Below are 72,089 nucleotides of genomic sequence, written 5' to 3'. Positions count from 1 at the left end.
AACACAACAAAATGGTTCTATTTTTGGTTTAAGTATCCTTACATTTGGTCTATTTAAGGATACTTACTTATGTAGGCCTTTTAGTGCTTTAGAAACTTGCCTTTTGTCTCCTTTCAAGGCCTGGAAGATGAAGCTTTTGAAGTGATGGAGCATCTGACTTATTTATACTTGGCAAATAATAAGGTGAGTCACACAGAAAGCCTTCAACTGTTCAACTTGTTTTTCTTCTCACTACTAACTTTGAACCCAACAAAGTTCATGTGTGTGATTCCAGGCACTGTTGAGATGCTAGTTGTTTTGGAAACGTATTCTATTCTATTCTGTTCTGTTCTGTTGACAGTGGGGTGAGTAATAGTAAACTCAATGATATCCTGTCTACTTTCACACAAGCGTGTCCAAGCTTATGCTTGTAATCACTTACAGTATGTCTGTGCCAGCTGGTCTGAGATAAAATGTATTGGCGAGCAGACCTTTTTGGAGAGACAGACAGAGAGAAAGAGAGACAGGCAGGCAGGCAGACAGGCAGGCAGGCAGACAGGCAGTCAGTCAGTCAGTCAGTCAGTCAGTCATAGATGGAAATATTTGATAGGCAAGCCGGCAAGGCCCAGGGGATGCTGAAAAAATGTGGGATTTTGTAACCCTGTTGACTGGGGTCCGCAGGCTACTTGGGCCCACTCCTTTTTTCCCTCTATGTCCAATCTCTTCACCTACAAGCTCACAGTGCATCACGCTGTGATGCTTTGTGAACTTGTAGATCTGCTATTTTAGTGGAATGTTCGCCTATTTTGACATGCCCCGAATAGGGACGCTAGGGTTCATGTGCTTACGTGTAAGTGCTTGCTAAGCCACAATGTCACCCATATTGCTATAATCCATGGACCACATTATAAAGGACAGAGCTCTTTAGTGTATGTACACTAAAATGTAATCTCGCTAGTTTCTGCTACTGTATACTCGATGCCATTTGGTAAAATGGCACAATACGGCTGTACATTTAGGTAGATGTGACTGGAATGAGCTTGGCAAAACCCTACTTTCAGAACACATACACAGTAAAATGTGGAGTGTTAATTAAATTCTGAGAGTGCAAACACTCTTTTTGATAGTGAAAATAGCCAGTGTCTTATAATTTCTGAAATTCTTGACAGTTTTTTTTGTATTTTACTTTTGAAAAGCTTTTGAAATGAGATTTGTTTTTTAATTATAGGAAACGTTAAAAAAAAGGGGATATTTACTTGCGACCTATAGAAATGGGTCTGTGACCCAAAAATGTGTCCAGACTCATTGTTTGGGAAACAGTGGATTCTGGATTGTCATTCCTGCCAGTGAAACGGCAGACTAACACATACAGACAGCGGAGTGGCTATAAAGAGAAGAAAAGTTCCTTTGGTCATGTGAGGTTTCTGTTCTGCTTGCAGCTCAATTTAGCACCCAAACACCTGCCTCCCTCTCTGGTCAGCGCTGATTTTGCTGCTAATCATATTACCAAGATCTACCCATATACATTTGGCCAGAAACCACATCTGAAGTAAGTGTGTGTGTGTGTGTGTGTGTGTGTGTGTGTGTGTGTGTGTGTGTGTGTGTGTGTGTGTGTGTGTGTGTGTGTGTGTGTGTGTGTGTGTGTGTGTGTGTGTGTGTGTGTGTGTGTGTGTGTGTGTGTGTGTGTGTGTGTGTGTGTGTGTGTGTGTGTGAGATTTTTACTGGTCGACTCATTTGACCCAGTGGTTTTAATTAAAATGTAATTAAAAAAATTGCCACTGTTTTAATGCCATTACTATTATTATTATCCTCCTGCCTTTATTTTCATGCCGTTTTAAGGGAAGTGCTTCTGGCACAGCAGCACAGCAGCGTCTCCAAGGATCCTCAAAAGGGGGTTATTGCCCAATAATAGGCTATTATTGGGCATACTTTTGACCCCCTTTTGATAAAAATAAAGGCAGGAGGATAATAATAATAGTAATGGGCCATTACTATGGCATTAAAACAATAATAAGAAAATAAAAAATAAATTTTTTTTTCGACTAGTACCAACAAGGTCGACTAGTGGTTATACTAGTCGACTAGTCGACTAGTTGGTGAAAGCCCTAGAGTGTGTGTGTGTGTGTGTGTGTGTGCGTGCGTGTGTGTACAATACATGTGCATAGGTCTGTGTGTTTGTGTGCGTGCATGCATGCGTAGTTACATGAATTCTTGCCTGTTGTGTGTGTCTTCACATCCATCTCATAACTCTTGTCCACTCCAGGTCCGTATACCTCCATAACAACAAGCTGACAGACACAGGGCTTCCAGACCACATGTTCAATGGCTCCAAGAGCCTGGAGATCCTCATCATGTCCAGTAACTTCCTACGCCTTGTTCCCAGAAACCTGCCCTCCACCCTCCACCGCCTTCACCTAAAGGTGCCAACATCACAGCAAATGATTTTGTGTAGTCGTGATGTGCTGCAGCTATTATTATTACAGCAGGTTTTTGGGCTAACACCTACACTTCGTGTGACGGCGAAGGTGCGCCAAAAATTATTTTGCATAATCATCACAATCGTTTCCATGTTGAAAACGCGATGTGTTGTCAGCTTGTATCAAATTATTAAACATGGCCTATTTTGATTATTGGTATCGGTCATTGTCAGTAATTTCTTTGCATATTTAAGTAATGTGTCATATCTGTCCGTACAATTTTTGCATACAAAGCCTAAAAAGCCAAACAGAAATGTAATTTAAAATTTTCAATGGAAAAACATGATTAAATCGTTAATCGCAATTATTTGTTTGACAATCAATATCATGATCGTCATGTCAATCAATTTACAGAGCAACAAGCTTGAGAAGATCCCGCTGGGGGCTTTTGACGGCTTGTCAAACCTCAGAGAGCTGTACTTACAGAACAACCTACTGAGCAATGAGGGGATGGACAACGAGACATTCAGGTGGGGACACTGCCATCTAACACCTAACCATACATTTAACAAAACACTACTACTACTACATCACTTTATACATACTTACTTTTTTTAATCATTGTAATCACCACCATCTACTTGATGTTAGTATTTTTCTTTTCTTCTCTCTTTCAAAACTTTCCTCTATTTTGCGTTGCTTTATTTATTTATTCCTTTACTAACATGTATTCACTCACACTAATTTACATTTGAAAGTCATTTAAGGTGCTGTTAGTGATTCGTTTTGGTTAAAAAGTTAAAGCTCTATACCTGCACTCTGGTCACCAATTTAATCCTATCAGGAGAGAGAACCCATTAATCAGCTTCAATTTGATAGTGTTCCAATTCCAATGTTGTCTGTTAATTCTTTGTTTCATCACATCCAATTTCACTTGTTTATCCCGTAACCTGTATGAGTTCTCTCTCCTGATTGGATGAAATTGCTATCCCGACCTGATCACATCTCTATACTAAAGATGTCGTGAGACAGGGAGAGCCCTGTTACCAAACAAATACTGTATAGCAATGATTACTATCGGATAGAGCTATTTAACACTTATTTGAACAACAACAAAAAATCACTTACACCCTCTTTAATTTTTTTTTTTTAATTTTTTTTTTACCTCTTTTGGGGCTAACATTCGGGAAATATATTTAGTGTGGAGCAAAAACAGGATGGGACTATTACAGAGCCCATGGGAATCCGGTCAACTAAGTACAGGTTTGCTAACAAACCTGACATGAACACGGTACATGCTTAAATGAAATGCATGAATAAAAGGAATACAAAAACTACTTTACCACTGACCCTCCTTGAAAACTGAGAAAAGTGAACAATGTTGATGACAATGTTCCTCATATTTTATAACATTGTGGAGAAAGAAGAAGTAGTACTGGCAAACACCACACCGCTAATTTGTTTGTGGTATTTACAGTAGTAGAGGGAACAGCTAGTGGTAGAGAGACTAACATGAACATCTTGCCTCTCTGCCTATAGCCAATTGAGCAGCTTGGAGTGTCTGGACCTGTCGAACAACAACCTGAGTGTAGTCCCCAAGGGTCTGCCTCGCAGCCTGGTGCTGCTGCACCTCGAGAAGAACAACATCCGCAGCATCCCCGGAGATGCGCTCACCTCTGTCAAAAACCTGGAGTACTTGCTTTTACATAACAACAAGCTCCGCTCCCGTTCCATCCACCCCACTGCCTTCCAGGTACTGATTACAGCACCGCAACTTTAGATTGTACTGCAGATGCTGGGTAGAATCTCTTGGGACATGAGCAAAAAGTAAAGTAGCGGTCTGTTTCAACTTTGAACAGCGTCATAATAAACATGTGACTTACAGGAGAAAGCGTTATCCTCTCCTCACATTTTTTAAATCAACATATTTCAAATTGATGTGTACCCACCTGGATTTAAACCTGGATTTCCCACATGAGAAACCAAACATCTGCTACTCTTTGATCCTGGACGAGTCCCCAAACACCTACCAGTTAATTTTTTTGTATGTTTATTTTGTATGCCCAATACTACCAAGAATCCATTGACCTTTTGTATCAATTTCTTTGGGGTTAAGTGATATTTTTTCATATATTGACCCGTCTAATACCTCCAGGGCTTGAAGAAGCTGCACACGCTCCACATGTACAACAACCAGCTGGAGCGCGTCCCCAGGGGCCTGCCGCGCCGCGCCAAGACCCTCATGATACTGCACAACGTCATCAATGAGATCGGCCGCAACGACCTGGTCATGCTGTACACGCTGACGGAGCTCAACCTCAGCTACAACCGGCTGACCAGCCCCAAGGTGCACCGCGAGGCTTTCAGGAAGCTGCGCATACTGGAGACGCTGGACCTCTCGGGTAACATGCTCCACTCGCTGCCCCTGGGCCTGCCCCGCAGTCTGCAGGAGCTGAAGATCAAAGACAACCAGCTGAGCTCCATACCGTACGGGGCGCTGGCGGGCATGCTGAAGCTGCGTGAGATCAACCTGAGCAACAACCATCTGAAGGTCAACTCCGTCTACCAGGGAGCCTGGATGGAACTCAACACGCTAAAAGTGAGTGGAGGGCATGTCCATGTTTGGAATCTGGGCTGGCGTTGGAGATGTCCATATTTGGGCATAATCCGCAGACACATCCACATAACATTGACAATATAACGGCGTAAAGAATGTAATGCAAAAGTGCTAAGGGCTTATTAGTGCTCAATGCTCTATTAGCAGCAGCTTGATGGATGTAACGTGGAACAAATTATAGATAGCTTCAAGCTGTTTGATTTACATTTTGGCATCTGGAGTATTCTTCCTAATTGGAGACGTTTATATTCCAAGAAGAGAGGATGATGACAGTCTTTTTTCCCTATTATCTTCATAGCTGTTGTTTAGTGCATACTAGCAAGCCTGTTTTTCAATTGCACTGTTTGGTTGCCAAACCATGCTGTAATTCCATTATGTAATGATGCTCTCTAGGATTATATGGTAGAATATCAACATGATACATGCTCATACATAAAGATCATGCTAACCTCGTATCACAACATTTCAACTTTTTATATATTTTTGGTAATTTAATGCCCAACTTCGTCATACTACAGTGTCACAGAAATGCAGCCGATAAAAAAAAAAGCTAAAATAGCAGATCTACAAGGTCACAACACATGTGAGCTTGTAGATCTGCTATTTTAGCTTTTTGAAATATTTGTTAAGTGAAAGAGCTTGCGACATTTCCTGAAAAGTAATGCTTTTGTACATACAAGGTTTCCATCCGACAGCGGCGATACATATCATATAGGCTATATCACACATGGGCAACTGGCGGCCCAGGGGCCACATGCAGCCCCCACCTTCACTTAATGCGGCCCACAGGTTAATATCAGAATACTGATATATTATATATATTACAATTCCAAACATGCAAACATATGATTGATTTAATTACTTCAGTCTATATTAGTAGCTTAATGACTAGTATTAAAATTCTATTGTCTTTATTTGGTCCCATGAATTTGTATTCTTTTTTATTGACAAAAAAAATCTGGATTCCAATTCAAAAATTGCTAAAGCTTGTAGATCGGCTATTTTTGCTACTTTTGTGTGACATTGAATGGTGAAAAAAGTTAAAATATGGAGAGACAGTATATGCAATGTGGCCCTTGCAAAGTGTGGAAATATAGTGGCCCTCTCCATCGTCAAAGTTGCCCACTCCTGGGCTATATGTTATCTATTAATGGAACAGGCGATGTGTGTTTTCTACAGACGTTGGACCTGTCTGGTAACGAGCTGTCACATATTCCATCGGACCTGCCTGAATCCCTGGAGTACCTCTACCTGCAGCGCAACCGCATCACCACGGTGCCCGCCTCGGCTTTTGAAGGCACTCCTAACATCAAAGGCATCTACCTTCGGTAAGGATGCACAGGGCACTGTTGCCATGTCCGCTTATTATTATAAGTGACTTTGGGCTTGTTTTTCTGTAAAGTCGCTTGTAAATGTTGGAAGTTGCGGGTTGCTGACTCTTGTGAGCTTGTAGAGCCCTATTTAAAAAAAAAACTTGAACGAAATGTTAAAAATCTGGAATGTTTTTTGAAACATTTTAAAACACAAATCTTGTGCTCCCATTTTTATGCGAGAATTTCTGGGAACTCTGATTAGTTTGTAACTGGCAGAAAATATTTTCAGATCGGGGTCCGTGGCCAAATACATTGATTTGGAGGTCCGTGACATCTTGAGAGAACCACTGCTCTAAAACAACATTAGACAATAAAGTTCGACTGGCCGGCCCAAGTCACTTATTTTGGGCGTCATCTCACAGACGTAATACTGTACACATCCTTAAGTTCAGATGCACGGAACGCCATGCTGTGCAGCACTTTCTGCAGAGAGACTTCAGAATTAAATGCACTACGGTGGATTCTAACCCACACACACACACACACACACACACACACACACACACACACACACACACACACACACACACACACACACACACACACACACACACACACACACACACACACACACACACACACACATACAAACACCAACCTCAGCCCCTTGCCCTTCCCCACTCAGAAATAATTTTCACATCCATTTGAATTAAAGTTTGAGAGGAGATCTTGTTCACTTTCCTACATATCATCATTACACATGCTGCCAGTCGTTGGCTCCCCTACACCATTTCCATCAACACTCCATTCATCCTCCATCAGTGTTTTGGGGTTAGATGGTTTATCTCATGGCAGCTGAGTGACATATAAGGGATAGATTGTCAAAACTGATACAGAGAATTCACTGAGTCCTCAGGTTTTTTCAGGTCTTTGGTCAAAGGTTTCCATTTGGATTCTGATCCATGCTGTGGAGATGATTATGTAAGTGGGGCAGAGGAATGCTTTGGAGGAAATTGGTGATTTTCTTTTGATTGCTTGGATTAAAGTGCTCAGCTGTGGTCGGGTAATCTTACACCATGGATAAAAAATAAATAAATACAGTTGAGTCCAAAATGATGGACCATTTTAAAAGCTGCTTTTGTTTACCTGTTCTTTCTCAACAGCCCACCTAGACTGAGGACTAGCTAGTAGCTAGGTTTTGGTCTCCCTCAGTGGACTGTTATGAACTCATCTTAATGCAGCCATAATGAATCTACTGCAACATGCTGTGAGTGTTATTGTAACATTGCAGACTAGTAAGCAACACAGCTGCACCAAACAAATTAATAGTGAGCGTGTTAGATTTTACAGAGCCAAGGGCATGCCGCTGTGTTGCTTACATCACTGTTACATTGATGGCAGCCTGCCATGTTTAACCGTGCTGTAGTTTTTCCACCTGAAGTGGAAAGCAAGCTACAAAATCAGCCTAGGTGTTGTGCCCATTTTAACAGATTTTGTGTTTGTATTTTGTTCCATGTTGCGATAACGTGATATCTAATCTCTCTACTTCCCTTCCGTTAATTTGCTCTTATTTAATTTCTTCAAGAATGTCCCCACTGCACAGACGCGTTAGTATGATTTACACCTAAAGCACTCCAGTTTTACTCAATTGCTACCTTCTAGAACAAAACCCCAGAGAGATCACTGACAAGAGCTTTTTGGCATTACGCTCGGCTTGGTTTATCATTAAGGCCCCATCGCAGCCGCTTCATGGCCTGTTTTGACGGGCCATGACCCCACCCAGGCTGTTGTGCACTTCATGCTGCTCCTAGCAGCTGCTAACGCATCAGTTAGGAAATGTTTTTTTTCTCTTGTTTTTTTTTTGCTCCACCCACAGCTGGAAGCCTTTGGCCTGAGCCAATTTATGGCTTCTGGGATGCTTGCATCAGTAGGACTAGGAGTAGGGGATAGGGGGATTTGTGAATGTGCGTGCACATGCATAGTATGTGGGTGTGTGTCTGCACGTGCACATGTGTATTGGCATTGTTCATGTTTTGCACATGGCCAGCATACAGTTGCGCAAGCTTCAGTTGATTAAAAAAGAAAATCTGTGGTGGCTGATTTTCATCATTACGGGCCTTTTATCTGAGATGGATACACAACAAACAAATACCTATGACTATATCTCATTTCAGTGTGACACTGAACTGACTACAAACCCCCCCCCCCAACCCTACACACACACACACACACACACACACACACACACACACACACACACACACACACACACACACACACACACACACACACACACACACACACACACACACACACACACACACAGACACACGCATTAGATTTATGCACACCACCCGCTGTCTTTGGGATCTCCTCCATGTAAGTGATGGTGTTCACTTCCATTCTTATGCTTGTGGATTTGAAAGATGGAACACAGTAAAATCCTGAAATAAGAGTGTACAAATGAAAACAAATGGACCTGTAAGGGTTCATTTGTTGAATTTGACTGAGAGACAGTTATAGGCTGTTGTGGAGGCTTGTTTTGAAGCCCTACAAAACCACAAAGGGTCTTCCTCGGGTTGTGAATGTCCTCTCTCCCTCCTGAGGGAGATCCTTGGTTGTTGAAACCGATCTTCATTCTTCTTGCTTTAATAGTGACTTAGTTGTGTACAGTTGTTTGTTTGTATGTTTGTTCCTGCTCTGTACAAGTGTGCCTGAAGTAACCTTCACTGGCTCCCTTTTCCATTTCAAAGTTTTTTCATTTACTAACAGGCGTGGCATTTTCTATTCCAGCTCTAACCGACTGTCGGTGGACTCGGTGAAGGAGAGCTCTTTCGCCCATTTGCCCTACCTCCAGGTCATTGATGTCGGCCACGGCAGTGAGGACCTAGCTTTCAAACGCGAGGAAATGGAGGAACTGGAGGAGGAGGACGCATGAATCAACAAATGCTCGAAGGGAATTGTCACAGGACTGCAAAGTTGAGAGAGAGAGAGAGAGAGAGAGAGAGAGAGAGAGAGAGAGAGAGAGAGAGAGAGAGAGAGAGAGAGAGAGAGAGAGAGAGAGAGAGAGAGAGAGAGAGAGAGAGAGAGAGAGAGAGAGAGAGAGAGAGAGAGAGAGAGAGAGAGAGAGAGAAAGAAAACTACTTAACCCCTATATAACTCGTTGTACGTCAAATAGCAATGTTTGCCTATTTTGTCAGAATGTTTGCCTATTTTGAATTGCCCGGAATAGGGACGCTAGGGTTCATGTGGTTAAAATGGCGATGAAGAGATGATTGAAAGGTTCCATCTTTCCCAGGTGCATTGTTGTAAGGAATGGCGGGTTCACATATTTCTGGTGCAGGATACCGGAGGAAATTCTATGTTTCTCTTTTTGTGCAGGGTGGGTTTAGTCTACAAAGCATAGCTTTCTATATGACCTTTGGTATTGTTTTATGTTTGTTTTTATTATCATTAAGGAATCTTTTTTTCCCACGCACAAATCGATTAATATAATTAATATTTTTCTTTATTGACAGAGATAAAAAGGTAAAGACTTGTTTTATGTTGATCATATGGTTTGTCTTTCTGTGCTCTGCTCTGTGTAATGTCCTAAGTGGCTACACTGTCACTGTAGGTTAAAGACTGAACAAAATAACCCACCTAGTTCTTATCACCAATGGCCCAGAACTCTGAAACTGCTACACTGTTAAACACCCTACATGAAGTCTTGTTGTTAACTTTAAAACTGATCCTAAAAGCTGTGTCAAATTGGAAATGTAGCAATGAATTGGAGTCGTCCAGATGTATTGGAATTGTCATGTAACGACATTTATTTGCCTTTCATTTTGAGAACTGCACATGACAGTGTTGTTTTGCCATTTTCTTATACCATGCATTTGTGAATGAAATGTTTCAAAATGAGTACAAAAACTTGGAGCTTAATCAATGCTGCTACTGCCTCACTGTCCTGTCCTGTTTTATTAGATAAATATTGCAAATATTTTTATACGACATCTAAAAGGATTCACTATATTGAATGCAAAGTCGCTTTTACATGCAGTATTATTATAATGTCACCTTTACATGCCGTGAAACACAGCAATAAATTATTTTAAAAAGAAATGTCACTGCATTTCTTTATCTGTAAGGAAATCAAACAGTGTAGCGTGGATGTGCTTAGTGGGCAACCATACACCAGGTTGACAGTCAACAACAGCACAACGCATTGTGAGCTTATGGATCAGCTATTTAGGTACCGGGGTTGATTTGTTTTATTGACTGTAGTTGGATGTCGGGCTAAATTTAAATAATAAATCTTGACCACCTCCAGTAGTCAGTCAATTTCAAGCAAATGTGTTTTCACAGAGGAGAAAGGATGTGCTGAACATGGAACAAAAAACAAGAACAAAAAACTGGTGTCTTTCCACAGCAGACATCATGACATGACAGCACGGTGGCACATTTATAATCTGGTTGTAATTGTAGATAAAGTCATTATGACCTTTTAGAAAGAAGAAAATTAAGATGTACAGGACGACAAAGTGTAAAGGGCTTAAAGCAAGCACAGAATGGCCTGGCTACTCAATTTTTTTAGACATGGTTGTGGGCTATGAATCGACCAGGCATCTAATGGACTCTGAAATAGCCTCCTTGTTATTCCCAGAATCTGGTGAAGCTGCTTTTAGTCATAATGCACCCAGTAACCCTCATGAAATGTGCCCCATCTCTTGCCTGTTTGAAGAGTAGCCTCAAAACATTTCTCTTTTCAAAAGCCCTATTTCTCTTTTCAAAAGCCCTAGACTGGGGTATACTGGGGAGAGAATATTTTGTGAACAAAATATTCTCACTAACTTTGAATTTCAAGAATCACATAAGGATATTTTGATGGAAATCCGTATTTGCATTAAACTCTGCATTCAGACAAGAAGAAGCCATGCCATATGTTGTGAGACAAAAAGAAAAATATTATTATCATACTATACTGTGAGGTTGTAAAAAAACAACTATATGGCATATAGGAAAATCATACGATATTATGGCATTAATAAAAGTAAAAAGTAAGACTGCAAAAGTAAAAAACAAAAAATGCCTTAATGGTGCATCTGGTGGTGTAGAAGTAAAACACGGACCCACAAAATAGACACCTGGCAGATTGACCTACTGTATGAGTGATAAATAATGTATAAACTTAAGGGATTTTTCAGTTTCAAACATGTTTGGGGTCATGTTATCGTTTACTCAGGCTTTTGCGAGTAGACTGCCAGGACTTGTAGTGGGCTGGATGATTCTCCCCAGGACCCGCTTGGTGGCTTGTCCTCACCAGGATGTAATATTTTACGCACCAATGTACAGTACAAGTACATGGTGTTTGGAGCAGGCAGACAAAATGTTTACCACTGTGTGAGAGCTAAGGATTCTGACACCAGAATACTGACACCAGGATACTGACCAAGATATTGACACCGGGATACTGACACCAGGATACTGATCAGGATACTGACACCAGGATACTGATACAAGGATTATAGGATACTGACACATACAGTAGCATCACAAATAATCAAATATTAGGATTGTCTGACCATTTATGGGTTATGCAGTAATGAAGTTGTGTCACAAAAGTAAACTGTCTTTAATGCATAAGGAAATTTCCACGAGGCTTCATTCACTAGTTGAGGCAAGGTGATATGAAGTTTGTCTGAAGAACCGCCCTACTCTGCCTCTCATTTGTGGTTGAATTTGTTCTGAGGGTGGGTAAGCCAATCAGAGGCGGAGTAGAAGTGAAATCTCACATTGTGTTTTTTTTTTCAAATTTATTTTAATTTATTCCACAGTATAAACCTGTGTAAATGTTTAAAATGTGGCAATTTGAGGATAAAATGACATAACATCTGAAATTATCTTGATACAAATTAAATATTTTTTCCCCTTCCCAGCCAAATACGAATGACAAAACACAAAAAAGTATTTGAAATACGTTATTCAAATACATGTATTTAAAATACTGCCCTCTGCTGACAGCTATATTCAGTTCATCAGTGGTCATTCCTTAGTCAAAGTCAGATGTTGTCCATACCTAGAAATGTGTTAGTAAGAGAGGTATTTTCAAACGGTTCTCTCATAAAGACTTTGTAATGACTTTGTTCTATCTAATATGACAAACCGGAGCATATGACCGTATAAGGGACATTTGACATTTTATGCTCCAAAGTGTGTGCTTCTCACAGCTGAGAAATATGGGCAACAAAAAGACCAGTGATCTGAAAAGCATTACAGTACTACATAAAGTATACTGTATGAAATGTATGAAATACTCTACAAGACGGCAGTTAATATGGAGCTCCTGCAGCTCAACGCTATAACATTAGGTCCTCAATGCATTTCTTGTGGAAAGAATGTTTGAGTATCTGTTAACAGCGGACATTTGATAAAAAAATTACTTTTAGTGTACATTTAGCAGATCTACAAGCAGACCTACATTTTCAATAGCAGACAGAAGCTCATAGTGATCTGCTGTCTCGCTATTTGACATACAACAAAGTACTTCAAGTGGTTAACAAACTAAACAGAAGGACAGGTTATCCACACACTGAAAGATGACCTCTTTGATGTTCAGTTTCTGTAATCAAATCATTTAATCTTTCATTATTTCTGGCAGCATGAGGCTACATGGCCTACATTTCAGCATCAAGTCAATCAGTGCAGGCTGTTAGCACCACTTTGTTGTATATCGTTGCTGTCAGGCAGAAACCTTGTATCTTGTTTCAAGGTTTTATGTTTTTTTGTAAATTAATGCCGTTCTTTATCATACAAGTGGAATGATACATGTTAAAGAAAACATGCTAAAGTAGTGAAATGTTTTCAAAATAATAATAAAAAAGGAACGGTTGGACCTACAAGGTTTCCACCCGACAGTGGCGATATATAGTTCAAAGTTCAACCCAAAGCGTAATCATCTATTTGGGGCAGCCCAGTGATCATTCATACCAAGATTCATGAAAATCCCGCCATCTATTCCCGGGTTAATTTGTTAACAGTCAGATCTCGACCTTGATTGTGACCTTGACCTTCAAGGCAGCCCACTACGGAAGAGAAGCAGTGACATGGTGCAGATCATTTATATCATGGCCACAAGATCTTACTACACTGAATTCACACCAGCAGCGGGAGCCATTTCTACTGTATACCACTATTTTCTTTTACGCTAAATGGGCGACTCCCTCGAAAATAAGTAAGTTGTGGTCCAGCGAGAAAGCCACTGTTCCGAGCAGCTCAAAGCTAGAGCTCACAGGCAGGGAGGAAAAGTACAGACACTTCGAGCTCATCTCTGACAGCAACGGTCTATACATTTTAGGTAAGAAATAGACTATGCAGTTGCTCAGTCTTGATTCATTTCACAATTTTGTTATCAAGAGTCCGTACTTCCATACAGTTGTCCTTTTATGTCCATCTCAATTGGTGTTGAGTGCGTTCGCCTAATTATTGCCCATTTCAGACCACAGGGCACTTCACCTCTCATCTTCTCTAGCCTATACTGATCATTCACTCCAAGTTTCAAATCTGCCTAACACTAATTTGAGCACAGAAAGCGTTTTGTGGTCACGTTTCAGGGTGCAGAACCTACTCTTTTGTCTACTCAAGCCTTGACATTAGATGAAGAGCACAGAGTGAGCTCACTCGTAATTGAAATTCATTTCCCTGAAATACGTTACTGATAGTGTTGGTAAAATAGAGATGTACAGAACCTGAACAGAGAAAAGAAAATGTGAGCAGAACATATATAGAAACAAAATAATGTACCACTTGGTTCATATAAAATTACAAGTAGTTTTTGCACTTTTCAAGTTGAAGCCATATGCCCAGGTACCGTATGAATGGCGTAATGTGGCCCGAAGAGAAGTTGGTGTTTCAGACCAACTATTTTTGGCCCCAGTTCCCCTTTTGTCATCATCATCATCCATCATCATCATCAGCCTAGCACCACCAGCATTGTTAAGGCAAAATAAAACGAAGAGGACTTGTCACTTTGTTTGTCTACATACACATCATCGTCCTCCACCCTATCTTCTCTACTTTATGACAGAGAAGTGACAAAATAACAGATGCTCATTCAGAGGGACATTTTTGCACACTGGGACAAATATGAGAATGTAATTAAGAAATTATATAAAATGTAGATATCAAATAGAAATCAGTTAAGTAATGCAAATATTCACACCTATGTACATCAGTTGAGAAGTGAATGTAGAGTTAAATGAATACTACTGTGTGCCACTCCCACTAAGGGAAATTTTTGCATCCTCTGTCTTTGAGTACACACAAAGGTTCCAGTCCATTAGTGGAAGCTTTTTGCTCCTGCTATATGAGTCAAAGTGGCAATTCTGTCCTTCTGGTCACCTGCAATTCATTGTCACTAGCTCTCACAGTTTCATTTCGATGCTCTTGATGTCCCATATCACAGTAAGTCACCATCGTGTATCCTGATGCTGATCATTTCAGTGCAGAATTGAACAACCTACTGTAGCAATTCCCATTGAGATGCTTTCTCTGTACTTCTGGAGGAATTCTACTCACAGATGCTGTGGTTTTACCCCCGAAACAAATAAACGCAGATATAAAAATGACCAAGAGGCATGCTGGCTTTCCATCTCCGGCCTGACGTTTACCCTAATGTTATGAGCTGTGGAACCAGTGTCCCGGGGGGAGGCTTATACATTGGTCTCAAGGCCATCCATGTCAATGGTACAGTTGTATTTGTCCTTTTTCCAGTGCCGCGGGGGTATAGGGGGCTTTTTCCTCTCGTTTGGCGGCCGGACGCCCTCCTCCAGCTGCATGAGGCGGGCCACATCGGGGGCTATTAGCTCCGCCTTGACTTCCATGCGAGGCGGCTGGTAGGTGCCATTGTTGTTTCGACAGTTCATCAGCGGCAACGGTGAGGGTTTGGGCTCGGGTTTGGCCTCGCAGATTAACGGTACCTGGGAGACCGGTTGTGAGTAAGATGGGGAAGGAGAGAAAAGAAATTATGAATTGTAGATACAGGGCCGGACAATAATAGCAAGAGTCGAAAAATAGAATAGTATTAAACTCATTAACCTGGCATGAAACACTTTCAAATCCTTATAATGAAAATAGGCATGTCATTATAAGGATTTGAAAGTGTTTCAACAAGCCCACAACACACTTGTAGATTGGGCATTTTCAAAAGTATATCATAGTGGTTAAGAATAAAACAAATAATTACTCTTGTAAGGAAACTCACCCCCTCTCCCTCTTTTATGAAGTCTTTCCTGCAGATGTGTGCCATGATGCCTGTGGCCAAAGCGTCCCCCATTACATTCACCATAGTACGAAATCTGTCCCTGAGAATTAAGGAGGACACTGTATGAAATGTCTCTGTATCATGCACGGTCAATGTGTTGCACACAGTGGAAAACATGGTACATCATCTTTGTATTAAAATGAGACCATGGCTGCTCATTTGTTGGGTTGATTCATTCAAAGATGACATATACTGTATGTTTGTTAAATCCAGATAATAAGGTCAGTGAACCCACATGCTACTTACAATGCCCAATCTACTGCAATGATGAGCGTGATGTCATCAGTTGGCAAACCGACTGATGTCAACACAATCACCATAGTGACGAGGCCAGCCTGTGGAATCCCTGCGGCACCGATACTGGCTGCAGTGGCTGTGATGCTGGAGGGGGAAACAATATTACTGATTATAAATTGTACAGGGCCATTGAAAGAGGACAAAGATATTTAACATGAACTGGAGATGAGAGAATCACATCCATTAAATAAATGCAAAGATGCTCAAAAATATATTAGTTTTAAAATAACAGTTTAACTGAGAGACTGAGCAAGCTGACATTCCTTACATTCTCACTTATCAACTCAATCACCTCATTTGTTCCTGTTCCTATCAGATCATTTGAGCTGATTTGACCTTAAAGGGACCCCTCCTCCTTCCTTGTCTCATGCTCTCTGTTCAGGTCACCCACCCTGCCCTTCAGCAGGCAGGATCTGATCAGGACAAATCTGATCTGCTGCGATGGGGCCTGCGCCTAAGTGTTATTACTCTAAAATGTCAAGTATAATCTGTATTCATATCAACTAATATACTGCATTCATGTCAAATATCATCGTTTTTAGATCAATAAGGTATCATTGTATACATCCTATGGTGCAAAGTCTCTTAAGTTGAACAAACAGTTTGTTTACAGTGTAATAAGTGCAAGCTAGGCAAGGAAGGCAACTTCACAGAGGGTAATTAAAAAGTTCGCATTTAAAATGAAATTTAAAGCACCACAGTACAAATTACAGTATATTGGCAACAACAGCTAAAGCAGGTTTTTCAACATCTTGATGTTGACCAACCATACTTCAACATTGAATTCAAGTGTACATTTTAGAAGCATATCATTTTTCCAAGGCAAGTTGAGTAAAGCCTGATTTATACTGTACTTCGTCGTATGATCTACAAGCCCGCAACGTGATATTTTCTTCAACCTTGTCAGTCCTGGGACATTTCGTCCATGGTATTGTTTGTACTGGTTTCAAGCACACACTTTTCATTCTCTGACTAAAACTACCGTATACGTCAATACAGAAATATAGAGATAAAGTAGCTAGCCCCATATAAATTACTGTTGACTCATGAGAGAAAGCTGTGTCATAACTTTGTTTTACTGACTAAATTAAAGTTTCCGCTTTACATTTTATGAAATCTTAAGCATAAAATGAATTTGGTCACAGAGAGGACAGGGTATGGAGTTTGGTCGGTATCTGAGGGGCTTTCTGTCAGTAGGGAGTAGGGAGTTTGGTAGGAAGGAGGAGGAATGTCCTACAATGGACAACGTAGATGTGTGTATCAGTATGGAGTTTGTACAGTATTTGCTGGAATTAGAGACCCAGAGACTGAAGGCATGGCAGAGATGGTGAAACATCACAGATGGAGCACAGCAACTCAAACTGTACAGCAACTGTGTGTGTGTGTGTGTGTGTGTGTGTGTGTGTGTGTGTGTGTGTGTGTGTGTGTGTGTGTGTGTGTGTGTGTGTGTGTGTGTGTGTGTGTGTGTGTGTGTGTGTGTGTGTGTGTGTGTGTGTGTTTGTGTGCGTGTGTGTATCGGCCTGTCGGGGATGGGGGTTTGGGTCAGCGGCCCAGCGGTGGCGTGACTGGGAGATGGCGTTCTATCCAGGTCACGTGGCTCCTTTAAACAGAGAGATTAGCGGAGGTCTCAGTCTGCTGCTTTGTTATGGATTCATATTACAGACACAGAGAGATCAAGGGTTGGACGACAACGCACGTCCTTACTGGGTTGGATTTCTCGGTCAGTGATAAGTCAGTCAGTACTGAACAGATTCTTTCACTTGGCCGCTGTGCTGACCTTTCTGAGATAAATCACATCTGTTTGAAACTGATTGTTTCCTAGCAAGCAGCTCCTTAGTCTATGCTATACTTTCCCTCTACACCAAATCTCTACGCTGAAAATAGTCCAATCTAAAAGCTCAGAACAAGTCGTAACTATTTTACCCCAGAATAGGGACACTAGGGTTCATGTGGTTAACGTGAGATCATCTCACAGACATGATACTGTACACATCCTTCAGATGCACAGAAGGCCATGCTGTGCAGCACTTTCTGCAGAGAGACTTCAGAATTAAAACAATGAAACAATTAAGGCATGTGAACGTGTGACTCACACACACATAATGCATGTCCCCAGTATTTTGGGACAGGGTGCCCACTGTAAAACATACAGAGTATCAACATTTTAGTATATCATTTTTTCCTTCTCTTCAGTGATAGTAAGTAACTGATTTTGATGAGGATCATCTCATGGCAATGCTGATGAACAAGTCATATACATTCGCTATTCATAAACACATGCAGGAATGAGACATGACTAGAATGAGACCATGTGAAAAGGATTATATTTTAGAGTTTTCCACCTGAGCGCACACACACACACACACACACACACACACACACACACACACACACACACACACACACACACACACACACACACACACACACACACACACACACACACACACACACACACACACACACACACACACACACACACACACACACACACCGTAGTTTAGTTTAGTGGGTAGAAAGGCCATCTGTTAATCAATAGGTCACCGTTTTACCTCCCAGCCTGCCCATGACTACATGTTGAAGTTTCCCTGAGCAAGACACTTGCCATAGTTTTGCACTTTTTCTGTTTTTCATGTGTCTATGAAGTTGATAGAACTTCATTAAGCCCCTGGTGGTGTTTTTATGGTGTTTTATGTCTTCTCTGACTATTTTGAGTTTCTTCCTGGAGGCTGAAACCTTGAGGGTCAAACGTGCCAATAGAGAAACAGCGCTTTAGTGACATAGTAAAAACATGCCCTCCCCCTCATTATCATAACACAGCAGGTGTGGGCATGAGGAGGAGGAGGGACTAGGACAGGTGGGTGGTGCTAAGGTGGTGGAGGAGGTGCTAAGGTGAGAACCAGGTATACTTAATGAACTGGAGGCGTGTCCACATAAAAACATAAATTTAACACTTTCTGTACACTTTTTTGAAAAAAATCGTCCTCCTAGTATAACCGTAATACCTGATGATTATGTTTTAGGGGGGGGAAAATCACTGAAAATCACGGCACCCCGTCTTTAACCACTTAAGTTAGCTGCATAGTCCACCACAACAGTTCGGGAGGGAGGGCTCTCTGAACTGAAAAAAATCTGACAAGCGAATGCCATTTCATACTGCCACAGAACACTTCTGTGTTCTGAAAGCCAGACCCCGCCCACCATGACGCTGTTGGTCACTCGGGCGAGCCACTGACTGAAGCAGTGTACACTACAGTCAGCAGCACTGTCTGGAACCGATGTTTTTTATGCCTGGATATCGTGTCACGCTGTGGAGAATTTGTGACTTTGTGAAATTCTTACGATATGTTGTGTTTATGAGTGGTCACTAGAGAGAGATTTCAGAGGTGTCTATACCTCCTGGAAGTTGGCCCGTGAGACTAGGACAGTCATGTCTCTTCCAAACTATTGCTGCTACTCGCTTTTGACTGCATGCTGCCGGTAAATGAAGCTTGGCTGAATGCGGAAACAAAACTACAGTAAATGCCCAACTTGAACGTTTGACCAACTTGTGACCAATCGCAGTAGCCAAACTACTTCAGCTAGTTAGAACATCTCGGAGGCGCAGAACAACCTACAACGTTCTGAGACCGCCCACCCGAAGCTTTGAATAACGTCATATTGTAGTTTGTAGCCAGCCGAATCGAACAAACGTCGTCTATGCTGGTGTAGTAGTAGCCTATGCATTGGGCTTATCCCACCCCCCCCTCCCGAGTGCTCATCATTACCATCATCACCGTCTAACCATCAATCAGTTGAGTTCTAGCAGTCCATTTACAGTACCCATATTGTTTTTTTTTGTTGCTATTTTAGTATTTTAGTACAGTATTTATCTACCTCAATCTCTGCCCCCCCCCCCCCACCCACCCAAGCACATGGAACTCAGTTTGCACACACATTTGCAGTCAAAGGACTGCAATGGGAATAAGCTCTTGATCTTTTTGGGTGATTTTCCTTTTGACAGAAATGTACAAATATTATGTTTATCAATCAATCAAGCAGCCTTCAGCTGGGTGATGCTGAAACGGAATTTCCCCCTCACAGGATTAACAAAGGTCTCCCCTTCCCTCCCCCTCCCCCTCCTGAGGGGACTGGATTAGTCTGATGTGGTGGTATCATGTTGAAGTGAGCGACATTAAAGCCTCATCATATCTATACCATGTTAATAAGCGTCTATGCACAGATGGCACAATATGACCGCAGTGGTCTGTCATCCGGCTTTACTACCAACCTGATGGTGATGATCTGGCCAAGGTCCAGCTCGTAATTATTGACCTGTGCGATGAATATGGCTGCCACGGCCTCGTACAGAGCCGTGCCGTCCATGTTGATGGTGGCGCCCACGGGGAGCACAAAGCGGATGATGCGCCGGTCGATGTGGTTGTTCTCCAAGAGGCACTTGAAGGTGATAGGCAGCGTGGCCGAGCTGGAACAGAGGCAGAATGTGGAATAACTCAAAGTGCTTGAAAAAGTCACATTAAGGAATGTTGCATTACTAATGAATATCCTCTAAGAAATGGTATGTAGTATGGTCTGGCTTTGTGAACGGACTGCTGCAGCAAAAAAGTTATGAGCAAGAACACTTCTGTGATAATGCATCACAAGGCATGCAGTGTGTGCTACAGTATGTTGTTACCATGAGTTTCACTGACCGTGGTGAAAAGAGGTTTCATTTCCAAAGCGGCAACTTTTAGGATAATTCATCTTAGGAGAGCACCCACCACACACACACACGCACACGCACACGCACACGCACGCACACACACACACACACACACACACACACACACACACACACACACACACACACACACACACACACACACACACACACACACACACACACACACACACAAAAGGTGCAGTGTTTTCCAGTGCATGCACATTTTCTACAACAACAAACAGCAGAGCTTTTCTGTTCTTTCTGCCATTTGAGTGTTATTCTTGTTCCGGTGAAAAGGAAAAAATTATTAATGTTATTATTTCTGTGCAGAGCTATTACACATGAGGAGATCTATCTAAGGAGTGAAAAGTGGAACTGTTGACAGCAAATAAAGAGAAAGCAGATGTTAAATTGAAGTAGTAAAGTACAGCAGATAGATTTGGATGGAGATTGATTTGATGCCGTGCCATAGTAGTACAAAGGCAAACATTCCTGGCAAATATTCTTTGTTTGTGCATTACTGGGAATTCATTACTGATTGTGGATGCAGCCCAGTTGCAAAAACTCCAAGAATATTTCCCTCTTTTTCCTCTTGTCTCTCATGTCAAGACTTGTTTGCATTACTTTACTAAATTTACTTTGCAAACACGTGAAACATAAAATGCAAATGACAGGCCATTCAGTTTCATTGCTATCATGCCCCTTTACCTGGAGGAGGTGGCCAGGGCGATCAGCAGGGCCTGCAGGATCCCCCGGATGTAAACAATGGGGCTCTTCTTGGTGATGAAGAAGTACATGGCTGGGAGGATGAAGAGGCCATGCAGTATCAAGCCAGTCACCACGGTGAATGCGTAGAAGCCCAGCTTCTTCCCCATATCTGATGGGTCACTCATCTCCAGGATCTTCCCAGCCACCAGAAACACAATGCCAAACGGGAAGTACCTGGTTCACGACACTCAGGGTCAAAGGTCAAATGTAGTAGCACCAACATATTCTCACCCCCAACTTGTCAAATATGGATGCTTGGCCAGGACCCCTTGGCGTCACTGGGTCAATGTAATGGGCAGGGGCGCCGATTTTTGTCCGCGCTATTGGGTGAGCAACGCACAAGCGGTTAGTTACCTTTTTGGGGCGGTTTTGGTTGCTTTAATGCGGTTAATTTGGTTAATTTGGTACCAAAAATGTACTCCATGAAGTGAAGATGTCGGAGGTTTTTTCTTTTTCTTTTTTTGTGATGAGTTTGTGATGGGTGCTTGTCATTTCCCCTGGGTGCTTTAGCCCCGAGGCACCCACAGTATCGGCGCCCTTGGTAATGGGTACACCTTTAGGACCATTTTTCAATGTGCAGGGTAGTACAAAAAACTGTGTTGTCAAGTGACTGACGACGGAATGTGGAATTGATTGAGAACAACGCGATGTTGCCATTAAAAACATTGCATCGAGCGAGAGCCCGCATCGAGCGAGTGCCCGCATCGAGCGAGAGCCTGCATCGAGCGAGAGCCCATATCGAGCGAGTTTTTCACACCCTTGTCTAACTGTCTAACTTGCATACCAATAGGGTGGGAATCGGTTATGATCTGTCGTCATCAACATACTGTACGTGAAAGGTGCCAGCATCAGCTGCGAAAGGTTCATAATCATGACCAAGCATCGAAATATGATGAGTTGGGAATGAGAATGTGTTGGGTGTGAAAGGTGATGAATGATGTCTATTCTGAGAGTTAGTCTCACATCTCAGCAGTACATTTAACACATGCAAGTAATTATAATAATATTAATAATAATAATATTAATAACTAGAAAAAGTGCTCCTCGGAGCACAGGTCTTCGCCAGGTCAGGGAGGTCATTGTGGCCCAGCAATGTTCGGAATTCGCCAATCAGGATGGAATATGAAAAATCGGACGGAACCATCTTGATAACTTGACTAGAGAGATAATGTATACCGATTTGCATGTTGTTTGGACACAATTTGTAGGAGTAATATAAAAAAGAAAAGTGTTGCAAAAATTGGCCTCCTGGTGGCACTATAAGAGGGCAATGTTAAAAGGGTGGCAACGTTCCTCAACGTAGTGTGAATGTGCGTGCAAAGTTTCACCGCAATCGGACGCTGCGTTCATGATTTGTGGCATTTTGTTCAAAACGGGCCACTCCTGCAAACTTTAGATGTCAATCTTAGCCAATCAGGATGGAATATGAAAAATCAAACAGATCTGTCTTGATCACATGAATATAGAGATCATGTGTACCGATTTGTGTGAAATTAATAAATAATACACAATACATCGTTAAAATTGAATGTATATTATAATATTGAACAATACCATATAACAATGGCCACGATTCTCAGGACAGCCTCATTCAAACTCTGGCAGAAATTCACCAAGGCACTGCCATTGGGTCCCATCCTTCCCAGCATGATGCCTGTGAGGAAAATTAATATACATATTTAACCACTATATACACTTTGTCACCCAGGGGTCTATACTAGGCCCCATCCTCTTTTCCCTGTAGATCAAGGGCCCTATTTTTGCCGGTGCCTTACCCATTATCCATAAACTTCTTTGCCATTTTTTACTTTTTTTTTTTTTTTTTTTAATAGTTCAACTAGCCGATCTATATCGACACATTGTGAGCTTGTAGATTGGCTATTTGAACTATTTGAAAATATTTGTCATAAAATAGTAAAAAATGGCAAAGACGTTTAAGGATAATGGATAAGGCACTGGCAAAAATAGGGCCTCAAATCTCTTTGCCATAAATAGTCAATCTGCAAGCCACGTTCACCCCAGAATAGGGATACTATAGGGTTCAGTGTGGTTATTCACTTGAACCTTAGCTTCCCTATTCTGGTCATGTCGTAATAGGCGAACATTTGGTGAACATTCCGCAAAAATAGCTGCTCTATAAACTCACAGTCGGCTTGTACAACGGCTATTTCCGGCAAAGAGATTTGGTGTAGAGGAAAAAAGGAGGGGGCCAAGGATAGACCCCTGGAGAACGGCACTCATGGTTTCAGTGGTTAATAAACATCAGAGGTTTAATTTGTCAGGTCACATAGAGAGAGGCCAATGAACTGGGAGAGAGGACAGAATTAGTGTAATCCAGTGGTCACTGATTGACCAACCTTTTCTGGATCAGGGCCCACTTGAAAATCTTGAAAGTGTTTGCGGCCCACCCATCTGACTACAGATCTTACGTGCGAGCAGACGGGTGGGCCATGTGCATTTTCAGAGAATGTCTATTTTAATGACCAATCAATTGATCGTGTTCCGGCTTGGATCAATTGAACTAACATTACATAGCATTCTTTAAAGGATCTACACCATGAATTTAAAAAACTATAATAATATTTAATATCATATTGTTTATGTCCCTCAAACGTTTTTCAAAAGGTTTGATCCTAAATCAAGCCTCAGATATACTCATTCCAGCTAACTTCTCGGCCTGTTTTGAGACCAATTTACAGAAAACCCCAGATTTGCTGTGAAAGCCTGAGTGTTCAAACTGGGGTATTTTTTGGGATAGAAGAGAGGTAGGGGAGACCAAACACACACAAAAAAGAAGAAAAAGTTCAAATTCATGGTGTAGTCCCTTTAAGTTCTGTATCACAATGAAATCTGAAGAAATACCAGGAAATATTTTTTACATATTTTTTTATGTATATATATTATAATTAAAATCGTAGTGTTTTGCCAATTATTTTCGGGGCCCCAGCCCACAGGTTGGGAACGGCTGGTGTAATCCTTACCCATGGTGGCTGAAAAGATGACTATTCCCAGCACATTCATTCCATCGCTGTTTCCTGGCCGCGTGCGTACGATTGTATCGGGAGGCGGGGTCAGGTCGAGGGCGAAGTTCTGTATGTCGGTTCCATTATCGTCTTGGATGCCGTAGATGAGCGCTCGTCGCGTGCTGGACTCTGATAGGCTCTGACTCACAGTGGGTATCGGTTTGAGGGTGATCTGACTACTTGTCCGGTACTAATGTAAGGGAACAGAACAGGGGACAATTAGCCTCCCCTGGTCATGACAAATTGCTTGTGTTTTGTGATTTGTTGTGTGCAGTGTGCTGTGTATAGGCTGAAAGGCCCTCACCTGTTGAAACGTCGCCTGAACCAGATTAGATGGAAACATGTTGCTGAAAGACAGAGGGAAATATTCATGAATGGGCATTGGGTAAGCACACTGCTGTGTGACATAAAGGTAAAAAAGAAAAGCACATAATCAGTACTTGAGTAAGAGTAGAGATACTCCTGGTCAAATTTACTCCACAACAAGAAAAAGTACAGTAGCTCAGTCAAAATGTTACTCAAGTAAGAGTCAAAAGTAGTTGTTTTTAAATATACTTAAGTATTCAAAAGTACATGCTATTAAAAATACTTAAAGCATAAGTAAAAGTAAAAGTAGAAGTACATTTCTTAATTTTTATATCGATGAATTGCTGTAATGTTTTCACAATGAATTTATAGGACCTTGTAACTCTTGAGAAGTAACTCTCTGAAACCACCTGCACTGCATGCACTGGTGTGCTTGCTTGTAGAACCACTACGTCAGGGGTTCCCAAAGTTGGGATCGCAACCCCACTTGGGGTCGCGGGAGACTGACGGTGGGGTCGCGAATTTATTTTGGGTCATAAAAAAAAGGTGTTTTTTTTTCAATTTTAAATTCAACAGAATGGATGAAATACAATCTAAAAATGATTACAAATAGTACATTTTACCATTTTAATACATTACAAATGCGCACCGAACCTGCAAGTTTATGTGCATAAATGACCTCCAGGTTTAGGTGGGGTTGCGAGTCAATTTCCGCATTATTTTGGGGTCGCGGGCTGAAAAGTTTGGGAACCCATGCACTACGTTATACAAAGCCTGCAGAAACACCAATAAAAACATAGAAATGACTGAGGAACCAGAAGTAAATAATTTCACTCCTAGACACCCATACAAGATGTAATAATACAGAAACATTGAACTAGTATGATTACTAGATTAACATCAAGTACTGTATATTTCTTTTGCATACTAAGAAGTGTAAAAGAAAGGCTTAACAAGGCGGTCGAGTGCCATGTAGTAGCCATGTTCGATTCTGCATCGATAACCTCTTGTCATCGAAAATAGCAGATCTACAAGCTCACAACACATCACTTCTGCTACGGATTGTGAGCCTGTAAGTCAGACATTTTCAGCATGCGAGGATACGACGAGTATACGTCCAGCTTAACCACCCCAGAGCTGGCTTCAGAATTTAAGCCACAGACACGGCTAGTGAGCAGAAGTGTGGCCAATTGCATTTTAGGGAAGAAAAAAAAAGCCAACCTAAAAGTACTCTAAAGAATATTTTCAAGACAAAATATTTGTCTTGGAAATGTACTCGAGTAAGAGTAATAAGTATCAAAAAAATCTAATACTCAAGTAAAGTACAGATCATCAGAATCTGTACTTAAGTACAGTACTCAAGTACATTTACTCTACTACTACTACTACTACTACTACTAGCTACCACTACTAGCACTACTACTAGCTTCTACTACTAGTAGCTAGTAGCTACTACTACTACTACTACTACTACAACAGTTACTACTAATAACATTAATAATAGTAATACTAACTAACTACTATATCAACAATTCACCCATTGTCAGCCTTCTGATTGGTCCCTGACCGATCAACAATCAGCATAGCAGTGGTTGTTTATGCTGAGTCAGCTAAACATCAGACAAATTTGTTGTAACCTTTCTGAAATGTCACAGGGCTTTTAAATCTACAGCACTGGGTTTGTATTTATCTGTATGAAATGCTTCTGTTAGGATGAAAAAAACCAGACTTTGCTGGTGTTCAAAGTGCAAAATCTTTGTAATACCACAATCCACAAAGCATTTCATGTGAGCTCCATTGAGAATCATCACTGGAACAGTTACATTGCAAAAATAAATTGTTTCAATCGTGAGATAGTCAAAACATTCCAGGTTTTTCCCATTATGCCAGACAATATTTATCAGATGTCTCATTTTGGAGTGAAAAGCAAAAGGTTATGTATTTTGCCTACTGTGAGTAATACACAAACTCAAAGAGTTGGTTGAGGGCCCCACTTATTTTTGTGTAAGTGAAATGGCAGCTAGTCAAAGGCAGCTGGTTCCAAAAAAAACACCCAAAGGGATATGGAAGGGCTTACACAATCACGGCAACACTCCAACTGGTCTAGTCAGATGGCCAAAGACCCACCACAGTCCAGTTCTCACACTGTACCCGCTTTATAGGATTGGCTGGGATGCTTGCAAAATGTTGCACTTTTTCCAGACATTTTCCAAAGTCATTATTTTTCTTTAAGACTACTTTTTGTAGTTTTCTAAGACAAGTATGCATTCCTTTCTGATTATGACCTTTTGATCACCGGTGGTGATCTCAAAGCACTGGTAGTGAGACTTGCATGATTTTTGCCCTGCAGACAACAGACAAACACTGTTTCTCCAATGCTGGCGATGTCAATTCCTTTGGTGCATATTTTACACAATGCTTTTAGTGTTTGACTAAGGGTCAGGAGTGATGCAGGTTTTATGGTGTTCGAGCCATAAGCTCGATAAACAAACAATGACCCATTTTAACACTTTTTTCCAAGTCCACTGCTAACCCAGGAGCAATTTAAACATTGCAAAACTGCACTTAAGGCAATAATTATATACTTTCATTTAATTAGATATGTTGCACAGATTGGGAAGCCTGTGCACATGAGACCATACAGTATGCTTCCTTGTTTAAATCTGACCCATCTTGTTTGTTTCTCCTCTCTCGCCCTTGTTTTCCTGTGTCTCTACACTCTCCTGTCTGAAATAAAGCATAAAAATGGTAAAAATATATATAAATTGATGTTGCCCAGATGAAGGCTGACATCCCGGGAGTTACCACAATCAACGATTGTTTGTACCTGCAATCATAATATATAAAGTGTCAGGAGTGTGTTTTTTTCTGTGTTCTGTGCCCTCATTAACGTTTATTTCCACAACCACTGTGTGTGGGGGGGATGTGTTTATTAAGAATATCATGATTTCTCAATGAGAGCAATCCTATAACATAATTTGTTTTCCTATGTTCTGTGCCTTCATTAGTTAAAGGGCAAGACCACTTTGGTAGAGGTTTGGGTTGTGCAGTTACCTTGACATGATGTAACTCCAAAGGTGGACAAGAAATCAAAAATAATTGATAATTCAAAATATGCTCCTCATTGACTTACATTGTACGGTAAAACAGCTCTCAAAGTCACTCTTTTAGCACATAAACGAACGCAAACAAAGCTGACTCAGACAATATAGAACATCACCAGACCCAGTACTCTTTGTTTTTTAATAAAAATGACAACTTCCTGGCAGTGGTGCGGGAAGGGGGGGGGGGGGGGGGGGCTATGGGGGCTGCAGCCCCCCTGGTGATGGGAAGGGGAGAATAAAAAAGAAAAAAAAAAGAAATTATAATATATATATATATATATATATATATATATATATATATATATATATATATATATATATATATATTAAAACAATAATGTATTTAACTTTGGGGAATAAAATATTTGTTGAAAAAGGTGCTGCTTTTACTAATCACGTGGTCACCTTGCTACCGGGTCATTCAAAGTTCAATACGGAAGGCGCAATGATTGTTACTGACAGCCTCTCACATACTGTCAGTGAACACCATGGCGAATCAGCAGAAACGCATATCGGAGGGTTGGCCAGAGACACGTTGGACATACCATGCCTTGTTTCTTTCAACTTTCATCAGCAACACACCAGAACGAAAGGCTACGTTTGGTGCCGTGTGAATACAGGTAAGATGGCTTTATTTTATGCTGTGCAGCTCATGTCTGTGCCTGCATAATAGTTTTTTTTCTTTGTAACAATGCTGCTGTGCATTTACTTGTCCAGTTAACCGACAGCATCTTTCCTTTTTTCTTCTCTCTCTACACAGATGCTGCCTGTGAGTCTCTCTCTCTCTCTCTCTCTCTCTCTCTCTCTCTCTCTCTCTCTCTCTCTCTCTCTCTCTCTCTCTCTCTTTTGGGGAGCTTCTCTGTATTTCCTCGAAATCTGAGCCAGTTGTGTGATGTCACCAATCCTGTGAACCTTTCATGGTCTAATATGCAAATTAGCCACGAGCTGAAACCACCTTGCTTTGAGCAGCAATGCTGGATGGGACGCAATGCCTGTAATATGTGCTTATTTGAATATTCATAGATCCAGAATTTCTCAGTGAGGGAGAAAGGGTATGGGCCCTAACTTGCGCGCCGCCTTACCCCTTATCCCTAAACTTAGTAGCCATATTTGACAAAATGTAAAAACATTTTAAAATAGTTCAACTAGCCGAGCTACATCGACACGTTGTGAGCTTGTAGATGGCAAAGAAGTTTAGGGATAAGGGGTAAGGCGACGCGTAAGATACGGCCCTGTGTGCCAATGCTGTGTACTATTGATGCACATCTCAGGCGGGTTCACAGGGTTTCATGAATGTCATGCTACCAGTGGAGATCTTCCAACGCTCACTATCCTCTAACAAGCTCCAGCACGACGGGCGGAACTAGAAGTGTGCCTGTCTCATTTCTGTTCTCAACCTCTTCCTGTCTCAAGTACCATGTATCACCCTCCCTGCAACTCAGTTCCGCTATTTAGACCCTTAAAACACAGTGACACACAGTGACACCTATGCTCAATCTACTCAAAATACTGTAAATTAAGCTAGCAGTGAGCAGCATGCAGTTTATTACTCTCACTTAAATGTCTTTATTTATGATTATTTATGATTATTTCATCATACTGTGAAGCGTTTTCAATAAAACAAAAGTTTAAAAAATATATAATATATTTAGATTACATATAACATAACCTTTAATGGTATATTTTTCACAATTGACAACTTCTTTAAACATTACACTCACGCCATACGAAATGTATTTATTTTACAGTTAATAAAAAACGTTTGTGACAACAGTGTTAATGCTTTCCAAAATATCCTTGGGCACTAGAACCCTGCAGCATTCCTTTTTCAGCATTCCTTCCATAGACAAAACGCTGTGATGACAGCAGAGCTACAAAGTCGCTAAAACAGACTAAAATGAATGTCACACAGTATGACTTTAAGAATGTTGGACACAACAGTTGCAGTAGTTCTTTGTGTCTGTGAATGATCCTTGAGGAATACCTCACAGTTAAGCAAGCATAATGCCAACCTTCCATCTATCTAGTATCTATCTTTTGCTGAATATATCAGTGAGGGAGTGTGTGTGTGTGTGTGTGTGTGTGTGTGTGTGTGTGTGTGTGTGTGTGTGTGTGTGTGTGTGTGTGTGTGTGTGTGTGTGTGTGTGCGTGCGTGCGTGCGTGCGTGCGTGCGTGCGTGCGTGCGTGGTGCATGTGTTGATGTGTGTGTTTGCATTCAAATGGTCTTACCGAATGAGGTCCAGCAGTGCGTCAGCAGAGCTCATGACTGGCTTGCCACTGTCCCCAGAGTCCTCCTTCTGGGCCGCCCCCCCCGGGTGGATGATAGACACCATGACGATGCCCACCACCACAGCCACAAAGGTGGTCCACAGGTAGTAGGACACTGTGATCAGGCCTAGCCGGCTGGAACACTTGGCATCCAGTGCTGCCAGGCCTGACATCAAACTGCAAACAAAAAGAGAAGGCCCATAATAGACTGTCAAAATTATGTGTGTTAATATAGTTCATTTGACCAGTACCGGACAGTAATGAAGTACATTTATTTGAGTATTGTAGTTAAGTAAACCTTTGTGTAGCCTATTTTTTGACTGATGACTTTTATACTTATGACTTTCTCCACTACATTTCAAAGACACTCGACACCACAGAAAAAGGGCTGCTGTACGGATGTAACACAGGATTTTAAACAAGCAGTTGGTATGTGTTAAATTAATCAATATTGAGCAACAGTACAAAGTACAAAGTATCTGCACTTTCCCTGCCTGTCTCTGTGTGTCTGTTGCTGGTTGCAGCTGGTCGCTCTGATCCGCTCAGCACCGGGGCTCTCCCTGGGCATGGACTATGCACACACTCGACACCACCAGGCGTGGATCTACTGTAGGTCATTTCAAGAGGCTATTCAACTCTCTCCAAGTGTCTTTCAATCGCACGTCATTTGCTGCATGTGGGGACTTGTACTGGCCATATGCAGATATACGCACTGCTATATACGGAACTGCTTCGCCCCTAGTCATGCTTCACAATCACATTCCAGGATGACAGCAGTGCCTGGCTTTCCTTCGTGGTGGATAATAGAGCTCGCCGGTGCCTCTCGTTGCTCATGTCCGCCAGAGACGCCACGCCTCCGTTGTTGTAACTGTTCTCACCAAACGGGCCGTGTGGTCCGCCTGGCTACAGGGGCGACGAAAACTATGCCTGAACCTAACCTTAATCTTAATAAAATAATTTGCGACTCATTTTAGATAAGATAAATAAACAACGCCAGGAGATGGATTCGATCCCGAGGCACTTGAATGAAATGCTAATGCTTAACATTGCACGCCATGGCACCATCTGATAATGCAGGTTTTGGGAGTTGATTAAGCTGTTTGAGCTAAGCTATGTGTGCTAATAATAATAATAACTAGAAGGTACTGTTCCTGAAGAAACAGTGTGGGATCGCTAAGAATGTTGATGGTATTGAGTATTGATAGTGTTAGTAGAGTTAAAGGTTTGAAAGGTTTAAAGGTTTTAAAGGTTTTAAAGGTTTTAAAGGCTCTAAAGTTTTGAAAGGTTCTAAAGGTTTGAAAGGTTTGAAAGGTTTAAGAGGTTTGAAAGGTTTGAAAGGTTTAAGAGGTTCTAAAGGTTTGAAAGGTTCTAAAGGTTCTAAAGGTTCTAAAGCTTTGAATGGTTCTAAAGGTTTGAAAGGTTTGAAAGGTTTAAGAGGTTCTAAAGGTTTGAAAGGTTTAAGAGGTTCTAAAGGTTTGAAAGGTTCTAAAGGTTTGAAAGGTTTGAAAGGTTTGAAAGGTTTGAAAGGTTTGAAAGGTTTGAAAGGTTTAAGAGGTTCTAAAGGTTTAAGAGGTTCTAAAGGTTTGAAAGGTTCTAAAGGGTATTTACTTTAAATTATTTTTAGTCACTTTATTTACTTTAAAGTATTTTTTACTAATTTTTACAACTTTTAAGTATTTTTACTATTTTTTTCAACTTTTAAGTATTTTTACTATTTTTTTCAACTTTTAAGTATTTTTACTCATGTTGAGTACTTTTAAGTATTTTTACTCAGTATAAGTACTCTTAAGTATTTTTAATCAAGGTACTTACTTTAAAGTATTTTTAGTCACTTTATTTACTTTAAAGTAGCTTTTACTAATTTTTACAACTTTTAAGTATTTTTACTCTTTTTATCAACTTTTAAGTATTTTTACTATTTTTTTCAACTTTTAAGTATTTTTACTCATTTTGAGTACTTTTAAGTATTTTTACTCAACACAAGTACTCTTAAGTATTTTTACTCATGGTATTTACTTTAAAGTATTTTTAGTCACTTTATTTACTTTAAAGTAGCTTTTACTAATTTTTACAACTTTTAAGTATTTTTACTCTTTTTATCAACTTTTAAGTATTTTTACTCTTTTTATCAACTTTTAAGTATTTTTACCATTTAAAAAGTGAAATATCTCTAAAAGTACAAATGATTTCAAAAATTCTAATGGTAGCCAATATGTCCTAAGTAGGCTGAACGTTATAGAGTTGGAACGGAGTTTCTAGCTAAAAGTATGAATTTCTCCATTGAAATGAATGGGAGTTTTTTAGAAGTAAAAAGTGAAATATCTCTAAAAGTACAAATGATTTCAAAAATTCAAATGGTAGCCGATATGTCCTAAGTAGGCCGAACGTTGTAGAGTTGGAACGGAGTTTGTAGCTAAAAGTATGAAGGACTAGTTAGGGGCCAAAAAACTGTACCAAAAACGTTGTTGAAGATAACAGTAGTGTGATCGCTTTAGCGATCCCACAATAACACAACCTGGATTCGAACATTGCACGTGTTAATCTGCGTGCTAGTGCTATGAAGATGATATCCAAAGCACCCTCCCGCTCATAAAACGCAGTGGGTGTGGACACAGGCTGTAAATGAAAGTCCTTTATAAGTTTGCAGCGTGCGTGTGTGTTCTACCGTTCTGTCTGTGTGGCTGTTTGCCAGTAGTCTGGGAGGCTTCGGCTCAAAGCCTGGACAGCAGGGGCGCGGCCACTGATTTCTGATTCAAATCAACAGCCAATGAAGAAAAGGGGGCGGGCTCCACATGCAGTGGGTCTTACATGTAAATAGGAGCGACGGGAAGCAATTTCCCCTTGAGAAATTGCGGCCGCCATTGTTGTGTACTGCTGTTTGCCTCTCGTCGGACTTTTTAGACGAGTAGACCGGTAAGAGGCGTGTCCGCTCAGATTCTGAGCGCAACGCACATCCGGCCCACAGATAGCAGGGCTTTGGCCCAGAAGTTCCTTCGCCCCTCCCGTTTGTATGAGAGCGGGCGAAAACTTCTGGGAACTCAGATTAGTTTGCCAGTAGCTAGAGATTCCCATAGCTTGCAGGGCTGTAACCATGGCGACGACAGATCCCATAGCCCGAACTCTGAATCTCCTGTGTTTACTCAAAAACGCTAATAAACAGCTTACATTTTGGGAAAGTGAAAAACAGGCGTTGTGGTTGTGTGCATATGCTAATAGTCAATGCCCGTGTGCAAGTTCAGATCAATTGCTCAAGCCACTGAGGAGAACCGTGCGAAACAGACAGGTTTTGATGACAGATTTGATGACAGAGGTTTCCTTATTATATAGTAGGATAGAGAGACAACTAAAGAACACATATAAACAATCTATCCTGAGTATTGTGTGTGCAGTAGTCTCTCAAGCCAGACTGTTGACTCCAAGTGCTAAAACGCCAAATTTATTGCATTAATTGTCATGGTCGGCGCTGCTGGTGTGAATTCATTAAGACCACTGTCGGGAGAATGTCCACGACCTGCATGTCTTTAGGTGTGTAAGGAAACCGGATGACCCGGCTGAACCCCATGTGAACACAGGGAGGACATGCAAACTCCACACAGAAAAAACGAATTCACATTTGAACCCAGGACCTTCTTGCCGTGAGGCAACGGCTGAGTCAGATAAGAGGACGACTCTTGCAACAAAAAATGTTGACAGTATTTTGCCAAACATCACACAAATCGGTACACAGTATCTCTATAGTCATTAAGTGAAACAGGTCTTTCCAATTTTTCCTGTTCCTTCCATCCTGATTGGCTGAGATTGGCTTCCAGAGTTTGCAGGAGTGCTCCGTTTTGAACAAAATGCCTCAAATCATGAACACAGCATGCAATGTCCGTGAAATTTTGCACGCACATTCCCATTAGGCTGAGGAAGATATTCCACTTGAAATTTTTCAAATCAACCTCATGGTGGTGCTATAACAGGCCGATTCATGTTTTTACGTATAACTGCACCGATCTGTGTAAAACTTTGTATGCGCACTCCATAGAGGCCAAGGAAAAACCTTTGCCCTGCATTTTTCACATCTGCCCTTTATAGCGCCACCAGGAGGCCGACTTATGTAAAAGCCATTTTTATATAACTCCTTCAGATTGTATCCAAATTTCAAGCAGTTCGGTCCACATGATCTCTATAGTCATGTGATCAAGACTGATCAGTCTGATTTTTCATATTCCATCCTGATTGGCAAATTCCGAACATTGCTGACCTACAATAACCTACCTGACCTGACGGAGACCTGTGCTCCGAGGAGTACTTTTTCTATTTTTTTCCTGTTTCCCCACAAATTGCGTCTGTTTGTGGTTTGAAATCATACCTTGTGCCGCTATGTGAAAGAGAAAGAGAAAGAGAAAGAGAAAGAGAAAGAGAAAGAGAAAGAGAAAGAGAAAGAGAAAGAGAAAGAGAAAGAGAAAGAGAAAGAGAAAGAGATTGCTTTTCTCACAATAGTTAACTCCTCTCCACCTCGCCCTATAAAACAGCAGAGCCTATAGATTTGATAACCTACTGTACTAGTCAATCACAGCGCGGCTGTCCCTCTGAATGATAGGATCAGGAAGACTTGCTTCATATTTCGAATTTTGTCCCTGAAGATGCAAATATTTTTCCTACTGTATATGCGATACTTTACATTGACTCCAGAATCAGATGCACCATAGACCGTCTATGGTGCATCTGGACTCAATGTAGAGTATAGCACTACAGGTTGGCACCGGAAAACGTTAAACTGCTGCCTGGGACTTTAATCTTAGAGCATCCTCTTTACTACACTGTTGCCTAGACTGGGCTATGAAATTACTTGATGAACTGAAAATCTTTTGTTCTGCAGTATTTTAATCTAGTTTCTTGTGTTCTTAAAACCATGTAGGCTACTGTAACTATGGGCTTTGTGAAGAATTATAAATATAATGTATTTATTTTACATACTGTATCATATCCCGTGTGTTTCTGGCTGTGTGCGTGGTGAATGTATTGTGAATGTAAAGATCAAAAGATCAGTCTCTAATCCCCTACTGCTCGCATTCAGGACACAAAACAAACACACGCACACACGCTTGCGCGCGCACACACACACGCACGCACACACACAGAGACAGAGACACACACACACACACACACACACACACACACACACACACACACACAGACGTGGGCATGCACACGCATGCACACACACACACGCGCGCACACGCGCGCACACACGTGCGCGCGCATGCACACGCACACGCACACGCACACGCACACACACACACACACACACACACACACACACACACACACACACACACACACACATATATACATACTACATATACACTTACACACAAACAAGAGCAGGCATAAAAACACATGTCCTGTATCCTATCGGACAGACAGAGAGAGAGAGAGAGAGACAGAGAGAGAGAGAGAGAGAGAGAGAGAGAGAGAGAGAGAGAGAGAGAGAGAGAGAGAGAGAGAGGGGAGATGAAGTGAATGGATATGGTAAACAGATGGTCTCCTTAATTCAGAAGCTTACTGCTGTTCAATAGGCCTGACTATATATCATGTGGAATGCAGGCATACATAGGTCAAACGTAAAGGTCAAACATCATCCATCTGAGGCTGCTGATTATCCCATTTCCTGGACTCCTTCCTTATGTATTGTGTGGAGTGTGAAATTTTGATCTTGCAATGGAACACATTTTCTCCGTTCAGCACATGCACACACTTACAAATACACGCACACACACAAGCACACACACACACACACACACACACACACACACACACACACACACACACACACACACACACACACACACACACACACACACACACACACACACACACACACACACACACACACACACACACACAAGCACGTATGCACACACACGTACACACACACACACACACACAGGCATATGCATGTACACAAATGTACACACTCACATGCCTTCGTGAAAGTTCAGTATCAATTAAACCTTCAACATTTTCCGAACCGAAAGCTTTTAAACGTTATATACACAAAATGGAGTATAGAGAAGCCTTCGTGGCTTAGCTATGACATTAGCTAGCTTTGAGTGCACTCATCACTCAAGTAGTTCACTTAGAATCTGATGAAAAGACCTCCTTCACCAGGAGGTCATGAAAGTGGGAAAATGATGAGCACATTCATTTCAGTACAATGACAATTTAAAGTAAAATTAAGCTGCGCCCTTTTGCAAAGCTGTCAATCACAGCTTTCCTAAAATAGTACATGCCAACACTCCAATTCCAATATCAATTCAAGTCTGTTTTCTTGTTCTCTAAGTAATTTGCCCGCCATCACAATCGCATAAGGCAGATACTGTATGTGCACAGATTTCAGGATAAAGGGAACAAATCAGGACATCTTATTTTCTTTGTAACACTAAAGGCCGTTCAATAAGCTGAAGGATAACCTGCAAATCTTCAAAATACCAGGACAGCACTTTATTTGGCATCAGAAATTATTTAAAGGGCAAAACCACTTTGGTAGAGGTTTGGGTTGTGTAGTTACCTTGCCATGATGTAACTCCAACGGTGGACAAGAAATAAAAAAATATTGCTCCATTGATTAGAAATGATCATTCAAAATATGCTCCTCATTGACTTACATTGTACCACAACATTGTATTGCTCTCAAAGTCACTCTTTTAGCACATAAACGAACACAAACAAAGCTGATTCAGACAACAATAGAACATCAATATTTCACCATACAATGTAAGTTAATGAGGAGTATATTTAGAATGATCAATTTCTAATCAATGGAGCAATTATTTTTGATTTATTGTCCACCTTTGGAGTTACATCATGGTAAGGTAACTACATAACCCAAACCTCTACCAAGGTGGTCTTGTCCTTTAAACCACATCAACTGTGGAATTCCATCATGAATACCTTTGCCATTGATTTTCCTGTCCCAGGATATGTATGCTTGAAACTACAGGTAAGTTTCTTCAAAACTGCACCAACAACATGTGGTATTATGGCAGGGGACACAGATATCATACACTAAGAAGGGTAGTCATCACAATGTAATACGCAGATGAATCACTCTTTTCAACTCATATCAAGGTTTAATATTATGCAGTGAATGTCTCTAAGGCAGGCCATTGCTTCCCAAACTTGCTTCCCAAACCATGAATTTAAATAAATTTAAATTCATGGTTTGTTATGTAGACGTCATGGCAATTCGTTATGTGGTTTTGTAAATCTGGGTCCATGGGAGACACAGAATGTATCTTTTGGGTTATGAGCTGACATTTTTTGAGAACCCCTGCTCTATGCCTTTAATAGCGCTGAGCAGTGTGCTCCCATAATGTACCAAGAGAGGGCCAATAAGAACAATATAAAGTTACACTGTGCTCAAAATGATCATCTGAGCAGCCATCAGCTGGGTGAAGTGGATACTGAATTTCCCCTGCAGGATCAATAAAGGTCGGAAAGGTCTTATTCTGCATCTAACATTTAGCATCTGCTAAATGCCTAAATTGTAAATTGTTAACATGCACTTGGACCAAATGTGACATGTAGCCTAATGCGTGCATAATGTCTATTGACCTTAATTGACCGTTGTTTGTAAAAACCTGAGAAATGTACATCAGTCAGCATACTTTTTGCATTTAAGCCCCCATTAATGTGCTCGAAAGTGCTGTCATGCCTTCTGAAGCGGAGGACAGTACCTGGACACGACCAAGGGTAGGATCAACATCTTCAACATCCTCATGAGCAACTCTCCAGGGAACTGGAAATACTTCACTTCCTGCAGAGTGAGGAGAAAAATTATCTGTGAGATATGACTGCAGAGATGAGATGGGCAGCTAGACAGTGAAGTACATTTATCTTAGGCAATTTTTTTTGGTATCTGTACTTTACTTGAGTATTTACATGAGATACTGTGTACCGATTTGCGTAATGTTTGTACAAAATCTGTAGGAGTAATATTATTATTTTTTTTTGCAAAAATCGCCAACCGTGCTGAAGATTAGCTGTTCACAGACAGCTAATCACACACGGACGGACTGGGGGCAAAACATAGTCTCGGCCACGAGTCTTGTGAACCACTGTGCTACACTAAACAAAGCCTTAATTAGTATAATTGGTAACACCTGTGAAGGAAGTAAGAAAGGGGCCCAATTTCTGTCCAAATCGCCTGTGTCTGATTCTGCCGGGTGCATTTTGGGAAGGGAGAGTTCATAAGAGGCAGCTTGGAACTTAGACAGTGGTTAGTTCACACACACACACACGCACACACGCACGCACGCACGCACGCACGCACGCACGCACGCACGCACGCACGCACGCACGCACGCACACACACACACACACACACACACACACACACACACGCGCACACACACACACACACACACACACATTATACTGTATGTTGATTACATGGTTTGTATTTTCTAGTGAGTTTTCTAGTAAACAAACAATGGCAACATAGTTGATATGCAAAAGCAAACAGCCAGCACACTTAACAAGGAATCTTCAATAGAGATTAAATTCCGCAATAGCTGTGTGACTCATTATAAAAGGTTTGGAAACACTTTGCTGCTAAACTAATTACAAAAAGAAAAATGAAAACAAAAATATGCATATGGTTAATGATGACTGTATGATTGTGCTGAGCAGGGAGAAAATATGTTGCAGAGCCGAACGCCAAGATAAATTATTATATCCACACTTGTATTCACATTCATAATAAAATATTGGTTCAAACTATTCGTGAGTTATCTGACTGAACTGCACTTTTGAATGGCCATTACAATGAGCTATAATAATAACTAAGTAGCCTGAACCAGCCACCTCCAAATTTAAACTGCTTATAATGGCATAACAAAACTGAAACTGCTTAGCCTGTAGACAATGGATAGAAATGTTGCAATATTGCATTATTAATAATCTAGTCTGTGCTTTAGTCATTATTTTGTTCTGGGTTGTTACAGTATATAAATTGTCCAGATAATTCGATTTAATTGGAAAACATTAACTTTGCACAGCACACCCCCAAATCAGATCCCCTTGCAGTGACTTGTTACCATTCCCAATCAGAGACTGATTAGAAGACTTTACAAGCACGGGATTGATGAGGCAATCAAATGAGAGTAAAAGTGTCAGGATCTGCATTTCTGTACTTATTTCGAAGTGTGTTATTGTCTCCGCCAGGCCGAAAGGCATGGCGAGAGAGTATGTTTTACCCCCTGTCCGTCAGTCCGTGTGTGTGTCCGTCCGTCATTCTGTCATTTTGTGTACAGCTAATCTCTGGCACCGCCACCAGGAGGCCGATTTGTGCAAAACACATTTCGGCCCAAAATCCCCCAAATCCGTACACAGTATCTCTATAGTCATTAAAAGAAACGGCTGATTTCAGATTTTTCATATTCCATCCTGAAAGGCAAAAATTGGCGTTCAAAGTTTGCAGGAGTACTCCGTTTCGAACAAAATGCCTCAAATCATGAACACAGCATGCAATTTCCGTGACATTTTGCACACACATTCCCATTAGGCCGAGGAAGAAGTGCCATTTGAAAATGTTCAAATCAGCCTCATGGTGGCGCTGTAACAGGCCGATTCGTGTTTTTACCTATAACTGCATCGATCAGTGTAAAACTTTGTATGCACACTCTCTAGAGGCCAAGGAAAAACCTTTGCCCTGCATTTTTCACATTTGCCTTTTATAGCGCCACCAGGAGGCAGACTTATGTAAAACATTTTTTTTTAATATTAAGCCTTCAGATATGATCCAAATTTCATGCAAATCGTTACACATGATCTCTATAGTCATGTGATCAAGACGGATCTGTTTTATTTTTCATATTCTATCCTGATTGGCTAACATTGACATGTAATGTTTGCAGGAGTGGCCCGTTTTGAACAAAATGCAACAAATCATGAACGCAGCGTCCGATTGCGGTGAAACTTTGAATGCACATTTGCACTACGTTGAGGAGCAAATGCCACCCTTTTGACATTGGCCTGTTATAGCGCCACCAGCAGGTCAAATTTTGCAAAACACATTTTTAGAACAAAATGCCTCAAATCATGCATGCAGTGTCCGATTGCCGTGCACGGCCTAGGAATAAATGGCACCCTTTTCACATTGGCCTATTATAGCGCCACCAGGAGGCCATAATAACCTTCCTGACCTGGCGGAGACTTGTGCTCTTTTTCTAGTTGTATCTTATTTTGAATGGTCTTGTGTTTCCTGTCTTTCATTGTAGTTGTTACCTGTCTTGTCTCACCTCCGCTGTAATTATGGTTAATTTGTATCACCTGTGTCCTGTTTGCCCCAGACAATCCTATGTTGATTGTACTATAAGTTCACCTGTGCTGTGTCTAGTCCTTGTCTATATATAACCCTCGATCTAATTCCATGTTCTTGTTAGTCCGTAAGCCTATGTTGGTGTGAATATGTGTTTGAGTGCTTGTCTCAATACCCAGTTATTTTTATTGACTGTTTGAGGAAACTTTAGTTTATTAAAGACTGTTTGAGTCCTGTTGTACACTCACCCTGACAGTAGGCTATGGACGGACCAGTTTGGACTGGGCGGACACGTTTTTTAAAATTGATTATGCTGCCCAAGAGCCCACCTGACCTCAGCCTCCCGGTGCCCATCCTGCACGTCAGTCAATCAGGCTTAGGTTTGTGGGTTTCAAGTCGGTGGGTTCTGAGCTTACTACCAGTCAATAAAATTACCTTCCAGACAATGGAGCACTGAATACTATGCTGTTATGAAAAGAGCAAACAGAGACTGAAATTAAAGATGTTAAAACATTTTAGCGTCCCAATTTTGGCATTTACCGGACAGGACACTCTTATCAAGAACGACATACGCGGCGGACATGTGACTCATCTTTAATTTGTTTTCCATGTCCTTTATTGTGCTTTATCGTCAAAATGTTTATCCAGTATTTGTGGTTATTACTTTCTAATAAATCAAAACAAGTCAAATAAAAAATTTTAGGACCAGATAAATATATTTAATTAGAACCTTGCACTTTCTGCTGTTTTATCTGCACTGAATAAAAGAGTCTGATGCATGTCTTGTTGTCCTATTCTTCATTACTCTGCCATCATTAAGTCCATCCTCTCAACATCCACCAACATCTGGTTCACTGCCTTTACTGTCAAGGACGGGTCATTCGGTCAGCCGAGAGGGTCATCAGTCGCAACCTGACGTCTCTTCAAGACGAGTACCGCTCCAGGAGGACCATCTCTGACCCCATCTGGTAAGAAATACCGGCTCTCATGTCCTCTACGGGCTCTACCTCATGCCACTTGAACAGCTTTCTCTCTAAAACAAACCCCCTGCCCCCCACTGATGACCCCCCTCCACACACACACACACACACACACACACACACACACACACACACACACACACACACACACACGCACACGCACACGCACACACGCACACACAAGCACACACACACACACACACACACACACACACACACACACACCCCCACATTGTGCTACATGCTACCTGATACACACACACACACACACACACACACAATACAATACAAGTGTGCACTATTTGTTTTAATTTGTCCTTTAGATTCTATATTATTTACTGCATAAGTAAATAGTTCCAATCTTCATCCTTATGTTTACAATTATATTTTTGAGAATGGTATCTACTGTGTAAATATTGCTTTATATTGATGTTATTCGGTGTAATGCACCGACCTCACAGACACAAATTATTGTAGTATGTACAAGTCCACACGACAATGGCTCAGGTGTGGTGTAAGGCTCAGGAGGTAGAGTGGGAATTAAAAGGTTCCCAGTTCGATCCCCAGCTACCCATGGAGTTGAAGTGTTCTTGAGCAAGACACTGTACCTGGATAAAGGCGCTCTATAAATGAACCACTTGCCATTCATTTTATTTACCACTCTATACTATAATTCAGGGAATCTGTTTGTGTGTGTGTCACCCCAAATTTGTCCCTGGCATAATTTGGACAACGTCCGACCGTTCGGACTCAAACTTGGCGTGTGTGTCTTATATAACACTGAGATGTGCAAAGCTGAATGGCAATTTGGATGGACCAACGGATATCTGTATTTGTCGGCCCGTGGGTCTGAGAAAGGGACAGACATTCTGTGTGTTCGGGAGATTGTATGCATTGGCTTCCCTGATTGGTCAACCCAAACTGTCGGTTTAACTGATTGGCCGAGCTTCGCATAACGTATAGCGAGTATAAATGGAACGACGACATCTTTCCCGACATGCATGGCCCCAAATAGGCCGGTGCCGTCCTATGCAAATCTTTGTGATTCTGATGCTTATGTCTCATAGTTAGATAATCAGAGAATCAGCAGCTATCCACACTTAAAGGGGTTCTAGGCAACTTCAGAGATCAAAAAAAGAAAAAAACTAGAAAATGTGCTCCTCGGAGCACAGGTCTCCGCCAGTACTGTTCCTGATTAATCCTGTCTTACCTATTTATGTCACATATTGTCACGTGTCACTTGACCAATGTTAGCTTGACCAATGTTACCTCACTTCAAAAAACATAAATGGCTTTTTGAAGTGACACACCTGTTCTTCTTGAAGCAATGTGCAGTGGTGGAAAGTAACTAAGTACATTTACTTAAGTACTGTACTTCAGTACAATGTTGAGGTACTTTTACTTCACTGGAGTATTTCCAATTGTCTATACTTTTACTTCTACTCCACTACATCTGAGAGGCAAATATCGTACTTTTACTCCACTACAATTATTTGAAAACTAGTTACTTTGCAGATATAAATTATTATTATTATAAAACACACATTAACCACTTTAGCCCTATTTTATACCTAGGCTATTTGAAAATTGCCGATCTACAAGCTCACAACGCGTCGCGTTGTGAGCTTGTAGATCTGCTATTTTCAAATATTTTAGTACTTCTACTTTTGATACTTTAAGTACATTTTGATACCAATACTTTTGTACTTTTACTCAAGTAAATTTTTTACTCCAGACTTTTATTTGTAACAGAGTACTTCTACATTGCAGTATTGATACTTTTACTTAAGTAAAACATTTGAGTACTTTTTCCACCACTGGTAATGTGTCATATGGGAGTCCTCGTAATTGACTGGTTTGTTTGTCCAGGAGACTTACAGTATCTCTTGTTGCTGTGTACTTTGCAGGTTTTAACTCTACCACTGTTTCTCTGTAGAGCATTCGTTCACAGGAGAAACAGACATAATTGGGTCCACTTTTCTTTTTTTTAAGAATGCGGCAGCAGCTTCATCAACTTCTAGTTCTTGTGATCTGTAGTGTCTCTTCTTACTGGTGCTATGTGCTTGTTGATGTTGTCTTTCATCTATTGAATACTGTGACCAGTGCCTTCTTTTCCTTTCGATGTTCTTTACAGACTCTTGTACTTTTTCTTCCAGAGATTGTAGCAATCTTTACTGTGTCAGCATTTGTAGCAATCTTTACTGTGTCAGCATTTGTGGCTCGTCTTCGTTTTTTGGCATTTAGGGATTCTTTGTCTCTGTTTAGTGTTCTTTGTCTCTGTTTCTTAGCTTTGGCCTTCTGCGCCTTTGCTTCTTCATCAGGTTTCAGACGATGATTTGCTGCTTCTTCAGTTTGCGTAATGGGAGTTAGTTGCATTGTGTGATCTCAGCTATGATCTCTGTTTGTACTGGAAAGTACTGTTCCTGTCTAAGCTATTTATATATTTATATTACATATTGTGATGTCACGTGAAACTTGACCAATGTTAGGTGTTCTCAGAGGGACACACACACGCACGGACGGGTGATTTGTACTGGAAGGTACTGTTCCAATCAAGACTGATTGATCCTGTCTTACCTCACTTCAAAAACATGAATAGCTTTTTGAAGTGACACACCTATTTATAGGATTTTATTTCGTCATACGTCTCGCTAGCCAATCAAAAGCATTGGTGACAACATATTGTCACCTGTCACGTGAAGCTTGACCAATGTTAGCTTGGCTAGGGGGGGGGGACACACAGCGGGACAGAACGAAAACATACTCTCCACCTCTGGCGGAGACAAAAATCACACCCAGTGTGAAGTGGGCGGTGTGGTCATCACAGTGGTCATCATAGTGATGGAAGCTCACTTTAAAAAAAAAAGATTTTTTGAAGTGCATAATCCTATTTATAGTTTATTAATGTCATCATGTGTCTCGCTAGCCAATCACAGTGCTGAATAGAGTCAGCCAATAGAGTCAGCCAATCACAGTACAGCTAGGGGTGTACTAATGAGCCAATCACAATACAGCTAATGAGGTGTCCCAACCCCACTTATAGGGGCGGCTACACCGCCCAAAAATGTCGTCAAATAGTTAGTACCGTTGACTGACAACCCCTTCAGCCAATCAGCAGTTTGTTCCCCTTCAGCCAATCAGGAGCTCATTTTCCCCACCACCAGCCAATATGGCGCAAGGGGACCTTTGAAGGGGCTATGCCGAAAATAGGTTGCTTTATTCGGATACATACGTGTCACTGGCCGCCCCTGCCGGTTCTCTGAATTTTTATTTTTAAATAGGCTCTTCCATTCGGTTTCACTCGAACTCACCACCTGATTGGCCAACCTTCGCTGGGTTAGGGTTAGGTGTGCACGCGCACACACGCACATGCACTTCATTTCATTTACGTCCCGGATACCCGGATGTCAAAACATAAGTAGTAGGGAAAATACGGATTTCAGAAAGAGGACTGTGTTTCAATGCAGGAAAACACCCCAGCATCATTATATACTGGCTGATAGAGGGGAAAAATGAGTATTGTAATCACTCGATGTACTGGTTTACAAAGAGACGAGAGTAGGCACTCCGATGATTGAAGATGTACAGGTACAAATAAAGGATATGATTGAATACAAGATTGGGAGTGTGAGGAGAAATGACCGAGGAACATGGATTGAGAGGCAACAGAGTGAGGCTGGTACATACAGTAATGACAGCTAAAGAGCTTTTCTGTACGGCATTAAGCAGAGAGAGCTTAGTTTGCTCTATAAGAGCAGGATCCCATTTTAGAGAATGCTTGTGTGAGTGTTTCTGTGTGCATGTGTGTCAAAGGGGGTAAGTGCAGCTGTTGTCAAAGGACAAGTAAGCAGGGCAAGCAGAGTTTGACAGCTTTTTTGCAGCCAAGTGTGATGTGACCCAGAGAGCCAGAATCCCATTTAATGAGTTATGTTATGTTGAGTTATGTTGAAACACTGAATTCTGTCACAGGGACTAACTAACTGTTCTAACTTTCTTAACCCATTGTTGACACCTGATTCCAGTGCATGTATAACTCCGATGTGGCATACTGTACTGCTAGTACCATGTGAAAAGAAAGTAAACTAGAAAAAGTGCTCCTCGGAGCACAGGTCTCCGCCAGGTCAGGTAGGTTATTGTGGCCTCCTGGTGGCGCTATAATAGGCCATTGTGAAAAGGGTGCCCGTTTCTTCTTAGGCCTTTCACGACAATCGGACACTGCATTCATGATTTGAGGCATTTTGTTCCAAAAATGTGTTTTGCTAGATTAGACCTGCTGGTGGCGCTATAACAGGCCAATGTTAAAAGGGTGGCATTTCTTCCTCAGCCTAGTCGGAATGTGCGTGTAAAATTTCACGGAAATCGCAAGCTGAGTGCATAATTTGAGGCATTTTGTTCAAAACGGACCAATCCTGCAAACTTTGGAAGCCAGCCTTAGCCAATGGGGATGGAATATGGGAAATCGGACAGATCCGTGTTCATCACATGGCTATAGAGATACTGTATACCGATTTGCATGACGTTTGGATAAAATCTGTAGGAGTAATATAAAGAAATTGGTTTTGCACAAAGTGTGTGTGCACAGTTTCGCAGCGACCGGGCCAACGATGCCAGAGATTAGACGGACACACGGAAGGACACACGGACGGACGGACGGACGGACGGACGGACGGACAGCAAAACATACTCTCTCGCCATGCCTTTGGCCTGACGGAGACAATTAATCAAAATGGTACTATTGGCTACTTCTGGATCTGCCAAGTCCATCAAGGTTTTTACATTACTTAAAACCCACTTATTCTCCCTGGCTTTTAATCGCATTTGAGCCTTTCTAATTTATTTTAACGTTGTATGCAGTTTGTTTTGTGTGTACTTGTAATGAAGGTGCGCACTTGTGTACATGTACAGCAGGGGTATTCAACTCGATTAGGCAGGGGCCCACAATTGTAAAATGAAGTCAGGGGCTACAGGACTGTCACAAACAAAATGTTCATGGTTAACCGTTTGGCCGTTTGTTGTGTGCTATACTGCCCTACAAAGCGCAAAGTGCAGTAACTATGTTTTTGGCACACCGACTTATTTGTGTATCCCAAAGGTCATATTAGCCTTTGTGATTTTGAGGGATAAACAATTACCTCAAGAACAGATATACAATTAGTGTAATATCACTTATATGCCGATATCTCATTTGGCTGACGCTGACCAGTTGAAACACTTTTAAACCCATTTATCATCAAATAAATTTAGTTGTTGTTACTGCACTTAGGCTTTGTAGGGCAGTATAGGTCCGATAGGACACAACAATGGACATATGATGTCCATTATGGTAAAGTATTAGGTCCTGCTTCATACTGCGTTCATGCATTTTGATGTTTGATAGGATAATGTCTGTGGCAGTCCTTTATAGTGCACAGGCTTTGAACACAAGAAAATAGGAAGTAGATATTTCAGTATGTTCTATGCACAGGTCCCTGGCATGGAAGCATCTTTGTGGGAAAAAATATTGGAGGCAGACTGGCAAGGTGAAGTGTTTTTGCAAGATTTTTGCATTTTGGTTATGTCTGAGCAATTTAGGAGGAGATCTCTGATGGTTAAACCAAAGAATAGGACCCGCACACCGTCTGAATCTTGAAAAAAAAATGTAGCTCTTAAGATTCAGATGGTGTGCGGGTCCTATTCTTTGGTTTAACCATCAGAGATCAGAGATCAGAGATCTCTAAATTGTGAAATTTTGACTTACGCACGCGTGGCCAATCCTTGAGGTGTGCATCGGCCTCCTTCACAGAAGGTTATGTCTGAGCACCCAGCTGATAATAGCACAGGCTTTTATGAGGTTTTTCATGAAAGTTGAGAGCGCTACCATCTTTCAGCCCAGAACACTTTTTAGGTCAGGATGAAAGAAACGAACTGTGCAAAAGTGGATGAAGATGGAAGATGGACAAAATCCACTCAAAACTAAAACATACCAGCATGGCTGCAGATGGAGAATTCTGTCTTTGTAATCAAGGTTCAAGGTTCAAGGTTGTACTTTATTGTTACATCTTATGTACACTGTACAGGTACATAAAGAGTAACATTTATTTTGGTTTGGCTTCCTTCAGACAATGCAGCAGCATAGGTAATAACAACATACAGCATAATGATAGAAATCGTAAAAAGATTTAAAGAAAAGAAAGAGAGTGCAAAAAAGAGCAAAAAGATAATAAAAAGAGCATCATCAAATGTACATGTGCATTCAAAAGAACTTAAAAAAACTTAAGGTATATTGTATACACCAACAGCATTTTTTCTTCAGCTGCCACCTAACTTTGTGTAAACAACTTCACAGTATATTCTATATACAGCAGAGCAGATTAGGTACAGTAGGTAGGTGCAGTTCAAGCATAATAGTGCAATGGACAACATCCTCTAAAAACTAAGAAATACAGTAGCTACAAATGGATGGAGATGGCATGTGATGGATGGACTGCACTCAAATCTCATCTGTTGCTCTTTTATGTTGATGTGGCACTGAAATGTAGAGATGTAGCTTTTGGCAAGCTACCCAGCTACATGGTTAGTAGAAGGAAGTAGTAGAAGTAGACAACATTTCTGGCTGTTTTGTTTCTTTGTACAATGAAAAGGTCTTTATACTGTACTTTAACTTTTGATACTTATTGTACCTTTACTGTACTTTCACGACACGTTGTGAACTTGTAGATCTGCTATTTACTGCTAAGTTTTTGAATATGTTTGTCTGTGACTTTCGTGGCCTAAAGTAGGGACACCAGGATTAACCCATTAAAACTGGGAGAGCATCTATTTTAGCTATATATATATAGCAACAGAAGTTTTTCAGAAAACTGTTAGGATTTAGAACAGTGGTTTAAAACAGCAGTTCTCAAAAATAGCAGATATACAAGCTCTAAGCGCGATTGTGCCTTTTTTTTTTACACAAATCTTCTCTTCTGGGTGTCCTTGCCACAACACATTTCAGATGGGGGTCCAAATATATATCAATTTTGGGGTCCATGGCATGAATTAATGTAGTGGTTGCAAAGGTATTAATTGATTGCCCGAGTCCCGTGGTCAGAGTTATGGTCCGGTTCTGATAAATATGAAGTAGTTCCGGTAGGTTAGTAGATTTGGTGGGGGCCGCTCATTAAAAATAAATTAATTTTAAAAACTAGCGTCATTTGTATTGTTGACCTATTTCTACCATATAGAGCAGGTTTCGTTCAATTTCGACCCCTCTGTCACATGGTACTATTTTTTGTGTCATATATTTTGTGCGTGAGTAGGCTGCCGCGGCGTAGTGATTCTGGACACAAACATTAGTACCATGTGACAGAGGGGTCGAAATTGAACGAAACCTGCTCTATATGGTAGAAATAGGTCAACAATACAAATGACGCTAGTTTTTTAAATTAATCTATTTTTAATGAGCAGCCCCCACCAAATCTACTAATCTACCGGAACTACTTCATATTTATCAGAACCGGACCATAACTCTGACCACGGGACTCGGGCAATCAATTAATTCCTTTGCAACCACTGCATTAATGGTAAGTATTTCCTGCAGAAAATACTCAAAAAATCTGAACTAACCCTTTAATGGGTTAAAGTGGTTTAAACCACAGTGCAAATCGAATGCACCAGACACACATGCACGCATGCACACACTCATGCCCGCACGCATGCACCAGTCTTCAATGCACTGCGTTGAAAGCAAAGCCGTTGTCATTTTTCCTCCCCCTCAGGATCTCACTTACTCCCTAGTCCCCACCTTACAGCGCCTACTCAGAGCCTGAGAAAAACAACCTATTTGTGTCTCTCAGCAGTTTGTGTCTCTTCCAAATATGTCATTTAATTAACAGTGTGCTATGATGAAGGCCCAAAACATACCAATGACTAATTCAGAGGCTTAATACAACCCGTCGACCTTTACAACCAGATAATAATTAATAACTAGCAAAATTGGTGCAGACACTCACTTGACGCATTTTGCCCTTTGTGTTTTCCATGCACCATAGATAATCAAAATAAGGCCCATAATGTCTTAAAATAACTGTAATTAGACATGTAGCACTTCAGACGAAACGTGACAAATAAAAAAATTACCTAGTGTGTAGAGACTACATACAATGGTAGAATTACTCTGCCTGAGGAGATCAGGCTCGCTGAGTCTTGTTATACATTTCTTCTTAAAGGGATAGTTCACCCCCAAAAAAATCTTTTTTTCTATCGATTAGTCACCCCGTGGAGACTTGAATTCATGGATATTTTTTTGTTTTTGTCGCATTCCTAAGCCAATAATCTGATGACCAGCGGACCGGTAGGCAGTGGTACCGGTAGGAGACACAAAGGAGACTCTTTGTGTCTTTGGTTCACAGTATGTTAAAGTCAAACCCCAAACTCAATTTGTCTTTAAGGGATTTAGGAATTGAGCAGGTAGATGAAACAAAACTACTTGGTGTTACATTAGACAGTCATCGAACATGGTCTACTCACATTGAAAACATAACTAAGAAAATGGGAGAGGGTTTGTCCATGATCATGAGATGTGCTGAGTTTTTAACACCAACATCTGCTGTCCAGGTTATCCAGGCACTATTATCCAGTTCATCCCATCTTGGCTAATGTCTGGCTGTGTTGCCCGGTGCAACTAAAAGGGACCTGCGTAAATTACAAATAGCCCATAATAAGGCAGCTTGTCTTGCTCTTAAGCGCAATACTAGATCCAATACACTATTAATTCATCAGAATCTGTCATGGCTTTTGGTGGAGCATTCAGTAGATGCCAGTCTGGCTGTATTTATTAGGAATATTTGTTTAAGGAAAAAAACGAAATGCTTATATAAGGATATTCAGTATACCAGTAATAGACACAGAATTAACACCAGACATGTAGTGATGGGTCGATTTACATTGCCTAAGCCAAGAACAAATGAAGAATACAGTCTTGTACAGGGCAATGACTTTTTGGAACTCTCTACCAGTATGTATACATTGAGGGTAAAAGGCATTTAAATCTGGAAGAATAAGTGTAATTCTGTTTATTTCACTATCTTGTATATTGTGTGTATAAACTAACCGTGTTTTTATGCTGTAAAGTATTATATATTTGTTAACTTGCTTTTGCTTTTTGTATGTTTGTATATTGTTCTGTGTGGACCTTTCTCTCCCTGGGAAGTAGACTAATACTTACATAATAATAACATACTAACAGTTCAGTTTAATGTGAAATCTGATATTTGGAATTCGATGAGATTTTTTCTAAATTATACAAGCGACAGAAAAATGAAAAATATAGCTTACATTTTAATTGGTTGTGGGGACCATCGGTAAGGGACGTGGATATTGCACTGGTCTAGTATGTATGGTTCTTTTAGTTATGGGGTCACAAATGTCATGTTTAGGGCCATCAAATTCCTGCTAGTCCTGGTCTGTACTGTCTCCTTTGCTTTCCAGTATTCTGAACAGATTAGCTCTTAAAGGGATATTTCACTTTCAAAAAAACTTTTGGTCATGTTATCATCTACTCAGGCCTTTGTGAACCCCCCAGACAGTTTTTAAGTTGCTTGATTAATTATTTAGATATTTGATATTCATTTTATCCGACACGCCCCCTTCCTATACAAACCCATTGTAACTTCAAACTCAATTTTAACCATGTTAGATTCATCAAAAACACCCGTCCTTGATTCTGGTGACTCACCCTGCCCTCCTAATGCGTGAGGGGGCCGTGTTTTTCCGATTACTTTTTTCATTTATTTTATTTCAATTTTTTATTGAATTTTGTTTCATTTTCCAAAAAATATATAAAAAATAAATGAAAAAAGTAATTGAAAAAACACGGCCCCCTCACGCATTAGGAGGGCAGGGTGAGTCACCAGAACCAAGGACGGGTGTTTTTGATGAATCTAACATGGTTAAAATGGAGTTTGAAGTTACAATGGGTTTGTATAGGAAGGGGGCGTGTCTGATAAAATGAATATCAAATATCAAAATAATTAATCAAGCAACTTAAAAACTGTCTGGGGGGTTAACAAAGGCCTGAGTAGATGATAAAAAGACCAAAAGTTTTTTTGAAAGTGAAATATCCCTTTAAAACTACTTATTCAAAAGCATAAACCTGAATTAGACAATGGATATTATGTCAACGGGTAAGCAAGTGTCACTGGGTTTTCACTTTGTGGCATGACTTTACAAAACTCATGTTACACTTTAATGAACCACACAATATATCATTTTCGTACATTTCACACAGCAACTCTAAAGATTATTCAACAAGTAATAGTGTTACATTTTCCTGTGTGGAGTAGAAACTCTAAAACCTGCAGTGCAGCGAAATCTGCATTCTGTTTCTTCACTGTACTGGAGGTCTGTGGGTTTGGGTGAATAGAGACAGATAAACAGCCCCTATACTGCTTGTTCAATGATAGAAGCATCAAGAAGATGTTGAAAGTTTGTATAAAAATGCAACAATATCAGCTGAGTACATGATGCCACTTTAAGTTGAAAATCCTCAGTGTTAAGTTAACCATTTCCATTTAGTCTCAGAGTTACAGACCCATAAAGGTGCATTTGGTTCCTAACAATCAATTATTTAACTGGGGGGACCCCTTGGAACCTCCTCAAAGACTCCTGATTGGCAACCAGTGATCTAGCTTATGTTATAATGACTAATATATATGAAGATATAATTCCTCAATAATGCTCATAATAAGATGGCACCATTTCAGTCTACTCAATCTGTGTCTCATTGGTAGACTATGGACAGTTGGGAAGCCTGCCTACCAATGACACCATCAATGGGAATTCTAAGCTAATAGAAACTACAGCCTTTCGCCTCCTGGAAAGGTCATGCTGAAATAGAAGCCATTGTTTTTGCGTTCATAAAAAAATAATAAAACATTTTGAAATGACCAAACCTGCCTACCGATGTTGTCACTGGTAGGCAGGTTTCTGAAATGTCCACAGCCCTCCTCTGAGACACAGACTGAATAGACGGAAATAGTGCCATGCCATCTATAATGAGCATTAGTGTGGACCGATTATATGAAGATAGGTTGAAAATGGGTGAAGTTGTCCTCTAAGCCGTAGTTTACATTGAAACCTTCCTAGATTTTTGAGGCGTTAACCTTGGACATGAAGTTTAAGTTGTTATCTCTGCACGGTTCACCTCAGTCCAGGCAGCTGTGGGCTGTCAGTCTTTCAATATAAATTCTGTGAAGAATGATCATAATTTCACTGTGAAGGATCGATTCATCTATTCATTCTAAGACACACACACCCTAGTGACCCTACAGAGACACTTTTAACATGACAGACTGCAGGCACTCTTGGCAAATGTACAATTACAGCAAGCACTTGTGTGATTGGATCCCTCACTGTGAGAGTAAAGGATGTTCCTATGTTTAGCCATGCTTGACAATAGAGCTAGCTTTATTCTAACAGGGGGAGTAAACAAAGGAAAACGCCCAATCAGATTGATCTGTTTCAGCAGAAAAAAAGAAAAAGAAAAGAGAAAGCCTCCATGCAGACTTTTTGAAATTCATAAACTAATACTTGTCCTGGATGCTTATACAGTATACTATTATGTTGTTACTTTCAGAATGGCTGTAGCTATATAAACTACATATATTTAGAAGCCTTTTCATTATTTCATGCAGTGAAAAACGAATAGTCTCTGTTTGACATTCACAAGATTGCTCTGGCTACAGGGGTAGAATCTTGAGGAAGAATGTAGGCCTGATACTGTAGCTACTGTATTGTTTTGGTACAGCCTGTCTTGTTATGGTTCAGTTTGTCCTTAGCTAGAGTATAACTATGGTCTGATCCAAACTGAATATGTGCTTTTTAAAATGGATTCATTTTGTCAACCGTCCGTGAACTATAGCATTAGTAGTCACGTGGAGTATTCATTTGAGGTGTCAATGATTGGTTTTCATTTGATCAGACATTATTTTAAAAAGAAAAACCCATGGTGCTTGCTTCCTTAAATTAAACAATCCTTAAATTGTTGTGCCCTCCATATTTTTTTGGGGGAAAAAACAACAACTATCTGGCATTGTTTCTACACTTGATGTACTTGGATGACCTCAATTGAAGGACCACAGCGTCGGCCTTATTACATAGATTATTGTCCCAGTAACTTAGCTGAATAACTGAGTCCGTTTTGGTTAAACAGCGATTGTAAATCAGTCTGTTCTTTTTTGGGGGGAATATTTTATTTTGTTTCAATTCAATCTTCAAATGTAAGCACCATTGTGAACAGTTAGGAAATCTGCCTGACAATAATATACACTTTTAGATTTCATGCCCTTTTAAAACTATTTACTGTATGTGTATGTGACAAACGTTATATTTTATTTTATATTTCAGTCCTCCAGTAGGCTACTACGTCATAATTATACTGACCGGGGTCCCCCAAGGGTCTAGGCCTATACTTGGTCCCCATCTTTTTCCCTTCAACACTCTTCACTGAAAATAGCAGATCTACAAGCTTCCATGAGTTGTTGATCTGCTATTTTCGCCACATGTTTGCCTATTTTCGGGATGCTATGGTTCATTTGGTTGAAAATGGCACCCATGTCAGAGCGGAAGCAGAGGAAAGGATGAGGAATGCCAGGGATACAGGGAACCTGTTAGCAGGCCCTGCACAGCTGCACTCCACAGGTGTTTGGGATGGGCAAACATTGCAAAACATTGCAAACACACCAATCCCCAACCCTAAACAGTCACCTGCTTCAAAGTGGATAACACGTTTAAGGGACTGACCTGTTCTGTTAGCCGCTTTGTCCTCAAGAAGAAGCCCAGAAGACACCCTATGACCACAGCCAGCACCGACAAGATAAGGAGTCCATTCTGTTTACAAACATTCTTCACCCTTGCCCACACTGCGTCCAAAGCCTCAACCATCGCGAGTCACTTATCCCTGCTGTATCAGCAACCCATGCATATATACATATGAGGTTGAGGCGTGAGGATGAATAGAAAGGGAAGAAAGAAAAAACCTCAAGCAGGATATGGAAAAAGAAACCAAGGAAAAAAATCAGGAATGGCGGGGAGGTGTCGTCCAGTTGACTTCCACGTTTTAATGCACATTTGGACTGAGCATCCCTCTTGTCCTTTCACCGTGGCAATCTGCGCCCAGCTAAGAAGATCAGCATAGTTTCCCGCCTGTCCCCTCCCACCTAACTCCACCCACTGGGGCCTAACTTCCCATGTTCGCCACACACGACCACAAGGCGGCTGCGACAGCTGTTGGCTACGTCCCCTGGGTGAACATCAGCAATCCTGTTAGAGTGGGACTGTATAAAGAGGCCTGCTTCAGGATTAAAGATCCACAAGTGATTGGACAAAGGTCACACAGTGGGGGTGGTTAACACCAGGCCTCTCTGTGGTGTGGATTGGTGGCCTGCCATTGTTGGCTAAATGTGAGCATACAGTAGCTCATGATGCTGCGACTAACCAAATTTGAATCTTAATTAACGTGTGGCAGTGAATAAATGATTAGTAACATTCAGTCACAAAAACACAGCAGTTTTCTGCTCTTCACAAGAAACAAGTCTAGAATGGCTGTAAAGTGATACATAATTCCCCGTCCTCTCCATTTTGGTCTATCGTTATTTCAACTTCACAAATGAACAAAGAGGGAACACAGTGTACAATGAAGCCAGTGAAGTTCATAGAGATCATAATTAGTAGACTTCTCTCTCAACGTCACTGTAAGACTTTGTTTCTTTATTTCTTCAACTTGTTTTTTTTTAAAATTTCTATTAAACTATTTTAAATATATATTTTTTCTTCTTTTTTTTTTCAGTTTTCATTGTTTCACTGTCAAAATAGAGCACCCCTAATAGAGAATACACAGTGGCAAAATATCTGACTATGTACAGACTCCGTGAGCACAGCCTTGTCATTGAATGAAGACACCACAGGTTAGGCAGACCTGACTCCCAAGAAAGACAGATTGTACACCCACTGGACACAAGATGAGCTGGAAACCAAGCTGCACTACCTGCCAAGTGTACAGCAATGTGCAAAAACAGCAGCAGGATTTGTGCGCTGTTAATCCCACAAACCGTTGGACCAATCAGTGCCAAACTTCTTGTGCACACTGCCAGTAGGCCAACTTATGAAGCCTTGTCCAAATTTGGAGTATTAATCCTACGTATAATTAACCAAACCTCTGTTCGCCACACTCCCTGTTCCGCACGCTTCTCCTGACTGGCTTGAGCAATAGAGACTACAAATTCACGCCCACTATTGAGACAGCGCACCCACTCGAGGTACGGGAGAACGATGTACTGCAGCTGTCAATGCAATCCATATGAGAGGATATTTTAAAATAATCGGACATGAACTGGAGATATAGATTTGAATAAAAATATGTTTCCAAATGTATGGAGTGTCTTTGTCAACATATCTTCTTGTTTTCTCAAAAGTTGATGTGTTTCACATTTAATTTGCCACTTGAATGGGTTACCCATAATGTTAACACAGCAGAGGGGAGACGGCAGACAGACAAGTAGTTGCATTTCAGTGACATCACTGTCTTTACGAGCACAGAGCGCCGACTTTGAAGAGGGTAATTCTCATCCCAATCCCGACGGACTTTGTTCACGTCTATATTTTGAACATGTCATATTAATTATCTACCTCCGACGGTACATGACAAATGGGTTTACCGTTGTTGTATTAACTTGCCTGAATGTAGTTGGGGAAATAACCCAACTAAATGGAAGAGTGACATTTTCAACCACTTCTTAGTGAATTCTCCAGGTTAGTATTAATATACAATTAGTCTTGCAAGATGCTGTTTGGATAATTGTCCAAAATAAATTGCTTAAAAAAATGATACATGAGAGACACAAATGTTTCTGGGTATTGAAAACCTCAAGGGATGCGTCCGTGACGTATATACCATGTGACCACTTAAACTTTAGATTTCCAATGCTAGCACTTTTGACACGCTGATGGAGTATATTATAGTATATTGTGGTTTGTATAGATGGCAGATATGTCACATTAAATGGACAAATCAAACAAATGGGACACTTTATTAGAACACAAAAAAAATCGCTACAGCCTCAGTAGTCAACCAGTGAAATTACGGTGTTTTACGATGCCTCTCATAGGGATTGCATTGACAGCTGCAGTACATCGTTCCCCTGTACCTCGAGTGGGTGCACTGTCTCAATAGTGGACGTGAATTTGTAGGCGGCCGTGTGTCTCTATTGATCTGAACTTGCACACAGGCATTGACCATTAGCATATGCACACAACCACGATGCCTGTTTTTCTCTTTCCCAAAATGTTAGCTGTTTATTAGCGTTTTTGTGTAAACACCGAAGATTCCGAGTTCGGCCTATGGGACCATCTTACAGCCCCGCAAGCTATGGGATGATCATCTCTAGCCGCTGCCACACAGAGAGAACGCTGGAACACACACACACTGCACACATGCAAAGCCTGTGTCCACATACACTGCGTTTTATGAGCGGGAGGGCGCTTTGGATATCATCTTCAGAGCACTAGCATGCAGATTGACACGTGCAATGTTAGAATCCAGGATGTGTTATTAGCACACATTGCTTAGCTCAAACAGCTTAAACATCAACTTCTCATTGGTGTGTGGGTGGCAACCATTCCACGGCGGGTTGTAAATGACCGGGTTGTCACACACAACCCAAGGGATCCGCGAAGCATTCGCGGGGGTTCCGCGACGACCTGACTCACAGCTGTGTAGACTAGGTACTGCACTTTGGTATACAAGTACTCTACTGGTATACAACTTTCTTCACTTAATTTATAGAACAAATTGAAGGATGTTCCGACCGGATGTTCTGACCGGATATTCTGACCGGGTCACATAATGTCACATCCATTTTTTTCTATTCACTGTTTGCTTGGTTGCTCTATGGATTTGACATCCTGTCAAATCTGATATGTCAACTATGTTGGCTAATTATTATCAGTAATCTTGTCATGGATAATCAGGTATTCCAATTATGTTGTAGATTTTCATTTTTATACTGCAATCATATTATTTGTAAATTCTATATATCCATATTTTGTTGTTGACAAATCAGGTTCTATTAATATTTGTATTGTGTTATACATAGGTAGAGGCCTCGTATAAGCCCTTTGGGCTTCTTGCCTCCTCATGGCACTTTTCTTTTTATATTTTGTGTACAGTTTTTTGTATTGTTTTTACATTGTGCTAAATAAATCAAATCAAATCAAGAGACAGAGAGAGAGAGAGAGAGAGAGAGAGAGAGAGAGAGAGAGAGAGAGAGAGAGAGAGAGAGAGAGAGAGAGAGAGAGAGAGAGAGAGAGAGAGAGAGAGGGGGGGGGCAAGGAGATCTTCATGTGAAGGTCACCCTGGGATTTTAAGACAGATTAAATATAGCAATATTACAAAATGTCACAATTGATTATGCCAAGATAAATGTCAGAAATGCAAGGAGAAAATAGTTATCACTGTGATATTTAATGTGAATGTGTCCATTGAAGGTGCATTCAAAAGATTGTGTCTTCTGCTGTAATGGCAGTAGTGGCGTGCATTGTGGCTTTCCATTCCATAATAATGCCTTTAAAAGCCTTTTGAGAACATACTGGGCATTAGCAGAAATGCAGCTGATGGACATTTCTGAGATGGCTATTATAATTGGAGAGAATTCAACAGCTTGTCATGTGAGATGAGCCACATTTCTATTGTAGACGGTATAACTGGGAATGGGAATTGATACGATTTTATTGATACCAATGCCTTCTGCTTATTGGTCTGAATCTTTATCAATTCCATTATTAATTCCTGATAAAATGCATTTGTGGAAAACGATTAGATTCTAGATTTTCAACTGTTTTATAACCTCTGAGTCTGAACACAGTAGAAAAAAGGCATGCATGTCTGCCTAATAACGTTAAAATGAATTGCAATGATATTTATCTTTTCAGCAGCGTAGACAGTATAACAGTGGCAGATTAATTTCTGCATGACATTTGCACACTTTAACAACACCTTTAATGTGACTGCACCTCGTTGAGACTTTGATGTTGAGAGTGTGACTCTTATTTATTTGTAGGATAATGATGTGAGCAGCCACACTGAAGAAGGATAATGTTCTATAAACATGTTGAATGTGAGTGATGTGTTGCACATGACTTGTTGAAAGTGATGTCCTGTAAATTTTGATGGATTTCGATTGTTGTTGCCAGGCCGAAAGGCATGGCGAGAGAGTATGTTTTACCCCCTGTCCGTCAGTCCGTCCGTCCGTGTGTCCTGTCCATCCGCGAGCAGCTAATCTCCGGCACCGTTGGCCCGGTCGCTGCGAAACTGTGCACACACACTCCCTGGATGCCAATTCAGAACCTCTGCCCCATTGTTCACATGGGCCTGTTATAGCGCCACCTGGAGGCCGATTTGTGCAAAACCCATTTTTTTAATATTACTCCTACAGATTTTATCCAAACGTCATGCAAATCGGTACACAGTATCTCTATAGTCATGTGATCAACACGGATCTGTCCGATTTCCCATATTCCCTTTTCATTACCTAAGATTGGTTTCCAAAGTTTGCAGGATTAATAATAATAATAATAATAATAATAATAATAATAATAATACATTTTATTTGTATTGCACTTTACATTTGAAACAAACCTCAAAGTGCTACAGTACATACTAAAACAAGATAAAGAAAACCATTTGCAAGATAATCAAAAAGTCTAGGGATTGGTCCGTTTTGAACAAAATGCCTCAAATTATGCACGCAGCTTGTGATTTCCGTGAAATTTCACACGCACATTCCCACTAGACCAAGGAAGAAATGCCACCCTTTTCACATTGGCCTGTTATAGCGCCACCAGCAGGCCCTTAGTCCTCACAGGAACCTTACAGCAGTGTAAGTGTAAACAACCAAAATGTCTCACTTGCCATCTGGTGCTGCAGTTCACATGATGTCAAGATACACAGATGCAGAGTATTTCTACAAGTCAAGCTTTGTAATGTTGTGTCTGTTGTCTGCTTTTCTTTCTTTTTTTCCCTTTTAATCTTTATCTGACCTTGATTCCAGTCGCATTGTCCTTCAAAGTCTGTCCTCGCATGACAATGATGTCGGCCTGACTTCTGATTAGACATACTGGAGCCTACATTGTTTGTTGTGTATTAGAACTCCATGGACCAACTTCGTTTTTCACTAATAATAGAATTATTATTATCATTGTATTTTGTTTGGTTTCATTCTTTTTCGCTTTTTAAAGAAGAGGCAGGAGGAATTTGACAAATTACAGAGATTTATTATACCAACTTGCAACTGTACTGCAGACAGTGGCTCTACATCCTATCACTCACAATGATAACACTTGTACTGAACATCATCGTCCAAATCTTTTGTATTTCCTACAGTGAAATCATGAATGAAATCTAAATCTCTTTTTCTCTGTGTGTGCCAGGGCAGAGTTGCATGTGTTTAAGTGCGTATCTGCTGCTCGTGCTGAGCTCACATGTTGCGCCAGACTCCGTAGTCACTAATCCTTCTCTTGTGCCAATATTTCCTCTCTATCTGGTTTCATCAGGCAGGGATTACAGTGGATTAGACAACTTCCCAGCAGCTGACATTCATTCATTAAAAACAACTAACTGCAGTGCTTCACACCTCTTTCAGAGAATTCCTTAAGCTTTGACTTCAATGTATCTTAATGAATGATTGGAGTTCTGACAAGAGTCTTGTTTGATCAGGTTTGATGTAATATGTGGCCATGAATCCCATTCTGTTGACCGCAGGACCAATCGGCACCAAATGTCTTGTGCACACAAGAAATTTGTTTTTCAGGCTTCCTTTATTGATAGGCTAGAGGAGACGGAAAAGGGGAGAGACGGGGAGTGACATGCAGCAATGATCCGCCAGGCCCGGTAATTGAATCCTACCCAGCAAGCACAATGACGTCATGATGACGTTATGATGACGCCTGGTCATCACCCCGGTGACGTTCAGGACTAGGCCAGATCACAGCCCATATGGGGATGATCTTTACGTCATTTACAGGACGTCATCACCGGGACATCATATGGACATTTGGACAGCAAGTTTGGGTGATGAGAAATGTGTTCAGATGACGTCCTGGAAGTGACGTTTTTGTGGTCAGGATTAATTTTGGTTGAAATCAGGTGATATTCTGGGCCAGATCTGACTTGTCTTGGTTTGACTTGATCTAGCCCCAATCGAGACGTCACTGATTGGTCCGGGTCCTGACTGTGCTTGCTGGGTATGCATCAGAGCCTATGTGGTACACGCCTTAACCCCTCAGCTATCTGCACCACCCACACACATTTCTGACACTGCCAGATCTCTGCTTTAGCCTAATATGGTGAGACATTTGCTGCTGACCAGAGTAGTAGTTTGCGAGATTAGGTCTGGACTCTGGACACACTAACACACAGATACACGCACGAACACACACACCTGGGCAAAAACATCATCGCCGGCAACTATATACATAATTAAAGTACATTAATTTACACAGACTGACATGTGTACCTATCTACTACATTAGGCCTGTTCAGTTACAAATACTTTTTGCATAACGTTTAGCTATTCTGATTCTGATCTAGCTCTTTCATGTCTTCTCTTGGTCTTACAGGTGTCAATTCCTTCCCATTTATAATATTGACAGAACAGGTGTCACAACTGTACAGACGCTGAGCAGGTAGTGGTAGAGAAAGGAAATAAGCAAGTGGGTGCCAACACATCTGCTGAAAGAGGAGAGCTTGAGACTGTGGTCTGTGCAGATGAAGCTACTGTATCTATACCTTGTTTATCAAGGTATAGATACAAATAATACTCCCAGGTGGCATACTGGATATTTCTCCTACTGACATTGTACCCTTACCCAAAAGGCAGCAGCCCAGAGTACAAACAAAGCAAACGTGTGTGAAGAAGAATATTATGCATGTTTCTCATGAGGTGATGTCCTGAAGAAGCTAGTCAAGCTATAAGTACCTAAACCTAAACATCTGGGGGAACTGCAAGGAGAGAGCAACGCCTGGGGGAACAGCAAGGAGAGAGCAACGCCTGGGGGAACAGCAAGGAGAGAGCAACACCTGGGGGAACAGCAAGGAGGGAGCAACACTTCATATTTCCCTGCAAATTTCATGCATGCTGTTAAATAGTCATCAAATTGTTGAATCAATGATGTAACGACTGATGTACACGTTTTACAACTTTGCAATGTTTTCAACTTTTTATATAAGCATAGCCAATACTAAATACTAAATGCGATCAGCTGCATATGCAACACGTGCGCGTGTGTGTGTGTGTGTGTGTGTGTGTGTGTGTGTGTGTGTGTGTGTGTGTGTGTGTGTGTGTGTGTGTGTGTGTGTGTGTGTGTGTGTGTGTGTGTGTGTGTGTGTGTGTGAGACTGCGTGCGTGCGTGCGTGCGTGCGTGCGTGCGTGCGTGCGTGCGTGCGTGCGTGCGTGCGTGCGTGCGTGCGTGCGTGCGTGCGTGCGTGCGTGCGCCGTATGCCTGCTCGTGCATAATAGGCCTATTAGCCTGAAATCCAGAGTATAGCATTATGTGTTATTCATAAAATGATTTCATGCATCTTGCATTAGGGGATTTCTCCCCATCTTCAACTGTGTTAAAGGGATAGTTCACCCCAAAAAATACTTGTTTTCTATCAATTACACACCCCATGAAGCCTTGAATTCATGGAGTTTTTTTTGTTTTTGTCGCATTCCTAAGCAGACGCTGAGGAATTTACCTAGTATTCAGTCACTCAAGAGTGTCCCGGGCTGACACTTCAACATGCCAGCCTTTTTGACCTATTGGTTTTAGAAAGAAATATTTAAACATTTTCAGACAATCAATTCTGAGAGCTATTGTGAAACTTATTGAAGGCTGGTTGTATCCACTTATCTAGCCACGCTGACTGAGACGGATCAGCAGATCTTTTGAATGTACTTGTTTTCTTTATAGCTCTTCATGCTGACAAGTGGATACAGCCAGCCTTCAATAGGTTTCACAATAGCTGTCTGAATGATTGTTTGGCTCCTAGGCAGAAGAACACTGTAGGTGAACTGTTTGTTCCAGTATTTTCACCTTGGATGCCAGTTTGAAAAAGTTATTAAGAAACATTGGCACATTTGGAGCTCTTATCCCTAGCTCTCTTGGTAATTGTTTTATAGTTGCCCCACATATTGTCCACAGTAGACCCCCCATGCCCCAACTTGAGAAATCTACTGGTCAGATGCACATGCAACAGCCAACCCCCTCACACTTTTTTTTTAAAAATATTTTTTGGGGCTTTTTATGCCTTTATTTTAGAGAGGTGTAGGGAAAGTAGGCTGACAGGAAATGGGGAGAGAGATGGGTGGGTGACACGCAGCAAAGGTCATCGGGAACGGGAGTCGAACCCATGACACGCTGTCAGGCTGGCATCGCAGCCTATAGGGTGCCTGGACTGTCATGCCACGGCCAAGGCCCCCCTCACACTTTTTGACAAAAATCACAGATGTTAACTATAAATGTGGCAAATGTGCCCAATGTAGTAGTTTCACATACAAATGCAATTCTTTTGATCACCCATGTTACTGGTAAACGTTTTAAAATAAAGGGTGTTTATTTTATTTTTTATTTTATTTTATGTACAACTTTATATTAGTTGTACTAATACAAATAATCTGATCAAGTGCATGTGTGGGTTGGCCTATGTCGGAAAAACCTTGAGAGCTTTGAAAACAAGAATTTCAGAGCACAGGTGTGATATCAGAACCAAAGATTTTAGGAACCCAGTGGCTCTTCATTTTGCAGAAGCCAAACATTGCATTTCTTCATTAAAGTATATTGGCATTGAACGGGTCAAATTGCCCCCCAGAGGAGGTGACATTAACACACTACTTCTCAGGAGAGAGGCATTTTGGATCTCTACATTAGACACTGTTAATAAGGGCCTAAATGAAGCCCTCGATATCAGACCGTTCCTGTAACCTGCCATTCTATCAGTGCTTTCTTTCTATTAATGGGTCCCCTTTTGCCTGTGTTTCAGATTGATAGTCTCCACCTGCCTTTTGACTGTATCACATCCCATCATGTGGGTCTTGGTTTTAGCCTTCCTGAATATATGTGTAGGCCATCACTGCATTGTGATTTGGTCCCTGTTCTTATTTTTCACTTCAGTGTATTGACCACCATCTATGAATTTGAATTACTCACTGTCTTACAATCGTCATATCGATGGCCAAAATGCAAAACCTCCTAAGTGCAAATTTCATGATTTTTGGATTTCACTGTGGATGAGGACTATAGGCTATGCTGCACATGCTCAGTCTGTCTGCAAGATAATCCCGCCCCTCATTTTGTCAGAAAAAGTCATTTGACTAAAACCTCCTATCTTGTTCAGTGCCAATTAGTGCTAAAATGTTGAAGCGCAAAACCTCTTATCTGCACCAGAACTAGTTGAGCAGCAGACAGAGCTGAAACTTGGGAATTCTATGTTATGTAGACCGTCTAAATGTCTTTCAGTTTGTAGTAATCAATTATTTTCAAAATAAAAAAGTGTCTTCCACCCTTACTAGTTAAGTATTTGTTAGTAACTGTCAAGTTAATTGCATTGCCTTGTTGATTGCTAATGATTAGTGTCAGGTGGTGAAACTTTTATCACACCAAGAGTGTGAGTTGATCAAAAATGTTAATGGTATTACTTGTTACAGTACTGTAGAATGTCTTGATCTCAAAATGAGCATAAAAAAGCATTATTTAACAACATAATGTTTGTTTGTAAGCCTAACTATTTCTAGGTAAAAACCTCCTATGTGCATCTATGTAGATAGGAGGTCATTTTTAGGTATAGATAGGAGGTTTTGGCATTGAACATTTTGAACTTGTGGTTAGAGGTTGTCATTGCTGCTTAGATGTGAACGTCCATGTCGTGATTTTTTAATAATTGCAGATCAAAATCACACGTGAACACCGTGGCAGCCAACAACCCTGTGAAAATATTGTGGTGTGTTGGTTGGAGGGTATAGGGTATGGGGGTGGGATGGGGTTTGGAGTTATGGGGTGTGGGAGGTGTGGGGTGGCGGTTGGGGGGTTATGGGGTGGGGGGTGCATGAGGGTTTGGGTGGGTGGAGTTTGGGGGTTGTGGTGTGCTGGTTGGGGGCATGGAGATCGGGGGTTCTGGGAGTGGGGGTTCTGGGTTGGGTGGGATTTGGGGGTATGAAGGTATGGAGTGGGATGGGGTTTTGAGTTATGGGGGTTGAGAGGTGTGGGCTTGCAGTTGGGGGGTATGGGATTTGTGGGAGTGGGGGAGTATTGCAGGTGGTGGAGTTGGGGGTATAGGGTATGGGGGGGATTATGTTGAGGGGGGCATAGGCCAGTTAGGCCGGATCATATAGGATTGGGTCTTTGCGATGCGATGCAAGAGTGTGGTCTAGCCAACACCAACTCGGGACTCCTGAAGTGGGATGGGGGTTTGAGTTATGGAGGCGGAGATGTGTGGGCTGGCAGTTGGGGGGATGAGGTTTGTGGGAGTGGGGGAGTATTGCAGGTGGTGGAGTTGGGGGTATAGGGTATGGGGGGGGTATGGTCTAGCCAACACCAACTCAGGACTCCTGAATCACTGCCCTCCACACTCTCCTATCTAGCATCAGGGTCTTGATCAGGGTCTTGAGCTCTACAGTGTTGTTAGCTAAGCTGTTACGCCGAAGTTCATCTACGTAGGGTGGTGCACTTATTGTCTTTCCTGGCTTTGCCCTGGGTTGGCTCCCATAGTGTCAGTTTGCTTGCCACTAGTTATGGGTGCCTGACGCAGTGCCCTGCCTCATCCTTCTCTCTCTGACTTTGTCTGTGACCCATGGTAAGTTACCGTAGAGGACCACATTTCTGATGTGGTCCGTCCATGTGACTAGTGCCATTCGTAGCATTCTTGTGTAGACTCCATCCAAGGCCCTTTCCTGTTGTGCTGTGACGGTCCATGTCTCAGCCCCATACAGCAGTACTGACACTGTAGCTATACGAACAGCCGCCTCTTGAGGTCTTCTCCCATGTCTGATTTCCACACTCTCCTCATCCCATGCAAGGCATTCTAGTCAAGTACCCCCTGGACCTTCAGGTCCTATTCCATTGAAGCAGTCCAGGCCCAAGTCATTTGAAGTCCTGGACTGCCTCGAGTAGCTTGTCTCCATCATTTGAACCATCTTCTCAGGAACTCAGTAGGCCCAGAGAATGTTCATCAGTTTCCCCCGGTGGATGGTGCCAAAAGCCTTTTGGAAGTCATGAAGGTGATCACCACTGAAAGATTCCGCTCCCTTACTCCTTCCAGTATCCTCCTCAGCACCAGTATCTGCCCGCCTGCTGTTCGCTCCGGGCGGAAGCCGTTCTGCGAGTTTCTCAGTACAGGGTCTGAGATGGGTCTAAAACCTGCTACTTGTGAGCTCAGGCTAATGCCTTGGAGGTGTCTGTCTTGGTGAGGTCGCCTGACTTTGGTACTGGATTGATGATCATTTTGCGCCACAGCTTCGGCAGCTCGCTAGACGTGTGTGCTTGATAAAATCCAACACCACCTCGTCTATGGGCACATACATCACTCCATCCTCCCTGCAGCTCTTGCCTCACTTGATAGTAGCCTGGGCCCTCTGGTACTCATCCATGGTGAATGATCTGTCTTCCATGACCTTCCCATACCAGACGGGAACATCGGATCATCCTCTTCTTCGGTTGAAGGAGGATTTCCTAGGAGTGTTTTGAAGTGCTGGTACCATGTTTCAACTCGTTCCTCTGCGCTTTCTCCCCAGAAGTCTGAGAAGAGCTTCTGCCAGAAACGTCATTGATGAGCTTCCAGTTCTTGCCATGCTTCTGGTTAACATGCACCTCTTTAATGTCCCTGATCTTTTGGGTCAGCTCCTGTTGTTCCAGTTGCATACACGTGGTATAGCTCCTCCTTCTTCCGCTTATATTCCTCCCTCAGACCCTCTCCCTTTTGGTCAGCGACAAAGTCCCTGTGTGCTGCTCTCATCTCCTCCCTGGCTTTGGTGATTCTAGGGTCAAGGCATCCGTCTTTCCTCCTTGCTTATAGGCTCTTTAAGACATTCAATGATCTTACATACTATTCCACTGTCCACACTGGACACAAGGTTGGTGATCCAGTTGTATGAGTTAGGGGAGTTGGAGGGCATGAGGGTTTAGGTGGGTGGGGTTTGGGGCATGTGGTGTGCTGGTTGGGGGGAATGGGGGTTGTGGGAGTGGGGAGGTATTTCAGGTGGTGGAGTTGGGGGGTAGAGAGTATAGGGGGGATTATGTCGAGGGGTGCCTGGGCCAGTTGTTTTGTAGTCCACCTAATTGTATTCCTGTTGTCCTTTTTGTACATTTTATTTGTAAGCACTTTTATTTTAGATTCTTGCTGGGGACTGTTCTTAGCACATGTTTTGTGAGCATTGCCCTGCAAACTTGTTTTTTTTTGTTGAATAAAATAAAAAAGCATTCAATGCAACTCAGTGGTGTGTTCTACCGTGTTACACTGTATACGCTGTATACAGTGCAGATTTTTTTGGGAAAAAGCGTATACAGTCTACCATTTAATCCATTGAAAACGCGCTAGCGTATACCCACGACCACGCGCATCTCGTGCAGGGAATGATTATCGTATACCTCCGGGACAAAAACTAGACCACACCACTGATGCAACTGTTGGCAGCTGTAAATGTATGTATTTACAGCCAGTATAATTTGTCATTTTTAGTTATGCAATCACTTTACATTGAAGTGTAAAAGCTCCTATCTGCAGAATTATCCAGGAAAAGTGGGGAAAAACCTCCTATCTGCATTTGCTATATGAAATAAGTGTAATTAACATATAATAATGTAATATAGTCCAGACATCCAGAAACGGTGTATTATGTGATGGGTTTCATAAAAAAATAGCATTGTGCAAAAAAAATACAACATTTTGTAGTTTTCTTTTTCATTTTCCCAACAATGAACATTTTTCAGATAGGAGGTTTTGCGTTTTGGCCATCGATATATATTTTTTTCCTTTTGTATATCAAAATGCTTTTCGCATACAAATGTTGTTTTGCGCATCAAAATCTATCCAGACGCAAATGGGCGTGGGGAGTTGCGTTATGGTTATGATCCAAGGAATCCAGGGGGAAAATATTATTCTATGACCTACGGTTCAAGAGTTATAGGCCAAAAGGTAAAGTGGGCTGTTATAGCGCCACCATGAGGCCGACTGGTGTAATTATTTGTTTTAATAATTTGGCAATAAACTATGAACCTGCCCTCAAAGTCTTGTAACTCTAGCCCTTACGGTTTCTGAGAAAAGAATACTTGAATTTTTTTTTTTTTCATTTTCCCATTAAAGTGGATGGGGACATTTAATGCACTAATAAATCAATATCAATTGAACTACGTAACCAATCTCTTAGCAAAGTACAAGCCATGGATTCCCGTTGAAGCCGGTCAATTTGACATATGGCACGAGTGTGGGAAAAATAAACTGTGGGAGAAATTGCGCATCAAAATAAAGTTTATCTAGAATAAAGTCGGAAGACTTTATTATAACACTAATAACGATCTTTTGTTTGAATGCGTAGTCTTCCTCCTGAACATACGTTGTACCAACTCTATAAATAGCAGGTGGGCTGGGCTCACAGATCAACACATTGTCAAGAGACAAGACAATTCATACTGTCACCAGTATGGCTAATACGGTGCAAATACATCGTCCTCCTAAACATATTATGAACACTGTGTGGAGCACACCTGCAGTGCAATTACTTATCTCTGTCAGGAGAGGGAGACAATGTACACTCTTTCCACCAAGTTTTGTGGAATCCGTTCACAACTGGTCGAAATAATCTGCTAAAAGACAAACAGACACATGAGGGGAAACACATGAAAATTACATGATCATTAGCGTTGCCAATATTGTGTTTAAGTGTATTTATTTCCTAATCAAACAGTGCAGGTGGAGGGACAGTCACTTTAACACTGCCCCCAATGCTTCACATAGTTATCTTAGCAAAAAGTGATAATTCCAATTAAATAGCATAAAAAGTACTATATTTAGCCAACATAGGCGATTTTAGCCTCTGTCAGGGGGAAGGGCAAGATTTTGTCATGGGACACACACACAAAAAAACACCATATGAGGAAGTGCACAGTATGGTACACTATGTAAATAATACCAGTAAGAGAATCCTTTATACCAGAGAGTTGCATAGTCAGCAAGGAACTGAGTCATAGGCTACAGGTGGTTATATGTATCTGTGGGTGGGCTGGGCTCACAGATCAACAAGAGACAACACATCATCCTATAAACATATTATGATATGAACACTGAATAAAAACGGTACTCCATCTGCAAAGTAGCCTACCAATAAAACAATTAAACTAGTAGACAGTTGCAAAGTAAGTAAAACAAATAATGTAACATTCCATATGTAAGTGTCCCAGCTTGCTTACATGTTATATTCTTCACACACATGTCAGGGTGATAGATAAGATATTAATATTGTAGTTTGATAGATTTTCAGAGGGGAAAACTATGCTCATTAACTCCTGCAGGGCAGAGCAGAGATCACAGAGAGAGAAGTGCTGGTCACTTTATTAATGCCTTGTTGTACCTGGCAGGCTTTCATTTCATAATTCATACTCAATCTATTTACAATGCCTAATGCCACTTGTATGCAAATGGGAAATCCGTATGAGAACTCAATTAGATGAAGCTAGTTGAATCAATTAATTAATCCGGGGGGATTTTTTTTTCATCATATATATATTTTAAATGAATCAGTATATCAGAACTGGGCTGGCCAATCAGGGGGGGGGGGGGGCTATAAAATCGCCACTGTTTAGCAAAAGGCTATAGCCATGACGCTTCTTCAGGACCGTGGAGAGCTCCTTGAGAGAGAGAGAGAGAGAGAGAGAGAGAGAGAGAGAGAGAGAGAGAGAGAGAGAGAGAGAGAGAGAGAGAGAATGTGACTGAGAGAGAAATGCAGTTCCGCTCGTTTTTGGCTTGAGAGATTTCAATTAAGACAGATCAGGTACAGATTTATCTCACAGTTTGCGTATGACTGAAGGAGGAGGAGAAAAGATGAGCTCAGTTTGCCAGAGTTATTACACCGCAGAGAAAGTGTTTGTGGAAGGCTTCAGATGTCCTAAGCCTGGCAGTGACAGCACGACACTCTACTGTTGTGGCTTTAATGACATCAAGTATTGCTGTGATGATCCCAACAGTTTCTTCCCCTATGAATATGGATACATGTGGTGGCTGAGGTAAGGTCTTGCCTGTTGTAGGGCTGTCACAATTACAACGTAAGTTGTTTTAAAATGGTCACAATTGTGATTAACGATTTAATTGTGTTTTTCTCGTTGAACACTGCAGGAACATATGATTAAAACATAAATTTATGTTTAGCTTTTAAGCTTTGAAGTTGCACACGTGCAGTCATGACAAATAACCTATTATACAAAGAAATGACTGACAAATGTATTAACGTTATACTTTATAAAAACATGAATAGTGAAAATAGAAGCTCATCGCATTGCATGCAATGCCTTGTGAGCTTTTAGATCTGATATTTCCACTACTTTTGAGAATGCAATTTAATCGATGTGATAGGCAATACAATCAAACAATTGGCAAGATATCTCGGAACATGCACTGAGAAGAATATTCCGCCCATCTACTTAAAAATTCCATGCAACTAATTGCATCATTTGATTATGTAAATCAAGCAAGACTAGTCTTTGTACTATAAAATACTTAATTCGCTTAAGTAGTCAACTTAACTTGGTTAAGTAGCCTAAAGCAAACTTCTTTTTTGCAAGTAAAATCTACAAGAATTGTCAAGTAAAATCTAAGCTAGAGCTGAGGATTTTGCAGCCACATTTTTCTGATATGTTTGTTACATCAATTACAGAGCATGTCATATACCTTGAAAGAAAGCTTGGACATCATAAGTGAAATGCATTTAAGAGATGATAGATTAGGGACTCAAAGCTTCCATGCCAATAGTCTACCTATTTTAATTGAAATTGACCTCCTTTACATAATCTACACTAACACCATTTTCAAAAAAGAAATCTTGAATTTAAAATGGAGAGTATTTTAGGGGGAAAAAGAGCTGCAAACAAATGTTCATTTGACAGTTTAGCTTTATGGTTTCGTGTCACCTGTTCAATTTAGCCTTCAAAGTCAATTAATATTGGCACTGAATGCTTGTTTTAATAATAATAATAATAATAAACTGTATTTGTATGCATGTTTCATACAGGGTTGCAGTTCAAGGTGCTTCACAGGCAGAGTTCAAATACTTCACAATTAAGAGAGATAAGTCAGATATAGAAATTAACCTAGAAAACACCAGGTAAAAACACAGAATATGCATAGAATCATGATGGGCATAGGATTAGAACGGTAAAAACATAATAAGTCAAAAATAATAAAATAAAGTTGGAATAATAAGAAATCCTGGGGAAAAAATCATTCAATAACTTAAAACCATATAGACAGGAAACATATTATTAATAAAGTGCTGATGAACCAAGGTGCTAAGAGAGGAGGTGCTAAGAGACCTGCTGTGGAGGATGTCAGTGCTCTGTATGGTAATAACAAGTCTGTAATATCTGCAGGGCCTTGGCAGTTGAGTGCTTTGTTTACCATGAGTAGGACCTTGAAATGTATTCAATTCAATTCAAAGGGCTTTATTGGCATGAGAAAACATGTGTAAAACGTTTACATTGCCAAAGCAGAAAGCACAATACAACAATACAGCAATACAATCAAAACAAAAATGGTATTCAATGGGGGCCCGGGAGCCAATGGAGGGTGTACAGGACTGGTCTGGTGTGATGTGTTCTGTCTATGGCTTGTTTTGGTAGTCCTGTGAGTAGAGCATTACAGTAATCTAGGTGGCTGGTGATGAAGGCATGGATAACTTTTTCAGCATCTGCTTGTGACAGGAAGGGTCGTCGTACCGTTGCCATATTTCTGATATGAATAAAATGCAATTTTCGTTTCTTTATTGATGTGAGTTAGATCTGAGTCAAGTATGACTCCGAGGCTGTTTACTTGTGGTTTTCTATAGTTCTATCACTATGAATGACAGATCTGCTATGGAGTGACCGGCTTCCATAAAGTGTCTGGCAATAGGAGATTATGTCCTGGTGTCTGATGGCACTCATACGTGTGCAGACTGGTCTGGATGTGTTGCCTACTGGAGATTACATTTACAGGAAATCATGTAGACTACATTGGAAGAACTACAGTTTTCCTTTATGTTTTTGAGACCACCGCACCTGCAGTCAACCGTAAACAAAGGACAAAGAAGGGCGCAACAGATCCCTGTTCTTACTTGAGGTGTTAGGTGTCCTAGGGAGTTCAACAGTTTATCACTTTTAGGTTTTGGACCTACCAGTAGCACCTCTGTTTTATTTTTGTTTAGTTTTAGTAGGTTTGCGTTCATCCAGTCAGTTATGTCAGTGAGGCAAGAGGTGAGGGTACTATTGCATCTGTGATATCCAGTGGTAGAAAAAATACTAATTTGTTTTACTAAAGTAAAAGTACCACATGTAATGATGTAGATAGACACACACTGTTACAAGTAAAATCCTGTATTCAAATATACTAAAAGTACCAATATATACTCATTATGCAGAATGTCCGAAGTTGTTTTCTAAATTTCAAAAGTAAATGTACTTAATGGTTGCTTTCAA

At 41.0% G+C, this 72,089-nt stretch overlaps 3 protein-coding genes across 4 annotated transcripts in view; 2 read left to right on the top strand and 1 right to left on the bottom strand.

Annotated features, from left to right (window-relative positions):
* The window catches only part of podn (podocan), a 17,844-nt gene extending 6,782 nt beyond the window's left edge, over window positions 1–11,062 (top strand). Inside the window, exons 4-12 of one of the 2 annotated variants that reach the window (XM_080430817.1) lie at window positions 119–183; window positions 1,419–1,528; window positions 2,243–2,399; window positions 2,811–2,926; window positions 3,936–4,149; window positions 4,552–4,995; window positions 6,193–6,341; window positions 9,120–9,304; window positions 9,443–11,062. In XM_080430817.1, coding sequence (XP_080286943.1) covers window positions 119–183; window positions 1,419–1,528; window positions 2,243–2,399; window positions 2,811–2,926; window positions 3,936–4,149; window positions 4,552–4,995; window positions 6,193–6,341; window positions 9,120–9,264 — 1,400 coding nt within the window. In that variant the 3' untranslated portion in view covers window positions 9,265–9,304; window positions 9,443–11,062. Of the gene's footprint in view, window positions 1–118; window positions 184–1,418; window positions 1,529–2,242; window positions 2,400–2,810; window positions 2,927–3,935; window positions 4,150–4,551; window positions 4,996–6,192; window positions 6,342–9,119 lie in introns of both variants that reach the window. The other variant, XM_080430816.1, reaches the window with a different exon arrangement.
* Window positions 11,063–14,840: 3,778 nt separating this feature from the next.
* Window positions 14,841–54,284, bottom strand: slc1a7b (solute carrier family 1 member 7b; the record flags this gene model as incomplete). The annotated part of the gene is made up of 11 exons (XM_080430668.1): window positions 14,841–15,283; window positions 15,568–15,667; window positions 15,874–16,008; window positions 20,195–20,389; window positions 21,335–21,568; window positions 22,949–23,048; window positions 24,376–24,607; window positions 24,722–24,764; window positions 30,057–30,272; window positions 37,820–37,899; window positions 54,144–54,284. The coding sequence occupies 11 exons, from the start codon at window positions 54,282–54,284 to the stop codon at window positions 15,017–15,019; spliced, it is 1,743 nt and encodes a 580-aa protein (XP_080286794.1). The 3' UTR covers window positions 14,841–15,016.
* Window positions 54,285–69,465: 15,181 nt separating this feature from the next.
* Window positions 69,466–72,089, top strand: part of LOC308086678 (protein shisa-like-2A) — a gene marked incomplete at both ends in the record, with an annotated part of 8,238 nt that continues 5,614 nt past the window's right edge. Inside the window, one exon of the mRNA XM_080430317.1 lies at window positions 69,466–69,647. Coding sequence (XP_080286443.1) covers window positions 69,466–69,647 — 182 coding nt within the window. The remainder of the gene's footprint in view (window positions 69,648–72,089) is intronic.

Source organism: Gymnoscopelus braueri (assembly GCF_963280865.1).
Source record: "Gymnoscopelus braueri genome assembly, chromosome: 6".
Lineage (NCBI taxonomy): Eukaryota > Metazoa > Chordata > Actinopteri > Myctophiformes > Myctophidae > Gymnoscopelus > Gymnoscopelus braueri.
This window is presented reverse-complemented; position numbering and strand designations above follow the sequence as displayed.